At 51.0% G+C, this 71167-nt stretch overlaps 1 protein-coding gene across 1 annotated transcript; it reads right to left on the reverse strand.

Moving 5' to 3' along the window:
- Positions 1 to 23993: 23993 nt before the first annotated feature.
- LOC135976162 (myelin-oligodendrocyte glycoprotein-like) lies at positions 23994 to 53925 on the reverse strand. Its single transcript, XM_065570780.1, has 4 exons — positions 53823 to 53925; positions 53206 to 53316; positions 47237 to 47584; positions 23994 to 24081 (listed from the first exon to the last, which is right to left on the reverse strand). The coding sequence occupies exons 2-4, from the start codon at positions 53309 to 53311 to the stop codon at positions 24065 to 24067; spliced, it is 471 nt and encodes a 156-aa protein (XP_065426852.1). The 5' UTR covers positions 53312 to 53316; positions 53823 to 53925; the 3' UTR covers positions 23994 to 24064.
- Between the last annotated feature and the right edge of the window lie 17242 nt (positions 53926 to 71167).

The following is a 71167-nucleotide window of genomic DNA, read 5'->3' on the forward strand; positions in this document are numbered from 1 at the left end:
AAGTTGGCAACTCTACTTAAGGACCTTTGAAAAGCAGCCTCCTTAGCACCGCTCCTGATACCAGGGGCCAAGGCGCCCCCGGACATGAGAACCACAATAGGCCAGAGCAAAACGCTGCATTAGAAATCGGAGCTCAGGCTGCCAAGCGAACGATAGCTGACAGACAGGAGATGCGGGAATTAAGGTTGTGCCTTCAGCCAGCAACTGGTGTTCATCCGTTTGCACCACACACACACCTGTAGGCAGGGCCACTATTTCCTTCCCTGCCTGTTTAGCGTCTCTCGGTCCTTACTGTGCCCATCACCGTGGTGTCTGAGTGGAAAACCAAGGGTTTGACGTGTGCATATGAAACTGCCTGACTGGAAGGACGTGGTTTGGTGTGGATCAGTGACTGCTGGGGCGATTGGTGGCAGAAGGCTCTGAGGGCCTGGCTCATTCCGACCTGGCTCATTCCAATGGCTTCTACAGCTGAGAGCAGCCCAGTCTCCTGCCTGGGTCCGACGCAAACCAGGAAGTACAGGACCACGGTTAATAAGAACAGCTAAAAAGATCATTTTCTCTGAGCCCAGCCCTGCACAGATTTCCAGCTTAGGTTTGCATTTTCAGCAAAAGTTCTTCTTGATTATTTTCTCCCAACCCCTTTGTGCCTCCATAATAGCCAGCCACCCCGTCAGTCGCATCCTGGGGCACTCCAGGGACAGCGTGTGTGCGTGTATGTGTACGTCTGTACATACGTGTATGTGTACATGTGTGTATGTATGTGTACGTGTATGTGCACATGAGTGTGTGCACATGTGAGTGTGCATGTGTATGTGTGTACATGTACCCCAGTCAGATGTATACATCTGGATTTCCTTTGAAAGAATTTTCAAATTGAGCTGATCAAGTGCAATGGCAAAGCACCCAATTCCTCTGCCCCCCAACTGCCTTCGCTCCTTTAACATTCAACCTGCTCTGCTGACACCTCTGACTCCTGAAAGCCCTAACGCTCCAGGGGAGCAGGCCGTGCCCTGCCCTGCCCTGGCTGCCCCAGGTGTTACCTCGGAGGGAATCGTTCCAGATTCCAATGAGTGGCAGGTCCAGGGAAGAGCCTTATCTGGGGGGAGGCTGTACCAGACCCGCCCGACCCAGGCAGGTTCCCAGGTACTCTCTGCTCGGGGCTGATAAGGCTCCTTAGCAGTTTCTCTCCAAACAAATTCCAGTTCAAGACACCTGAGAGCTCCACAGCAGGGCAGCATCCCCAGAGCGCAGCAGGGCGGGGGTTAGGGGGAGCAGTCGGTAGCAGCACCTGCCCCTCGTACGGCAGGAGCGAGAAGTGCCAGCCTCTCTGCACAGAGCAGCAGCATTCAGCCTGGTCCAGACGTGCTGCGGTGATGGGTAAGAGCGGGCTCGGAGAGCCAGAGGGTCTGTGGGGGCAGCGCTGGGCCCTTCTGCTCCGCACTAGGGCCGGGTGGGCGTGTTCAGCTGGGATTGGAACCCACCAGCACTTGTGGGTGCGAATGTGGGGCTGGAACGCAACGAGGGGCGCTCCCACCTCGCCCGGGGGTGACTGGGGGGAAGGGCAGAGAGACACCTGGGCTGAGACCCCAGCTCCAGGGAGACAGTCACCCCGGCCCAGCTGGGTTAAATTGCCCAGCTGTGTGACAGCCCCCCCATCCCCGAGGGGTCCCCCCCCCGGTATGTCACAGCAGGGTAATGTGCGTATTGAACGGCAGGGGTTGCCAGAGACTGGCTGGGAGAGGCCTTTGGGGATGGGGGAAGCAGCACTAAGGTACATGCCAACCTCCCTACAGAGGAGGGGCCGTGCCCCGCAGGTGTGGGGCAGGGAGCTGGGACACTGCGCGGTGGGTCATTGTCTGGCCCAGGCCCTTCCTAGCCGGAGGCCGAGGCCGAGGCATTTCCTTCAGATCACCTTCTGCTGCAGCTTGGCCATGGGCCCCTGTCATAACTATAAAGGGAAGGGTGTAACAGCTGTCCTGTGTACAGTACTATAAAACCCGTCCTGGCCAGAGACTCCAAAATCCTTTTCCCTGTAAAGGGTTAAGAAGCTCAGGTAACCTGGCTGGCATCTGACCTAAAGGACCAATGAGGGGACAAGATACTTTCAAATCTTGGGGGGGGGAAGGGCTTTTGTTTGTGTTCTTTGTTTGTGTGTGTGTTCGCTCTCAGGACTGAGAGGGACCAGACATCAATCCAGGTTCTCCACATCTTTCTAAACAAGTCTCTCCTATTTCAAACTTGTAAGTAAATAGCCAGGCAAGGCGTGTTAGTTTTCCTTTGTTTTTCTCAACTTGTAAATGTACCTTTTACTAGAGTGTTTATCTTTGTTTGCTGTACTTTGAACCTGAGACTAGAGGGGAGTCCTCTGAGCTCTTTAAGTTTGATTACCCTGTAAGGTTAATTTCCATACTGATTTTACAGAGATGATTTTTACCTTTTTCTTTAATTAAAAACCTTCTTTTTAAGAACCTGATTGATTTTTCCTTGTTTTAAGATCCAAGGGTTTTGGATCTTGATTTACCAGGAGTTGGTGGGAGGAAGGAGGGGGGATGGTTAATTTCTCCCTGTTGTAGATCCCAGGGGGGTTGGAACTGATTCACCAGGAGTTGGTGGGAGGAAGGAGGGAATGGTTAATTTCCCCTTGTTTTAAGATCCAAGGGGTTTGGATTTGTTTTCACCAGGGATTTGGTGAAGGTTTTTCAAGGCTTCCCAGGGAGGGAATCTATTGAAATGGTGGCAGCCGAACCAGAGCTAAGCTGGTAGTTAAGCTTAGAAGTTTTTCATGCAGGCCCCTACATTTGTACCCTAAAGTTCAAAGTGGCGATCCAGCCTTGACAGCCCCCATAGCCACTAGCCCAGCCAGGGATCCCAAGTGGGGATTGTCACGGCTGGCTCCTCCCTGCCGCCAGCAGCTCTTCACTGCCAGGAAATTCCTGAAATCCTGTGCGCCCCTCCCCCACCCACCTCCTGGGGCTCTGAGTGCCCCCCCCCCGGACAGCCCCTCCCCCGAGCTCTGAGTGCCCCTGGCCAGTCCCTCCCCTCAGCCCCCCCCAACTTCCTGGGGCTCTGAGTGCCCTCAGCCAGTCCCCCTCGCACACCCCAGGGCTGAGTGACCTTGGCCAACCCCCGTCCCTTCAGGAGGAACTCCCAGTACCCACCCAGCCGCCACACCTCAGGGTTCCCCTCCCTGCGGCTCTGTGGCCATACCCCCACCACGGCCGGCTTTAGGCCAATTCAACCAATTCCCCTGAATCGGGCCCCGTGCCCAAGCCCCGGTACGGTGTACCGGCAAGAGCCGGTGCGCAGTACCAGGGTGGCCCGGCTTCCCCAGGGGGCAATTTAAAGGACCTAGGGCTCCCAGCAGGGGCTGGAGCCCCAGGCCCTTTAAATTGCTACCAGACCCCCACTGCTGGAGCCCTGGGGTAGGGCTGCGGGGCTCTGGGGGCTATTTAAAAAGTCCGGGGCTCCCGCTGCCTCTACCGTCCCGGCCCTTTAAATAGCCACTGGAGCTCCGCTGCTTCCCCAGGGCTCCCGCGGCTATTTAAAGGGCCGGGACGGTAGAAGCAGGGCAGCCCTGGGCCCTTTAAATAGCCCCCAGAGCCCTGGGATAGCGGGGGACTCGGGGGCTATTTAAAGCTGCCTCTGCTGCACCCCGTCCCCGCACCAGCCCCGCACCCCCTGCCCTGCCCGCAGCCATCCCCGTCTCCAGCCAGCCCTGCACCCCCTGTCCGCAGCCAGCCCCTGCTGCACCCCTGCCCTACCTCCAGCCCCGCCGCCCCTGTTCTGCTCACACCAGCCCTGCCCCCTGCCCTGCCTGCAGCCAGCCCTGCACCCCCTGCCCACAGCCAGCCTCTGCCGCACCCCCTGCCCTGTCTCCAGGCAACCCCTGCCGCACCCCCCTGCGGCCCTGCCCAAAGCCAGCCAGCCCCACACACCCCTGTCTCCAGCCAGCCCCGCACCCCTTGAACTGCCTGCAGCCAGCCCCATGTCCACTGGTGCCCTGCAGTTCCCAGGGCAGTAACCCTGCACACCTGCTTCAATGAAGGGGGCAGGGAGCAGCTGGGACCCACACATGTGCACACCACTAGGGTGACCAGACAGCAAGTGTGAAAAATCGGGACAGGGGGTGGGGGATAATAGGATCCTATAAGAAAAAGACCCAAAAATCGGGACTGTCCCTATAAAATCAGGACATCTGGTCACCCTAGCACACCCCCAGGGAGTGGCGGGGACCCACACACGTGAAACGGAGCTCATTAATAACCGATCAACAGCATATATGATGCAATGTACATAATATATAATTTTATTATTTATATAGTTATGGAAAGTAAATAATACATGGAAGAAATGAAAGGCTTTTTTTTACATTTTTTTTTGTTAGTCATCCCTGCCGGGGCCCTGCCAAAAATGTTCGAATTGGGCCCCGCCCTTCCTAAAGCCGGCCCTGCTGGAGAGAACAGGAGGATTCAGTCAGCAGGGGCTGCCGATCCGTCCCATTCACCAGGGCTACCATCCTGCGGCTTCAGCATTAGTGGCTGGGGTGACTTGGGGAAAGGTCTCAACCTCCTCACATCCCACTTCACTGCTGCCAGAATCCCTCCTGCCCCCCCGCTACAGTCCCCTCCCTACCCAACCTGGGTGGGGCTGGAGGAGAGGGGTCTGAGAACTTGAGCTGTGGATTGGAGGTGGAACAGCTGTCAGGGGCACTGAGGGGGAAGTGGCAGGAGCTCCCCGTACAAGGAGGGGGGTTGCCACTGGAGGTCACTAGGAAGGACAACAAGACTCCATCCTGAGGGTCAGGAGGGGGAATCCATCCCTCAGAGGTGGGCAGGGGCTGGGTGGAAATGCTGCTGGTTCCAGGGGCCGTTAATCCCCCCTGATTCCTCGGAGGCGTCTGAGTCTCAGACAGGTTCTTGTTCCCTTGCAGCAGGAGGACGTCACGGCCAATGTGATGCGCCAGCTCCGTATCATGCGGCACTTGCGCCAGGTGCCCGAGGCGCTGCAGGGCCTGTGCCTCTGAGGCCACCAGCAACTCCCGCTCCCTGCTGCAGGTACTGCTCTGGCTCTCTGTAAATGGGGAGCTAGTGGAAGGGGAAATGGAGCCCCCTGGCACTCACAGAAAAGCTGATTACAGAATGAGCCCGAAATGAGAGGCACCATATCCGCCCCCCTAAAGAGATAGACTTCAATGGTGATACACCCCAGCTGGGGTAGCAACAGGATTGAGAACGAGGTTTAAACTAAATGGAAAGGTAAACAAAAATAGATCTGTGACTAGGGTTTTTTTTTTCAAAAGGGCTAACTTTAAAAAATTAAGGAAATTAGTTAGGGAAGTGGATTGGACTGAAGAACTTGTGGAACAGATGGATCAGACTGAACAGGTTCCAAACCTCTCGGAGGCTCTTACCTTTTAAACAGGGATGTCTGTTTTCTAGTAAAATCAGGAAAAAGAAAGGAGAAAACGAGGTTCCTCCTGGCGCTCACGTACGTGACCCCTAATACTCTCTCAGTCCTCAAAGAGAGACCTCGAGAAGGAGACTTGCTGAAGGAAAGCTACAGGGGACTCAGAGGTTTCCCTGGCCCTGGGCCCCTGTCCTGCCTGGCTGATGTCAGCATCTCTCTGTGAGGTCACCACCTCCCAAGCACCTTTGACCAATAGGCTGAGGTCCTGCAAAAGGCCTTTGTGATGTCACTGTCACACCCACCCCTCCCCTGCAGTGCTAATGTTCTGCCGCAGGCCAGACCCTTTGGAGGTTTGAGCTACTCTCTGTGGATCACCCCGCTCAATGAGTGTTCATTCTAGGAAGCAAGCCGGCTAGACAGTAAAACAGCAGAGGCTGCTCCCAATGCTACACTCGGTTTCTCAGAAATGAGTAGACTTTATGGGCAGAAGAGACAGTTAGAGCATCTAATCTGACCCCCTGCATATCACAGGCCTTTCTGCACCATATGGGGCAGGCAGAGCTCTGCCTGGGCGCAGGGGGAATGGGATGGGGATAGATCAAGGAAAGGGGGGAGGGGAATGGGTGAGAGGGAAAGAGCTCCTGTCCCAGATGAAGGAATTTGGGGGCAGAGGAAAGGACCCTGCTCCACAGAGAGGGGAGAGGGTTTCTGTGAGTGCCAGGGGGCTCCATTTCCCCTTCCACTAGCTCCCCATTTACAGAGAGCCAGAGCAGTACTTGCAGCAGAGAGCGGGAGTTGCTGGTGGACTCAGAGGCACAGGCCCTGCAGCGCCTCGGGCACCTGGCGCAAGTGCCGCATGATACGGAGCTGGCGCATCACATTGGCCGTGACGTCCTCCTGCTGCAAGGGAACAAGAACCTGTCTGAGACTCAGACGCCTCCGAGGAATCAGGGGGGATTAACGGCCCCTGGAACCAGCAGCATTTCCACCCAGCCCCTGCCCACCTCTGAGGGATGGATTCCCCCTCCTGACCCTCAGGATGGAGTCTTGTTGTCCTTCCTAGTGACCTCCAGTGGCAACCCCCCTCCTTGTACGGGGAGCTCCTGCCACTTCCCCCTTAGTGCCCCTGACAGCTGTTCCACCTCCAATCCACAGCTCAAGTTCTCAGACCCCTCTCCTCCAGCCCCACCCAGGTTGGGTAGGGAGGGGACTGTAGCGGGGGGGCAGGAGGGATTCTGGCAGCAGTGACGTGGGATGTGGGGAGGTTGAGACCTTTCCCCAAGTCACCCCAGCCACTAATGCTGAAGCCGCAGGATGGCAGCCCCAGGTGAATGGGATGGATCGGCAGCCCCTGCTGACTAGGGTTACCATACGTCCGGTTTTTCCCGGACATGTCCTGCTTTTCGGCAGTCAAACCCCCGTCCAGGGGGAATTGCCGAAAAGCCAAACGTGTCCGGGAAAATGCCGGCCGGGCACTTCCCCTCCTGTGGCTGCTCTGCTCCGCTCCTCCCCTCTCAGACTTTAAGAGCCGAGCTGCCCGAGCCAGCACTACTGGCTTCGGGCAGCCCCCCCTGCCTCCGGACCCCCAACCGCCGGCCAGGCACTTCCCTTCTCGGGCTCCAGCTGAGCTGCTTCGCTCCTCCCCTTTCAGACTTTAAGAGCCGAGCTGCCCGAGCCAGCGCTACCGGCTTCGGGCAGCCCCGCCATGCCTACGGACCCCGAGCCACGGGCCAGGCACTTCCCTTCCCGGGCTCCAGCTGCTCTGGGGAAGCGCCGGCCGGGGGCGCAAGGTCTGGGGGCTGCCCGGCAAACCGTGAAGCCGGAAGCGCTGGGGCAGCCCTTTCCCCATGGCTGGGAGTGGGAGGGAGGAGGGGGCTGAGTTAGGGTGGGGAAGGGGCGGAGTTGGGGTGGGGCTAGGGGTGGGGAAATGGGCGGGACCAGGGCCCGTGGAGGGTCCTCTTTTTTTATTTATTAGTCATGGTAACCCTACTGCTGACTGAATCCTCCTGTTCTCTCCAGAATGGGTCCAGCCTTGCCAGCAGCAGGACAAGCGTACCCCTGCCCATGTGCCTCAGCCCTGCCTGGTCAGACGCCATCACCCATCAGTCCTTGGCCTCCCAGGCTGCCAGTGATGGGAGCAACTCTGGGTGGTGGCTCGGGTGACACAGACACCAGACCACTAGGAATTGGGTGAGGCCCTGTGGGACAGGAGAGTCTCGCAGAGGGCACTTGGGGGACTCTCCTGCCCTTCCCAAGAGCGATAGCACCCTGTCCTAAGAACATAAGTCTGGGATGAGGCAAAGCTTGTCATTAATTAGCCTGGCTAAAGAGCTGGGTGGAGCTGCTCCGGGGACAAGCTGGCTCGCTCCTGCTCATGGAGGTGAATTCATCTCCCTTCCCAGGAGCACCTGCTCTCCCTTTCATTCCCCACCAGGCTCCTTGTGCCAGGCCAGCGAATGGCCACAGGATGGGAATGAGGCCTGGGCCCCGCCCCAATCTCCTGAGTCTAATGCAGCTGCTCTCCTTGTCCACCATCAGCTGCTGGGTTTCCCCCAGGAGGGAGTAGGTGACAGGGAGAGAGACACACACACGTTTGTCCTTCTGGTTGCAGGGCTTGTGTCCTTCCAATCCCATTGGTGGCTGCAGAGTGGGCAGAGTCCTCGCTGCGTGCCCGGCCCAACAGAATTGCAGGGCGTGGTGTGGAACACAGAAAGAGATAGAGAGACTCATCCTCCAGCCGGGGTCAGTCTGAGAGAAATTGGCTGGGGTCCCAGTCTCACTCTTCTAGCAGGTGCCATTTCCCAGCTGGGTTCCTTACCCCTCTGGTGCAGCAGCAGCTGGTAGAGCCGGTAAACCCCCTCCCTGGCCTGCCGGCTGATGTCCTTGGCTGGGTCACTGACGGACAGAGCTAGCTGTGCCATGTGGTGACTCATCCTGGGGAATTCCGCTGAGTTCTAATGGACGGGAGAGGGAGAGGGGACTCCATCAGCATTTTCCTGTCAGCTCCCAGTCCCCCCTGGGCCAGGACTCTCCTTCCCCTCAGCCCCTCTGCAGGAGATGCTAGAGCCAGACCCTTAATTTCCTCTGCCCCCAAGGAAGCCTGGAGCACAGGGCTGTGGGCAGGGCCCTCCATGAGGACTTGCTTCCCAAGCTGCTCCAGGATGACAGGGAGGCATGAACCTGGAGCACAGTCCCCTTAAAAGCCCAGAGTCACCACTTAACTAGGACAAGAAGAACTTGATTCAAGCCAGGCTCACTCTCTGCTCTGACTCTGCCTCCCCAAGAGGAACACTCCTAACCCACAGCCCCTGCAGCAGCAGATCCTACAGCCCGTTGGAGCCAGATCACCTACGCCTGGAGTCAGGAAGCTGGGGTCAGAGGTCACTTATGTCAAACTCAGGGAGGGTGATGGTGAATCTGAGCAGGGCCGTGCTGCTCTTAACGGCCCTGGCTCTCTCTCGCGGCACCCTGGACACGATCCAGTAGTTAATGTGCTGTGGGGAAAGGAGGCATTGCACTGACTGCCCTGACCAAGGATGCCCACTGGGGGCCCGGCTAGGAGGACGGACTGGAAAATGGATCTAAGAGTGAAGGTAAAATTGCCCCCACCCCTCTCATTGGGCTCAGCTCCAAGATGTACTGGAGCCTGTCGGTGTCTGGGGACTCTGCCAGCAGGTTCCCCAGCATGGCGTCCAGGAGGTCTGGCAAGACCCTGAAAGCAAGGGAGAGCCCTGGGTCAGAGTTAGGGAAACTGGGGCTACACCTGCCACAGGATGGGAAGACGGGTCTCTGGGAAGCACTGGTGAGACCCCAAACACATATCCTGGCCTCTCTCATTCACATCCCACTGCAGGCAATTAGCAAGGATTCATGGCAGGATGACAGCTGGCTCTTCTATCCATGACTTTAGCATGATCTACCTGCACTTGGGTGGTGTCCTTCTCCATGCCCAGGGTGAAGACGGCGTGCAGGGCAGCTCGGAGGAGGTGGGTCTCCAGCTCTGGCTCCAGGGCAGGCGTCATGGTGCTGGCAAGAGAGAGGAGCCAGCATTAGACTGTGCAGTGCGGGGATGGGACTGGCACCAACACGCAGGTGAAACTGCAGGGAAATGGGCACAGACTGGCAAGAATGGAAACTGAGGCACCGAGCCAGGGAATGATAAGGCCAAGGTTTCTCAGACAGACAGTGGCAGGGCAGGAATATCCCCTGTTCCCTGCACCCTGCTGCCCCTCCTGTATCTGATCCTGGGAGTGAGCCTCACCCTAAAGCCGTTGCAATGTTACTGGAGTGAAAAGAACAGCCCAGCCAGGAGAGAGTGAACCTTCCCCGCACCTCTGCCAGAGGAGCCACCCTTGGGCGGTGACCTGGGAGTGGGAGGGGCAGTGACTCCCAGCCCTGGGCCTGAGCAGCACTGGGGTTAGGGGAACCGGGCTGGAGGGTCTCGGTACCTGAGGTTGCCCACAGCAATCAGGGAGTTAGCGAGGATGGCGCCAGGTGGAGAGTTATCAGGCAGCTCCTCAATGAGCTCCTGTGAGACCCAAAGGAGACAAAGGAGCGTGTGAGATTTGGGCCACACTGACACTTCTCAGTGAGGAGATTACACAGCCAGGGCCCCACACAGCCAGCAGGATCCCCCACCTACCTCCCGCTCCTCCGATTCCTGCCCAATAGTGACCACTCTCCGAATTTCTCCCGTCTCTTCTCCCCAGTCTTCAGCCCCAGCAATCCCTGCCCTCTGCTGCCCCTCCAGCACCAACAATCCCCCATCCATTGGCCTGGGGAGACCCCTGCCCCTCCCATGTCTCTGTCTTTCCTCCAGCTGCTGGGCACCGTGTCTTGCTCACCACAATCCTCTCCGCCACAGCTGCCTTGCAGCAGTGCGGCTCCAATGTGTCCTGCCCTCTCTGCTGTGCAGCGAGACGTGGGGTGGATGGCGTGCAGGAACACGAGCTGCTGGGCCTCCTCCTGCACCCACCAGGAGTGGGGTTAGGGGAGAGAGAGCCAGTTAGCCAGGGACCTCCCTGCCCCCACACAGCAGCTGCAGGACTCAGGCCTGAATGGGGGATAGTGGGGACCCGCCCATTGTCCAAATCACCCACAACTCCACCACAAGCAGGGTCAGGAACTGGGACAGTGCCTGTGGGGGGAGGAGACCCGGCTGGTGTGTGACAGACACCCCCACCTCTGGGGTCCCAGATCATGGAGGAGAAAGGTCCCCATTAGGGCTGGTGGATCATCAGGGACAAGACCCTCTGCAGGGGGTCAGGTGCTGGGAAGGGGCAGGACAGTCTCGGTTCCAGCACAGCTGGGGTACGTTTTTACCTTTTCTCCGCCTTGGAGCTGCTCTCGGCTGTTATTGAGAGCAGCCTCCTCTGTGACCACGTCCACCCATTCCTCCTCCTCGTCCCCTGAGTCCCTGGCAGTCCCTGCACCAGGGAGAGAAGGGGACAGGGTGACGCCTGCTGCCACTCGGGGGAAGGACAGGGGCACGGTGGGGCAATGTGCCCCCTTCCCACCACCGGGACCCAGGGCAGATCGGGCCCCACACTCCCCCCTCTCAGTGATGCCTTCAGCCCCCAACTCCTTCAGGAGCCCATAGCAAAGAGACCCCCCCCCAGACTGTCCTGGACTCCCTGAGAGGTGCCTCCCCCCAACTGGAGCACCAAGGACCAAAGTGGCAGCATCTAGTGTCAGTGGGGTTCATGTGGCTCAGGCCAGACCCCTGGGCTGGGGACCCGCCCCCATAGCACTGATCGAGGGCCTGGGCCCAGGGAGTTCATGGCCCCGCCCTCACCTCTCCCTGAGCCCAGCCTGACTTCTCACCTGGAACAAAGCTGCGGTGCCCATCGGCCTCGCTGCTGCCCGAGTCCCAGGCACTGCTGCTGTCCCATGGGGAGCGGGCCGAGCTGCTGGTGGTGGGACAGGGATCCTCCACCTCCTGCCCTGGGGAGGCTGGAAGGTCCTCAGTGACCGGGCAGGGCGATGCCTCCTGCTGGGAATCAGGGCTGGGCTCCTGGGGCCGCTGCTGCCCACACAACATGCCCCAGAGTCACCCTGCCCGGCTCCCCTCCTGCGCTGGGTCCTGCCTGCCCAGCCGCAGCCTGGCCCAGCTCCATTTCGACCTGGCCTCTCCCACCTCGGCGCCTGCGCTGGGAGCGGGTTTTCTCCGCCAGAAGGCTGGGCACTTCCACCTCCTGGCCTGGCCGGGAGCTCCTTCCCCGCCAGTGGGAACGGAGGAGCCGCTCTGCTCCTGGGGAAGATGGCAGCTGCTTCCCTCAGGCTCTGGGGCCACCTGCAGAGCCTTCTTCCTGAACATGCTCAGGAGCCTGGCCATCCTGGAACCGAACGGGGAGCGGGCGTGAGTCTGGGGTCAAGGCAGCCTCTCACTAACCAGCCTGTTTAGTCCCTCCCCATCCCTGCCCCAGCCAGAGCAGCTCCTCCTCCCACCACAGGGGTGCATGTAATGCAATCTACACGCACTGGCAGGAGTTCATTGCATGATCTGCTCCCAGCGTTCCCCCTCGTCACCCCTGGGGCTGCAATGCCCGGGGAGTCTGCTCCTTTTCCATCACTGGGTTCAGTCACTTTGGACAAGCAGCTCCCTCCTGCCGTCCCAGGCCACACTCCCCCCCAGGCTAGAGAAGGAACAGAACCCAGGAGTCCGGACTTCTCCTGGGAAACCATTCCCCACGTCAAAGTCCTGAGGCAGAGCAAGGCCAGGGCCCCCGCCTTTCCCATTGATTTCCATGCTCAGCAGCTCACAGGGTCTGGCCCAGCTCAAAGATGCTCAGCCTGGGGAACGGTCTCCCACAAGGGAAGGGTTGGGAGCCCCATTGCTGGGACCTTTCCAAACACACTGGAGACGGCTCTGGAGAAGTCCCTCCCCAGTCTGAGAGCGAGGGGCTCCTGGGGGCGGTTTGCAAATCCAATCTCCTTTGGGAGAGATTCTTTCCCCCTCTTTCTGCCTCTCCCCAGACAGACAGGGGACGCCAATGGGGAACCCTAATGCCACTCACTTGCTCTGCTGACGGAGCGATGGATGGAGGATGTTCAGTGTCATTCCTCGCCCTTCTCCTCACTCCCCAAAGCCAAGGCAGGCTGGAGAGGGTGGTGGTGACCTGAGGAGTTATCCTGCCCAGCCAGCAGGCAATGTGATAGCACTGGGCGATCGACTGGCTGTGAAAACAAGAGTCTGTCTTATTGCCAAGGGACAGAGAAACTCGGCCAGCAGCAGGGGGTGCAGAACACTGGCCTAGTGCGGGGGTGACAGCGCCTCCGGGATACTGACATCCCGGCACTTTACACACCTTCCTGGAGCCTCCCAACCCCCCTGGGCTGTAGGGGCTGCAACCCCAACCCCACTGATGAGAACCAGGCCTGGGGCGGGGAAGCTACTGCCTCAGGGTCACACCAAGTGTCAGAGCCAGGGATGGGACCGAGCAGTCCTTATTTCCAGGCCCCCTCACTAACCACTGCTGCACACTCCCTCCCACAGCTGGCAATTACAACCAGGCCTTCATGTCCGGTCCCCCTGCTTGAGAGGGAGTGTGCTCCGCTGGAGTGATTGGAGCAGGGAACTGGGAGTCAGGACTCCTGGGTTCCATTGCTGGTTTCCTATTGACCTGTGGGACTTGGGGTAAGTTGCTGCCCCCTCTAGGCTCTGTTCCCAGCAGTCAAATGGGGATTTCATACTTTCCCACTATTGGAAAGTGCTGGGAGAATCCCCCAGCAAAAGCTGCTCTGACAGTGCTAAGCAGCATCTGACCATTAGAGGTCGGAGCGCACTGCCCAGGAGGAGGAGTGTTTGGTTCTGGGCTGTTGGAGTACGGGCTTGCAACCATCTGTGCACACATATTATACTAATTGCATCTAGACCACATCTCCCTAGTTTGTTTGTGAGAATGTCCTTATTAACACCAAGATGGATCACATCTACTGTTTACCCACCTCCACTAGGCCCGTAACCCTGCCAAAGAAGGAGCTAGGATTGGTTTGGAATGATTTGTTCTTGACAAGTCCATGCTCACTAGTCCTAAGAACCAAATTGTCCTGTAGGTGCTGACAAACTGATTGTTTAATAAGGAGTTCCAGTATCTTTCCAGGTATGTTAATGGATGGGAAGACGTTCTTTTTCAGGGATCTCTGACGAGAACTGGAGCACAGCACTTAGTTTGTTGAAGCCATAAAATGGAGACAGGCACCTCTTCTCTTCTCCCAGCACCCCAGATACCTAAAAGGGTGGGACTCACATCCCTCAATGGGCTTTAAAAGAGACAATGGTTACAATGTGGCCCCGACCATTTCTGGTTTCTGCAGACTAGATGTTTTAGCAAAGTTTAGAATTCCTTGGTGCTCAACACCGTGAAACTCCCCTTTCTCCTTCACAAAGGGCTTTAACGCCCCTTATCTCACCCAGGCTCTCGACTGCCCAAAGTTGGAGAATTGTCCCTGTTCCCATTGCAGAGCACCCCCCACGACACACACACAGAGTCCTCCTGGTGGTGGGAGGGGAACAGAGGAAAGGACAGAAGACGTAAGAGATGAAGAGAAAGGAGAGAGGGATGGAGGAAAAGGTAAAACAAAAAGGACAAACCCTAATGTCCCCAGTGATTCTAAGGGACAAAATCCCAGGTGGGGAATAAAATTCGACCACCTTAAGCTAGTGTTTTACATGCCTAGAATTCAGCTGGTGCCAGATGCATCAGACTGAACAGGTTCCAAACCTCTCGGAGGCTCTTACCTTCTAAACAGGGACGTCTGTTTTCTAGTAAAATCAGGAAAAAGAAAAGAGAAAACTCAAAAGAGGTTCCTCCTGGCGCTCATGTACGTGAACCTAAATACTCTCTCAGTCCTCAAAGAGAGACCTCGAGAAGGAGACTTGCTGAAGCAAAGCTACAGGGGACTCTGAGGTTTCCCTGGCCCTGCGCCCCTGTCCTGCCTGGCTGATGTCAGCATCTCTCTGTGAGGTCACCACCTCCCCAGCACCTTTGACCAATAGGCTGAGGTCCTGCAAAAGGTCTTTGTGATGTCACTGCCACACCCACTCCTCCCCTGCAGTGTTAATGTCCTGCCAATGGCCAGACCCTTTGGAGGTTTGAGCTACTCTCTGTGGATCAACCCGCTCAATGAGTGTTCATTCTAGGAAGCAAGCCGGCTAGACAGTAAAACATCAGATGCTGCTCCCAATACTACACTCGGTTTCTCAGAAATGAGTAGACTTTATGGGCAGAAGAGACAGTTAGAGCATCTAATCTGACCCCCTGCATATCACAGGCCTCCTGTCTACCACAATAGCTAGTGTTGGGGCAAACACATTCCGGAAAGGCATCTAGTCTTTATTAAATGACATCAAGAGACGGAGAATCCACCACTTTCCTTGGTAGCTTCTTCCTGTGGTCAATCATCCTCGCTGTTGAATATTTGTGCCTTATTTGTCATAGGAATTTGTCTCTTTTCACCTTCCAGCCATTCCCAAACCTCAGCCAGCATTTGTAGGTGACAAATCTCACGAATTGTCACAGATTGCGGTGTTACTAGAGGAGGTTTTGGAATTAACTGATAAGTCACTGGGACCAGATGGCATTCATCCAAGAGTTCTGAAAGAACTCAGATGTGAAATTGTGGAACTACTAATTATGGTTTGTAACCTGTCCTTTAAATCAGCTTCTGTATCCATGACTGGAAGATAGCTAATGTAACGCCAATATTTAAAAAGGGCACTATTGGTGATCCCGGCAATTACAGACCAGTAAGTCTAATGTCAGTACCGGGCAAATTAGTTGAAACAATTGTAAAGAATAAAATTGTCAGACGCATAGAAGAACATAAATTGTTGGGCAAAAGTCAACATAGTTTAGGTAAAGGGAAATCATGTCTTCCTAATCTATTAGAGTTCTTTGAAGGGGTCAACAAACATGTGGACAAGGGGGATCCAGTGGACATAGTGTACTTAGATTTCCAGAAAGCCTTTGACAAGGTCCCTCACCAAAGGGTCTTATGTAAATTAAGTTGTCATGGGATAAGAGGGAAGATCCTTTCATGGATTGAGAACTGGTTAAAAGACAGGGAACAAAGGGTAGGAATAAATGGTAAATTTTCAGAATGGAGAGGGGTAACTAGTGGTGTTCTCCAAGGGTCAGTCCTAGGACCAATGCTATTCAACTTATTCATAAATGATCTGGAGAAAGGGGTAAAAAGTGAGGTGGCAAAGTTTGCAGATGATACTAAAGTGCTCAAGATAGTTAAGACCAAAGCAGACTGTGAAGAACTTCAAAAAGATCTCACAAAACTAAGTGATTGGGCAACAAAATGGCAAATGAAATTTAATGTGGACAACGTAAAGTAATGTACATTGGGAAAAATAACCCCAACTATACATACAATATGATGGGGGCTAATTTAGCTACAACGAATCAGGAAAAAGATCTTGGAGTCATCGTGGATAGTTCTCTAAAGACTTCCACGCAGTGTGCAGCGGCAGTCAAAAAAGCAAACAGGATGTTAGGAATCATTAAAAAGGGGATAGAGAATAAGATGGAGAATATCTTATTGCCCTTATATAAATCCATGGTACACCCACATCTTGAATACTGTGTACAGATGTGGTCTCCTCATCTCAAAAAAGATATACTGGCATTAGAAAAGGTTCAGAGAAGGGCAATTAAAATGATTAGAGGTTTGGAAGGGGTCCCATATGAGGAGAGATTTAAGAGGCTAGGACTTTTCAGCTTGGAAAAGAGGAGACTATGGGGGGATATGATAGAGGTATATGAAATCATGAGTGATGTGAAGAAAGTGAATAAGGAAAAGTTATTTACTTGTTCCCATAATATAAGAACTCCATTAGTAACCTCCCTCCAGCCTGACAGTTCACCTTTCAGTACGACCCGTTGTAGTCTCCCCTTTAACCAGTTCCTTATCCACCTTTCAATTTTCATATTGATCCTCATCTTTTCCAATTTAGCTAATAATTCCCCATGTGGAACCGTATCAAATGCCTTACTGAAATCGAGGTAAATTAGATCCACTGCTTTTCCTTTGTCTAAAAAATCTGTGACCTTCTCAAAGAAGGAGATCAGGTTGGTTTGGCACGATCTACATTTTGTAAAGCCATGTTGTATTTTGTCCCAATTACCACTGACCTCAATGTCCTTAACTACTTTCTCCTTCAAAACATTTTCTGAGACCTTGCATACTACAGATGTCAAACTAACAGGCCTGTAGTTACCTGGATCACTTTTTCCCCCTTTCTTAAAGCTAGGAACTATGTTAGCAATTCTCCAGTCATATGGCACAACCCCTGAGTTTACTGATTCATTAACATTTTTTGCTAATGGGTTTGCAATTTCATGTGCCAGTTCCTTTAATATTCTTGGATGAAGATTATCTGGGCCCCCCAATTTAGTCCCATTAAACTGTTCGAGTTTGGCTTCTAACTCGGATGTGGTAATATCTACCTCCATATCCTCATTCCCATTTGTCATCCTACCATTATCTCTAAGCTCCTCATTAGCCTCTTAAAGACTGAGGCAAAGTATTTGTTTAGACATTGGGCCATGCCTAGATTATCCTTAACCTCCACTCCATCCTCAGTGTTTAGTAGTCCCACTTCTTTCTTTATTTTCTTCTGATTTATATGGCTATAAAACCTTTTACTATTGGTTTGAATTCCCTTTGCAAGGTCCAACTCTACATGGCTTTCGGCTTTTCTCACTTTGTCCCTACATGTTCTGACCTCAGTAAGGTAGCTTTCCTTGCTGATCACTCCCATCTTCCACACCTTGTAGGCTTTCTGCTTTTTCTTAATCATCTCTCTGAGATGCTTGCTCATCCAACTTGGTCTACAACTCCTGCCTATGAATTTTTCCCCCTTTCTTGGGATGCAGGCTTCTGATAGTTTCTGCAACTTTGACTTGAAGTAATTCCAGGCCTTCTCCGCCTTTAGATCCACAAGTTCTTCAGTCCAATCCACTTCCCTATCTAATTTCCTTAATTTTTTAAAGTTAGCCCTTTTGAAATAAAAAACCCTAGTCACAGATCTATTTTTGTTTACCCTTCCATTTAGTTTAAACTGAATTAGCTCATGATCGCTCAAACCAAGGCTGTCCCCTACAACCATTTCTTCTAAGAGATCCTCACTACCCACACCAAATCTAAAATGGCATCCCCTCTTGTTGGTTCTTCAACTACTTGGTGAAGGAATCCATCAGCTATCACATCTAGGAAAATCTGAGCCCTATTATATTACTAGCACTTGTCCTCCAGTCTATATCTGGGAAGTTAAAGTCTCCCATGATCACACAATTCCCATTAGTATTTACTTCATTAAAAACATTGAAGAGGTCTCTATCCCTATCCAAATCAGACTCCTGTTCTAACAGACAGCAAACCCCCCAAAGACAGGGATAGAGCCCAGGAATCAAGATGGTGGGGAAATTTCATTGAAACCGTTTCTGTCCAAAAATCCCATTCAAACTAAACCAGTTTGTTTCTTGAAATCATATCAAGTGGCATGAAAATTCTTTGCAAAAATATTTTGTTGCAAAACAAAAGCATCTTCTGTCTCACAGTGTGTTAAATTGTCTCGTCGCACACAAAGAGGAGACACTTAGATCTCAAAAATTAGATAAGATGTTTCAGTCTGAGCTAAGTAGTTGCTGCTCTTAAAAATTGCAACATAATAAAATACAAATAAAATAGACTATTTCAGCCATTCTATTATGTCATAATCTGATCTGAGTAAACATGATAGGACACCTCATCTTATGCACTGCTCCTAGTGACACTCTCCAATAGATCCCCATCCTCCACCCGCCGGGAGGTAGGTAGGGGCGGATTGTTATCCCTACTTGAAAGAGGGAGAAGCTAAGGCTGAGAAAGGAGAATTGACTTGTCTTAGGTCACACAGCCAGTCCGTGGCAGAGTTGGGAATAGGACCCAAGAGCCCTGATTTTCAAACTAACCATCGGATCTTGAATTTCAGACATTGAATGACCTGAATAAAGTGCTCTCAAGTGAGTTCCAGACAAGCAAGAGTTCATAGTAATTATTCAGCAAGTATTTTAGGAGAACTGGAATGGTAGAGAAAATAATGAACTGCAGAGAAGCAGCAAAATTTGTCGAACATATGACTGGTTATGACTATTTACTTGGTCTTAAAAGAAAACAACAGGGACCTGAGTCTCCTCCTTGTCAATAACCCCCTGCTCAGCCAATCAGGGTAGAGACCGAGGGGCGGGAGGATGAGGGTTCTCACCAGAAAGCCCAAAGGATGGCCCAGGTCACCGCTCGGGATCACTGTCTGAGCACTATTTCAACCCCACATTTTTTGGTGGACCTCCCACAATGGGAGTTGTAGAGCACCCCCCACGACACACACACACCCCTCCTGGTGGTGGGAGGGGAACAGGGGAAAGGACAAAAGAAGTAAGAGATGAAGAGAAAGGAGGGAGGGATGGAGGAAAAGGTAAAAGAAAAAGGACAAACCTTAATGTCCCCAGAGATTCTAAGGGACAAAATCCCAGGTGGGGAATAAAATTTGGCCACCTTAAGCTAGTGTTTTCCATGCCAAAAATTCAGCTGGCACCAGATGCATCAGACTGAACAGGTTCCAAACCTCTCGGAGGCTCTTACCTTCTAAACAGGGACGTCAGTTTTCTAGTGAAATCAGGAAAAAGAAAGGAGAAAACTCAAAAGAGGTTCCTCCTGGTGCTCACATACATGAACCCAAATACTCTCTCAGACCTCAAAGAGAGATCTCGAGAAGGAGACTTGCTGAAGCAAAGCCACAGGGGTCTCTGAGGTTTCCCTGGCCCTGCGCCCCTGTCCTGCCTGGCTGATGTCAGCATCCCTCTGTGAGGTCACCACCTCCCCTGCACCTTTGGCCAATAGGCTGAGGTCCTGCATAAGGCCTTTGTGATATCACTGCCACACCCAACCAAACCCTAAAGTGCTAATGTCCTGCTGCTGGCCTGACACTTTGAAGGTTTGAGCTACTCTATGTGGATTACCCCACTCAATGCGTCTTCATTCTAGGAAGCAAGCCGGATAGACAGTAAAATATCAGAGGCTGCTCCCAATACTACACCCAGTGTTTCCAAAATTAGGAGACTTTATGGCCAGAAGAGACCTTTAGAGCATCTCATCTAACCCGCTGCATATCATAGGCTTCCTGTATAGTACAATAGTTACTTTTTGGGCACACACATTCCAGAAAGGCATCTAGTCTTCATTCAATGACATCAAGAGATGGAGAATCCACCACTTTCCCTTTTAGTGAGTGCCAGGGGGCTGCATTTCCCCTTCCACTAGCTCCCCATTTACAGTGAGCCAGAGCAGTACCTGCAGCAGGGAGCGGGAGTTGCTGAAGGCCTCAGAGGCACAGCCCCTGCAGTGTCTCAGGTACATGGCGCAAGTGCGGGATGATGAGGAGCTGGTGCATCACTTTGGCCGTGACGTCCTCCTGCTGCAAGGGAACGAGAACCTGTCAGAGACTCAAATGCCCCGAGGAATCAGGGGGAATTAAGGCCACCTGGAACCAGCAGTATTTCCACCCAGCACCTGCCCACCACTGAGGGATGAATTCACCTCCTGAACCCCAGAATGGAGTCTTCTTGTCCTTTCTAGTAACCTCCAGTGCCAACCCCGCTCCTTGTAGGGTGAGCTCCTGCTACCTCCCCGTCAGTGCCCTTGACAGCTGTTCCACCTCCAAACCACAGCCCAAGTTATCAGAACCCTCTTCTCCACCCCCACTCAGGTTGGGCAAGGAGGCGGCTATAGCAGGGGGGGCAGGAGGGATTCTGGCAGCAGTGAAGTGGGTTGCGGGGAGGTTGAGATCTTGCCCCAAGTCATCCCAGACACTAATGCTAAGCCACAGGATGGCAGCATCTAGTGTCAGTGGAGTCCAAGCGCTATTTCAGCCCACAGTTTTGGATGAATTTCCCACAAGGGGAGGTGAAGAGCACCCCCAGCAACACACACACACCACTCCTGGTGGTGGGAGGGGAACAGGAGAAAGGACAAAAGAAGTAAGAGATGAAGAGAAAGGAAGGAGGGATGGAGGAAAAGGTAAAATGAAAAGGACAAACCCTAATGTCCCCAGTGATTCCACGGGACAAAATCCCAGGTGGACTATAAAATTCTGCCACCTTGAACTAGTGTTTTCCATGCCTAAAATTCAGCTGGCACCAGGTGGATCAGACTGAACAGGTTACAAATATCTCCGAGGCTCTGACCTTCTTAACAGGGACGTCTGTTTTCTAGTAAAATCAGTAAAAGGAAAGGGGAAAACTCGAAAGAGGTTCCTCCTCGCACTCACCTACGTGAACCCTAATACTCTCTCAAAGAGAGACCTCAAGAAGGAGACTTGCTGAAGGTAAGCCACAGGGGTCTACGAGGTTTTCCTGGCTCTGTGCCCGTATCCTGCCTGGCTGATGTCAGCATCTCTCTGTGAGGTCACCACCTCCCTAACACCTTTGACCAATAGGCTGACGTCTTGCAAAAGGCCTTTGTTATATCACTGCCACACCCAACCAAACCCTGAAGTGCTAATGTCCTGCTGCTGGCCTGACACTTTGAAGGTTTGAGCTACTCTCTGTGGATCACCCCACTCAATGCGTCTTCATTCTAGGAAGCAAGCCGGATAGACAGTAAAACATCAGAGGCTGCTCCCAACGCTACACTCACTTTTAACAAAATTAGTAGACTTTATGGCCAGAAGAGACCTTTAGAGCATCTCATCTAACCCCCTGCATATCATGGGCTTCCTGTATAGCACAACAGTTATTTTTTTGGAAAACACATTCCAGAAAGGCATCTAGTCTTCATTCAGTGACATCAAGAGATGGAGAATGCACCACTTTCCCTTTTAGTGAGTGCCAGGGGGCTCCATTTCCCCTTCCACTAGCTCCCCATTTACAGTGAGCCAGAGCAGTACCTGCAGCAGGGAGCGGGAGTTGCTGATGGCCTCAGAGGCACAGCCCCTGCAGTGTCTCAGGCACCTGGCGTAAGTGCCGGATGGTGCGGAGCTGGTGCATCACTTTGGCCGTGACGTCCTCCTGCTGCAAGGGAATGAGAACCTGTCAGAGACTCAAACGCCCCGAGGAATCAGGGGGAATTAAGGGCACCTGGAACGGCAGTATTTCCACCCAGCACCTGCCCACCACTGAGGGATGAATTCACCTCCTGAACCCCAGAATGAAGTCTTATTGTCCTTTCTAATAACCTCTAGTGCCAACTCCCTGATACCAGACACCTCTGTGTTCTTGGGGAACCAGGGTGCAGTCTCCAGCCTGACTCATGAAAAGCACCCCCCCCCCACCTCTGCTTAAACTAAAACCCATCAGAGGAAAAAACTTGCAGAGAGCAGTGAAGGGCATTGGGTGACACACCTAGATCCCTCCTGACAAGGGTGACAAGATAAAGACATCTCCATTAGCATACAGAATGGAGAGCAGAGACAACTCCCCTAGCCTCATCTGCATGAAAGATGAGACAGGAAGACATCTCAATTTACATACAGAATGGAGAACAGAGAACCACAGTGAACTCTGGGACCAGAAAAAGCAGAGAAGCACAGCATTATGGGAATCTCTGCTCCAGATGCTAATGAACCTATGGCTGCACACACCCGGCTCAGCAATTATCAGACCAATTCTATTAATGAATCCTTAATTGATATCCAAATACTGAAGTAGCCTAGTTGCATTGTGAGCTCCCTGGAAGAAAACACCACCCATAGCCAAGAGTGATCAGTTCCTATTGTCTAGTCTAAAGAAACCCCTTGAGTCATCAGTTTACCTATAAACAAATCTAGTGTTCTCCCTTGAACAATTGCAATTTCTCTACAAAAAACCCTACTCACTCTGTAGTCAGGGTTCTGATGCTTAGATCCAAACTATGCATCAGTTCCACTGGAACTCCATCTTCTCCTGGCTGATCGTGCTGGCAGCTCTGCCTGTCTCCTACATTCAGGACCCTCTGCAACCACCATCACCTGGGAACTGCGACCAGTTCAAGCCTCATGGAGTGGGTGAGATCCCCCCTCTTCCTCTCTCTGTGTTTTCCTTTCTACCTTAGGTATTAACCTTTAATAATGTATGTTATGTTGGTTTAGCTCTCCTTGTGTAGTTATCACTATTATTCAATAAATAACTTTTATGGTTAACTTGGTTGCTTCTCTCTCTGTTGCTGAACTTTACTCGTTTGTGTTTTTAGCTTCCCCCATTCACTCTACAGCAACGCTTCTTTTACCTAAACTAAAGATCCCTGCAGCGCCCAAAATACTGTGGGGTTTGCTCATCAAGTAGGTTACTGCCAGTACAATTGTGTTGGGGGAGTGGGGATAGGGACGTGCTGAATCTGGGACGCATAAGGGTAACAGCTTGAAAGTACTGCTTGACCCAGTCCATGGAGCCCAGGGGCATATAAGGAGAGGTAGCTTGAAAGTGCTGCTTCATCCAGCCCAGTGAGTCCAGAGACATATAAGGGGTCAGCTTGACAGTGCTGATTGACCCGGTCTGCTCACACTTGCTCTGTTAATGTATGTGTGGGTGTGTGGGTGTTCATCCGGTTCTGGGGCTGGAGTAACCCAGCCCTAGGGAGCCTAGGTCCTGCAGGATAGCTCCACTGGGAGGGGACTTGCAGAAGGGAGAAGTAGAGCTCCATATGAAAAGACAAGTGACACAAGCAGTACATTGATAGAATTACAGAACCCCCTTCCCCAGAAGAGTAACCCGAATAAATGAGCACACCCCAAAGTAATGGGCACATCTGGTAACACCCCCTCCTTCTAGGGTGAGCTCCTGCCACCTCCCCCTCAGTGCCCTTGACAGCTGATCCACCTCCAAACCACAGCTCAAGTTCTCAGAACCCTCTTCTCCACCCCCACCCAGGTTGGGCAGGGAGGGGGCTCTTGCAGGGGGGGCAGGAGGGATTCTGGCAGCAGTGAAGTGGGTTGTGGGGAGATTGAGATCTTGCCCCAAGTCATCCCAGACACTAATGCTAAGCCACAGGATCGCAGCATCTATTGTCAGTGGGGCTCACGTGGCTCAGACCAGACACCTGGGCTGGGAACCCGCCCCCATAGTACTGGTCGAGTGCGTGGCCCAGGGTGTTCACAGCCCCCACCTCACCCCTCCCTGAGCCCAGCCTGGTGCCTCACCTGGAACAAAGCAGCAGCGCCCATCAGACTCATTGCTGCCTGAGTCCCAGTGCTGCTGCTGTCCCCTGGGGAGTGTGCCGAGCTGCTGCGACAGGGATCCTCCATCCACCTCCTGCCCTGGGGAGGCTGGAAGGTCCTCAGGGACTAGGCAGGGCGATGCCTCCTGCTGAGAATCAGGGCTGGGCTCTTGGGGCCGGTGCTTCCCACACAACAAGCCCCAGAGCCACCCTGCCCAGCTCCCCTTCTGGGCTGGGTCCTGCCTGCCCAGCCGCATCCTGGGCCAGCTCCATTTTGGCCTGGCCGGTGGCTCTCTCACCTCAGCGCCTGCGCCAGGAGTGGCTTTCCTCTGCCAGAAGGCTGGGCACTTGCACCTCCTCGCTCGGCCGGGAGCTCCTTCCCCGCCAGCAGGGACGGAGAAGCCGCTTTGCTCCTGGGGAAGATGGCAGCTGCTTCCCTCAGGCTCTGGGGCCACCTGCAGAGCCTTCTTCCTGAACTTCCTCAGGAGCCTGGACAGCCTGGAACCGAGCGGGGAGCAGGCGTGAGTCGGGGTCAAGGCAGCCTCTCATTAACCAGCCTTTTTGGTCCCTCCCCATCCCTGCCAAAGCCAGAGCCTGAATAAAGTGCTCTCAAATGAGCTCCAGACCAACAACAGTTCATGAACTGCGCAGAGACAATTAATGTAGAGAAGCAGCAAAATTCGTCAAACAGATGACTGGTTATGATTTATTTACTTGTTCTTAAAAGAGAACAACAAGGACCTGAGTCTCCTCCCTGTCAATAACCCCCTGCTCAACCAATCAGCGTAGAGACTGAGGGGCGGGAGGCTGAGAGTTCTCACCAGAGAGCCCAAAGGAAGGCCCAGGTCACTGGTAGGGATCACTGTCTGAAGACTATTTCAACCCCACTTTCTTGGGTGGACCTCCCACAATGGGAGATGCAGAGCACCCCCCGCAACACGCAACACACACACACACACTCACCACTCCTGGTGGTGGGAGGGGAACAGGAGAAAGGACAAAAGAAGTAAGAGATGAAGCGAAAGGAAGGAGGGATGGAGGAAAGGTAAAACGAAAAGGACAAACCCTAATGTCCCCAGTGATTCCACGGGACAAAATCCCAGGTGGGCTATAAAATTCTGCCACCTTGAACTAGTGTTTTCCATGCCTGGAACTCAGCTGGCACCAGGTGGATCAGACTGAACAGGTTACAAACCTCTCCAAGGCTCTTACCTTCTCAACAGGTATGTCTATTTTCTAGTAAAATCAGTAAAAGGAAAGGAGAAAACTCGAAAAAGGCTCCTCCTCGCACTCACGTACGTGAACCCTAATACTCTCTCAGTCCTGAATGAGAGACCTCGAGAAGGAGACTTGCTGAAGCAAAGCCACAGGGGTCCCTGAGGTTTCCCTGGCCCTGTGCTCCGTCCTGCCTTGCTGATGTCAGCATCTCTCTGTGAGGTCACCACCTCCCTACCACCTTTGACCAATAGGCTCAGGTCCTGCAAAAGGCCTTTGTGATGTCACTACCACACCCACCCATCCCCTGAAGTGCTAATGTCCTGCTGCTGGCCTAACACTTTGAAGGTTTGAGCTGCTCTCTGTGGATCACTCCACTCAATGCGTGTTCATTCTAGGAAGCAAGCCGGATAGACAGTAAAACATCAGAGGCTGCTCCCAATGCTACACTCAGTGTTTCCAAAATTAGGAGACTTTATGGCCAGAAGAGACCTTTAGAGCATCTCATCTAACCCCCTGCATATCATGGGCTTCCTTTATAGCACAACAGTTACTTTTTTGGAAAACACATTCCAGACATCCAGGATAAAATGATAAGGTGTATCATTGAACAGAGCGAGCAGCCCAACTAAACTGGCTGTGAGCTCCAGGAAATAACAATTATAGTGGCAGGAAGTTGAAGCCAGACAAAATATGGTGCAAATTTTTCAACATGTGTGTACTTAAATCACTGGAACAAGGGACATGGTGGAGTCTTCATCTCCTGTAGTCCTTCAATCAGAATTGTAAGTCTCTTCCTTAAAAATAAATACATTAATAAATAATTGCTCTAGCTCACCCATAAGTTACTGGGCTGGATGTAGGAATCACTGGGAGAAATTCTCTGGCCTGTGTCATACAGAGGGTCAGATTAAATGATCATAAAAGTGCCTTCTGGCCTTAACATCTATGACTCTATGGAATGTATGAGGGGCTGAGGATTAGAAACCTTAAGTGCCAAGTTGCAGTAGCAGGTGAGCAGTTACTCCACAGCCTTAGTAAGGAAGGGGAGGACATGCGGCCTATTGCCTCCCCGCCCCCCCCCCCCCCCCCCCCGCGCTCTCTCTCTCACACACACATTTGCGACCAGGATTCGTATGACAATTGTCTACAGAGATGACATACATTAATAAAAATAAAATAAATTAATGGAGATATCCTATCTCCTAGAACTGGAAGGGACCTTAAAAGGTCATGGAGTCCAGCCCCCTGCCTTCACTAGCAGGACCAAGTACTTAGGGTTACCATTCGTCCGGATTTACCCGGACATGTCCTCCTTTTCGTGCTAAAAATAGCGTCCGGGGGGAATTTGTAAAGCACTCAAAATGTCCGGGATTTCCCCCTCCCCCGGCAGAGCAGAGCTGGGAGGGCTGCAGGAAAGTCCCGGGCTGGACTCCGGAGCAGCTTCCTCCTCCCTGCATTCTGAGCCGGCAGCTCCTCCTCCTGCAGCCCGGTCCGGCAGCATTGTGCAGGGCCAGGGACCAGGTTTTGTTGTGCTGGGGAGCTCAGCCATGTGTCCGGCTGGCACAGAGCCCAACACCCTGTTCTGAGCAGCAGGGTAAGGGGGCCAGGTAGGTTCTGGAGGGGGCAGTCAAGAAACGGGGGGGGCTTTTTGGGGGGAGTGGAAAAAGTTTTGGGCAGTCAGGGTACAGGTAGGGGGTAGGGTCCTGGGGGGCAGTTGGGGGGAGTCTTAGGAGGGGGCAGTTAGGGGACAAGGAACAGGGAGTCTTAGGTAGGGGGTGGGGTTCTGGGGGGCAGTTAGGAGCAGGGGTCCCAGGAGGGGGCAGTCAGGGGACAAGGAGCGGGGGGGTAGGGGGCTGGGAGTTCTGGGGGGGAGCTGTCAGGGGGTAGAAGTGGGGAGAGGGATCGCAGCAGTCAGGGGACAGGGAGCAGAGGGGTTTAGATGGGTTGGGAGTTCTGTGGGGGGGGGGCTGTCAGGGGGTGGGGAGTGGTTGGATGGGGCGTGGGAGTCCCAGGGGTCTGTCTGGGGGTGGGGGTGTGGATAAGGGTTGGGGCAGTCAGGGGACAAGAGGCAAGGAGGCTTAGATAGGGAGTGGAGTCCTGGGGGGCAGTTAGGGGCAGGGGTCCCAGGAGGGGGCAGTCAGGGGACAAGGAACGGGGGGAGGGTTGGGGGTTCTGGGGGGGCGGGAAGTGGGAGGGGCAGGGGCGGGGCTAGGGCGGGGCTCCTCCCGTCCTCTTTTTTGCTTGTTGAAATATGGTAACCCTACAAGTACTGATTTTGCCCCAGATCCCTAAGTGGCCCCCTCAAGGATTGAACTCATAACCCTGGGTTTGCAGGCCAATGCTCAAACCACTGAGCTATCCCTCCCCACATAGGGATGACAGATTGCGCCAGTGGTAAAAATAAGTGCCAGCAGCTTAAGCGTTAACAGTCTCAGACCCATACAGATGAAGATTTAACAGCACTCAGTGCTGTAATTCTCTACTCATGCCTCTGGCCTGTTTGTTTGAGAAGTTCAGTTATTTATTGGGACAAGTTTAAAGAATGAAGCAAGGGTGATGCAGAAGTATATTGTATTTATAGTCTCTTTAAAATTAGTTGTTTAATCACCAGAAGGCCTCCCATTATCAGGGGTCTCTCACATGAAGTAGATACACGCAGAGGCTGTATGCTGAAAGTTTGTAGGAGCCATCTTGTCATGTTATAACGAGAGTTCTGGTTTAAACTTTATATCCCTGGTCCTGCTCTGTTTCCTGAATTCTGTAGCACACTCATAAGGAAGATACTCTCAGTTGCCTGGGAATGCTAGAAAGCAAGATACCCCTAGTGTAAATACGGTTATACTGGCAAAGCTGTGACCATTCCCCGTAAAACTTGATTTGCTCAGGGTGGGTGAAATAAGGTGGTACAAAGTCACTTTGCCGGTATAAACCATCAGGACCGTTTTGCTGGTATAGTTTATGTAGTAGGAAGAGGGCCTGAAACATAAGCCCTTGTATCAGAGGCCTGGTGTGAGGCCTGAGGCCTGAATTAGGGTGACCAGATGTCCCGATTTTATAGGGACAGTCCCGATTTTTGGGTCTTTTTCTTATATAGGCTCCTATTACACCCCACCCCCGTCCCGATTTTTCACTGTCTGGTCACCCTAACCTGAACTAAAGTAGTTTTGTTGATATAAAGCAAAGAAGCAAAGTCGGGTTTTGCCTGCTTGCAAGCAGACAGAATCTGGCAAGAATAGGGCTGATATTGCAGAAACACACATTCCTAAGTAGTGTTAGGCACACATATATGCAAACACATTCCAGAAAGGTGGCACCAGAACATCTGGATAGCAAACACGTTCCCCAAAGAGAACAGGAACACGCTGACCCATCTTAAGGAAAAAGTCAAGATGACAGCATGATGGATAGAGATTTTTTGATCGAACCAACATGTACAAGGTAATGGGTGGCTCCTGGATACATCAATGGGTGGCACCCTAATACGTCAGAGGGTGGCACCCTGGTACATCAGGAGTAATGAGTAACTTGTTTGTATCTGTGTATAAAGATGTATCTCAGAGAGGGTGTCTTTGTCTGGCCGAGGGGAAAATGGAAAGTCGGGGCCATTCACTGAGCTGGTCCATTGCCACAGGCATACATGTGTTAGTGTACCTGTAACCATTGAGCCAGGGCATTAGTACCATGCCTCGTCAGCAATAAACCTGACCAAGTACCTTTGCTGAAAACTGAGTCTGTGAATTTATTGGGTGGTTCAATCACAGCCTGCTGTCTCTGCTATCTGCGCAGAGCTGGAAAGCACGCTGAAAGAACACACACACAGCCAAATATCTATCAACATCTGAAGACAGTGTACTCTGGCATAGCTACTAGGAACAAACTCCTAGGGTAGACCATGGGTTGCTGCAGGTTTTCGTGACTACGTTGCTAAACAAAGACCTTGTGAAGCTGCAGTGATTTAACACAAGGTGTAAGTTGAAAACCATCTAGTTAAACTGGTGCAAAAAGCCACATGAAACTGATTGTTGTGTAAGAGAGGCCTTTTGTTTTATTGTTTATTTTAACTCAGTTTGGAACAGGTTTAACTAAACCAGTGATAGCTGCCTTTAAACCAGGGGTCTCAAGGTCCCGGCCTGCGGGCCATCTGTGGCCCAAGAACCTCCCCACTGCGGCCTGCGGAGGAGAAACGCATGCAGACACGCTGCCAGCAATGTTTGCTGCAGGCGCGGCCCCTGCAGCTTCCATTGGCTGGGGGAGAGGGACAGAGATACCATCACTAATGGCTGGGCAGAGTCAGCCATGGAGGCAGCATCATTAGTTGCCGGGCAGAATCAGCCATGGAGGAAGCATCATTAGTTGCCGGGCAGAGTCAGCCATCGAGGCAGCATCACGTTTTTCCACAATGAATATAAACAAGTCAAAATACCAAACACAACTATCTGATGCACACCTTGCTGCAATCCTGAAGGTTTCAACTGCACAGTCACTGAGGCCAAACATCAACAAACTGACACAACTGAAGCATTGCCAGGTGTCTGGCAAACACTAAAAACTCTCTGGCAGGCGAAGAATTGTATAAAGTTGCATAACAGTTTTATTATTTCTAAGAAACTCAAAATAAAAAAATACAATATAAACGTTTTCTTTTCTGAGCACCATCTTCAGTGACACTAGTGGCCCACTGGGAGGATTTGAGGACTGGCAGTGGCCCTAAGGTAAATTGAGTTTGAGACCCCAGCTTTAAACGGATGTAGGAGCGTCCACATAGGAGTTCGCACTCATCTAAATAAACTGGATTAAAAACCAATTTAATTTAAACTGATACAACTTTCCCATGCAGAGAAGGCCAGAGGCTCTAAGGCCTGGTCTACACTTAAAATGTAGATTGACACAGCTATGTCACTCAGGGGTGTGAAGAATTACAATAGAGTGCTTCTATTGAGCTAGCTCCTGTTGCTTGGGAAGGTGGATTACCTACAGCAATGGGAAAACCCTGCCATCGCTTTAGTCTGCATCTGCACTATGGGGTTGCAGCGGCATAGCTAGAGTGCCACTGTAGCCCCCCCTAGTGTAGGAAAGCCCTAAGTCACATTCTGGCAGCCTCATTGTGAAAAGACACCAGGAGCTGCTTGGCAGCTCTGCCTGGGGAGATCATGGTGTATTTATTACCTAACTGAATATTATCTCATTCTTTGCTGAGCAGTGGAAGCTGAGACCAAAAGGGTGAAATCCAACAAGGTTTATTATGACAACAATGAAGCAACACCCATATTTACACTTCCTGTTTCCTGTTGGCTTCTAAACAAAGACTACAGCTCTCAGCAATCAATGCTGGATCTAACAACACCACATTTCCCTCGTCTTAGAACAAACTCAATCTTACGGCAGTAATACTAATCCAATAACCTGCTACTATAATAAACATAAATAATGTAATTAGCAAATAAACAATAACTAAGAAGTAGTTATGTAACTGTAATTAGAATTCTAGTTATAATAGAAGACTGTTCCTTTAATAATTACAGAACACAGTCTCTAGCCAATACAGTTGGCTGTCAGACTCTGACAGCATATTTGTCAGGCCCAATATCCTGTCAGTTATCTTGTATTGTCAGCAGCAAAGGGCTAGTTAGATAGTCCGAAACATTGCACTATGTCTTAGTAAGCAGGGGCAAGATGAATAGTGCTCCAGACTGACCATCTGACAGCTTGTAAGCGTGAGGTCCTTGTGACGGAGTCCCTGGGGTGCAACATAGACTGTGGGACCACTGAGCCCTCTGTCCCTCCAACATGGGGTGCCCCTCACACTGTGATGCTGTGTCAAGCCACATACCCCTGGCAGGCACTACCCTTACACAGCCATCCATAGACAGCAACACACCCAACTGAGTTACATGAATGCTTCTCCCAGTCATTCATGAACCAACAATAGGGAGGCTCCAGCCAATTCCCCCCCCAGCTCCCCAGCCAATTCCCCCCAGCTCCCCAGCCTTGCACCGCAGAGCTGTACCATCTTGCCCCTGGTCAGAAGCCTAACCAGAATAAGTTCATTACCCAGACTGGCCCTGCTTCGATGTAAACTGAGCTGAGATTTCCCAAGCACTTCAACCAAACCACACTGTTTTAGGTAAAATATAAACTACAGAAAGATAGATTTTAAGTGATTATAGGTAGCGAATGTAGAGATCAAAGTTGGTTACCTAAGAAATAAAAGTAAATTCACAATCTGAGTTCTATAAACTAAACAGGATAGTATAGTTCCTCAATACACAGGCTGGGACTCTTTTCCAGCCTGAAACCACCCTCCCACATACAAAGTCTTTGTCCTCCAAACATGTTTCCAGGTGTTGAGTTGTGGGGGGGAGTGAGGCCAAGTGATGATGTCACTTCCCCTCTTTTATAGTTTCTTCCAGCTTGTTGGAAAAATCCTTTGCTGTGGTGTGGGGATCAGGTAGTCTCCATTGGTCAAGCAGTCTCCATTGTCTACGTGTTCTCTCTGAGAAGTTTCCATTGTATACAGTTTCTGAGATCCTTTCCTTGATGGGTGTTGATGAGCCATTAACCCCTGTCTGCCTCCTCCATTGTTGCACCTGAAAGGTTGGTTGTGGGTGTTCCCAACCTCACAACATATTTCAGTAACACATACATAGCAAAACTTCATAACTTCCTATACCATGATAGCACATACAATCCAACAGGATATTAATGTTCAACAGATCAAGACTTTTAACATGATACCTCTCAAGGCAAACTTCGTACAAAACATATCATAATTCTATGACAGTGATGAATATGGGAGTTCCAGAGTGCTACTCTGAGGTACGGAGTGTCATAGTCCTTTTTAGAAACAATTTTCAGTGGGGAAGTGAACCTGGGTTCTCCTTTTCCTAACATTCCAGGTTTTCATACTTCTATAAACAAGCCACATTTGAATTTCAGTTCCCTGACCCCACAGCATTTATCTGCATCTTATATTTTTGTGGTTTTCATTGAACTGTTTGTCTGATATCCGGCAGCAATGATATATCAGATATAGGCCCATGTAATCCAGCAATGTTTAATTTAGCATGCATCTCTCTACCGTGCAATAATTCAGCAGGTGACTTTTGTGTTGTGGCATGGCGTGTAGCCCTGTAGATTTAAAAGTAATCGTAGTGAAGGTTGTCCACACTTTTCTTTCCAGCATAGCTGTCTCCAGACTGTCTTTCAAACTTCTATGGAATTGTTCAATTTCTCAATCAATTTGATTGTAATACATGATTATTTTCTACATGTAATGTTAAAGTGTCATAGAATCGTAGAAGATTAGAGTTGGAAGAGTCTTCAGAAGGTCAGCTAGTCCAACCCCCTGCTCAAAGCAGGACCAATCCCCAATTAAATCATCCCAGCCAGGGCTTTGTCAAGCTGGGCCTTACAAACCTCTATGGATGGAGATTCTACCACCTCCCTAGGTAACGCATTCCAGTGCTTCACCACCCTCCTAGTGAAATAGTTTTTCCTAATATCCAACCTAGATCTCCCCACTGCAACATGAGATGATTGCTCCTTGTTCTGTCACATGCCACCACTGAGAACAGCCGAGCTCCATCCTCTTTGGAACCCCCCTTCAGGTAGTTGAAGGCTGCTATCAAATCCCCCCTCAGTCTTCTCTTCTGGAGACTAAACAATCCCAGTTCCCTCAGCCTCTCCTCATAAGTCATGTGCTCCAGACCCCTAATCATTTTTGTTGCCCTCCGTTGGACTCTTTCCAATTTTTCCACATCCTTCTTGTAGTGTGGAGCCCAAAACTAGACACAGTATTCCAGATGAGGCCTCACCAATGTCGAATAAAGGGGAACGGTCACGTTCCTCGATCTGCTGGCAATGCCCCTACTTATACAGCCCAAAATGCCGTTAGCCTTCTTGGCAACAAGAGCACACTGTTGACTCATATCCAGCTTCTCGTCCACTGTGACCCCTAGGTCCTTGCTAAAAGAACAGGAGTACTTGTGGCACCTTAGAGACTAACAAATTTATTAGAGCATAAGCTTTCGTGGACTACAGCCCACTTCTTCGGATGCATATAGAATGGAACATATATTGAGGAGATATATATACACACATACAGAGAGCATGAACAGGTGGGAGTTGTCTTACCAACTCTGAGAGGCCAATTAATTAAGAGAAAAAAAACTTTTGAAGTGATAATCAAGCTAGCCCAGTACAGACAGGTTGAAAGAAGTGTGAGAATACTTACATGGGGAGATAGATTCAATGTTTGTAATGGCTCAGCCATTCCCAGTCCTTATTCAATCCTTTGTTGATTGTGTCTAGTTTGCATATCAATTCCAGCTCAGCAGTCTCTCGTTGGAGTCTGTTTTTGAAGTTTTTCTGTTGTAATATAGCCACCCGCAGGTCTGTCACTGAATGACCAGACAGATTAAAGTGTTCTCCCACTGGTTTTTGAGTATTATGATTCCTGATGTCAGATTTGTGTCCATTAATTCTTTTGCGTAGAGACTGTCCGGTTTGGCCAATGTACATGGTAGAGGGGCATTGCTGGCACATGATGGCATATATCACATTGGTAGATGTGCAGGTGAACGAGCCCCTGATGGTATGGCTGATGTGATTAGGTCCTATGATGATGTCACTTGAATAGATATGTGGACAGAGTTGGCATCGGGGTTTGTTACAAGGATAGGTTCCTGGGTTAGTGGTTTTGTTCAGTGATGTGTGGTTGCTGGTGAGTATTTGCTTTAGGTTGGGGGGTTGTCTGTAAGCGAGGACAGGTCTGTCTCCCAAGATCTGTGAGAGTAAAGGATCATCTTTCAGGATAGGTTGTAGATCTCTGATGATGCGCTGGAGAGGTTTTAGTTGGGGGCTGAAGGTGACAGCCTCCTGTTCTTTTTGCGGATACAGACTAACACGGCTGCTACTCTGAAAGTAGTCTTGCTGACCATCTAGCAATCTGGCCTCCCACTCATCCAAGTCCTTTAGAAGTTAACAGTGTCGTCAAAGAGCTATGATCTGTATGCGACTTGAAAGTCTGGCCCCAGAGCTAAGTTCTCCATTTTTCCATAGTCCATAGCAAGCAAGTGCTTTCTTTTCAACAGATGAATACTTCCTCTCAGCTTCTGTAAGTGTTCTTCAAGCAAATGCAACAGTGTCCTCCATGTTGTCATCCTGGATTTGAGTAAGTGTTGCTCCCAGTCTGTAGTCTGAGGCAGGGTCAAACAATGCAAGTGCTGGACTATTTTCAATCAAATCTTTCACTGTTTCAAAACAACTTGTGCAACAGTCATCCAGGCCAAGCTCGAGATTCCCTGGAGTATGTTTGTAACGGTGACTGAAGTGTTGTTCAGAATAAACTTGGCATACCATGACATAAAAACTAAGAAAGCATGTAAGGTTTGTGTGTCTCTTGGAGGTGGTGGTTTTTAACCACCATGATGTGGTCCAGGTCAGGTTTCAATCCAGTCTCCATAATTATGTGCCCCAGAAATAACAACTCTGTTTGTCAGAATTGGCATTTGGCGAAATTCAGTTTCAGCCCTGCAGTTTTGATGTGGTTTAGTACTAGGGTGACCAGATGTCCCGATTTTATAGGGACCGTCCCGATTTTTGGGTCTTTTTCTTATGTAAGCAGAGTCAGGATGAGCTCTACCCTGACATCTGGTGGTGAATTATGGCGAGTGTGGAAAAGAACTCCAGGGGCTGATCTTGTTTGCATAGGCACACCCACTCGCCTGGCAGGAAACAACAGCAACTCAAAGTGGTTACTTTGGCTGGTGTGGGATCCCCAGTTTCTCTGTTATTGGGGCAGGAAGAATAAAGTTTTGTTACCCTGATTCTGTGAATCAAGGCCAGTGGAACTGGTGTATGACAGAAGGACTGAGTGAGTCATTCACCATTACCTAAGTAGCATTTGCTTGTCAAGGGGCATGGGTTACAAAACCCAGTGAATTGAGAGAGGATGGGGACAGGTATTTGTACCTGATGGTGTGGCCCCCTCCCCAAGGGGGTTGAAACACCAATTGCACTACCTCCTCTCTCCACTGTTGAATGTCAGAGCTAACTTTGATTCCCTTAGGAGTCTAGTTACAGACTGCTGAGCTGAGTTCGCTTTGGGCCAATAGTGCACCAGCACTGGGGCTCCCCTACTACTAGCTGAAATCACTAAGAGCTGAAATCACAAAAGAGCTAACGCTATTTAAGAGCTGAGATCACTGAGGCTGTGTTAACTAGTGGGGGAGCCTGAAGCTATAGCTAAGCTAACCTAGCTTAGCGGGGAGTGAGCGGAGCGGAGCGGCTGGAGGAGCAGCTAGCAGAGCAGAGCCTTGTGGGAGCGGCCCATGGGACGGCTGGAGCAGAGCGGAGCGGCTCACAGGTCGGTGAGCGGAGCGGTGCAGCTCACAGGTCGGTGAGCGGAGCGGAGCGGAGCGGCTCACAGGTCGGTGAGCGGAGCGGAGCGGAGCAGCGCGGCTCACAGGTCGGTGAGCGGAGCAGCTGCCAGAGCAGTTCGTGGGACTGTGGGTGGAGTGGAGCAGTTCGTGGTGAAGGCTGCAGTGGAACCCCACGGAGAAGCAGCCGGTTGGCCTCGGATCACGTAAGGTGCCCTTAACACCCTGCTCACCCCCCCCCCCCTTGAACTCTGGGGCTGCACTGATCATGGACAGAGACTTTGGGGGGTTGTCGGACTTTTGGGACTTTTGTGATTCTTGGGTTGCTGGACCCAAGAGACTTTGGGATTGGTGGACTTTTGGGACTTTGGTGATTCTTGGGTCGCTGGTTTCAAGAACCAACGGGAGAGGACACGGCCCAATTTGCTGGGGTGGGTCTTTGCTCATGGTTTGGTCTAAAACTCTAGTTGTGGTGTTTTTCCATTTAATGCTGATGTTGTTTACCTCATGTTATTAAACATTTTCTGTTACACTCAGACTCCGTGCTTGCGAGAGGGGAAGTATTGCCTCTTAGAGGTGCCCAGGGGGTGGTATGTAATTGTCCCAGGTCACTGGGTGGGGGCTCGAGCCGGTTTTGCATTGCGTTATTGAAACGAAACCCCTAGATACAGAACCCGGCCCTTGTTGCTGCCAACTTAGATGGGCAGAAGGGTTACATTTTTGGGGGCTCGTCCGGGATCCCCTGGGTCAGTACCCCTCGCAAGCACCTGTTGAGTGTTCCCCTGCATTGGGAAACAATTGTGGTTATATTTTGAGGAAATTACTGTTTGTATAATGGCTAATATGTCGGGTTTGTTGGGCCCCGGCCCTGCAGCCTCTAGCTCAGGGGCCACAGCCTCAGCCAATGATTGGACAAAAGCACTGGGGCAAATATTGGAAAAGGTTGTGTTGTCCCATGCTAGGTCAAACTCTTGTCGTGAGTTAAGGTTATTTGCTGGGGCAGAGGAGTTCGAACCCTGGTTGGAGCATACCACTGAAATGCTGCAGGAGTGGGCCGTACCTGATGCAGAAAAGCGAAGATGTCTGATAGAGAGCCTTAGTGGCCCAGCATTAGATGTGATTCGCACCCTGAAGCTCATTGACCCTGGGGTCAGTGTGAAGGACTGCCTAGAGGCCCTTGATCATACCTTTGGGAGTGTAGAGGGCCCTGAAGACAGTTACTGTAAGTTCCTTAATTCCCGACAGCAAATTGGCGAGAAGATTTCAGCCTATATACAGAGGCTGGAAAGACTGCTTCAGAGAGCTGTCATGAGGGGTGCAGTGACTGCTGAACAGATGGATCGGACCAGACTGGCTCAAATTGTAAGAGGAGCTCAATATCAGAACTCGATTCTACTCCATCTCCGGCTAAGAGAACGACGGGAACATCCCCCAAGTTATTCCCAGCTGATAAAGGAGGTCAGAGAAGAGGAAGAAAGGCAGGCTGCCAGCGAGTTTTGGGAAGCCCAAACATTGGAGCCAGCCGGCACAACACCACTGCAAATGGCCAGTGTACTGATGGTGAGCACCACAGAGGAACTTGCCCAACAAGTGCAGGTCCTGACAGAACGGATAGCTGAACTGCAAAGCACCATTGACCAAGCTAAGACTTCCGGGAATAAGGAGCCTCTGACCGTGGCGATGGAGAAGTCAGCATTTAGAGCCACCATCCCATCTGGGCGAAGAGGGAAAGGACAATTCTTCTGCTACCGATGTGGTCAGGATGGACACAGTGCTGCCAAGTGCCATAATGAAGAAAACCCCTCCTTAGTGTATGGAAAGCTGAGGATCAGTTGGGAGAGATCTGGTAGCTGTCAGAGAGTCCGGGGACGGGGACCACCCAGGCCTGCAGGATTTGAAGATTCCCCCAGAAAAGACTGTCCAGCTGGGATCCCCGCAGGACTGATAGGGCCTCGAGCAGAGGTCATGGTGAAGATTGAAGGGGTGGAGTGTAAAGCTGTGCTTGACACTGGATCTCAAGTGACTATTATATTTCAGTCATTCTACCAACAAATGCTTAGGCACCTGCCTATACAGCCACTGACTGGCGTTGGTCTGTGTGGCCTCAGCATGGATGAATACCCCTACCAAGGGTATGTCATAGTGCACCTGGAATTCCCAGAGGAGGTTGCTGGGGTAAGAGAAGAGGTGGACACAGCTGCATTAATATGCCCTGACCCTAAAGGGACCTCTGATGTGTCTGTGCTGATAGGGACCAACTCCAGTCTCTTCAAGGTGCTCGCGGATTACTGCAGACGACGGGCTGGGGACCAGTACCTGAATACCCTGATGATCCATACGCTTTGTGCTGAAGCCTATAGGAAGATTGAGGGTGCTAAAAAGGAGACATCTGAGCTACCGATTGGGGCGCTGAAGTACATGGGCACAACCCCGTTAGTAGTGCCTGCAAGGACGGAGCAAGAAGTGCTTGTCATGAGTACTCGGCTGAAAGGCAGTAAAGGGGCATTAGCAATGGTAGAGCAGCCGGTTGAAGGAGAGCTCCCGGAAGGAGTGCTGGTCCCCAGTGGAGTCATAACCCTACCTGCTGAAGCCCAGGAAAAGGTGACTATACTGATTGCTAATGAAACAAGTCGAGATGTTGTTGTGAAGCAAGGACAAAAGATAGCGGATCTCTTTGAGCCTGAATCAATTGTAAAACCCCAGTGTGAGACTCAAGTTCCGCCAATAGACCCTGCAAAGTTTGACTTTGGAGATTCACCGTTGTCCGAGGAGTGGAAAGATCGCCTGAGGAGGAAACTTTGTGAAAGATCCAAGGTGTTCTCATTGCATGAGTGGGATGTGGGATGTGCAAAAGGAGTAGAGCACAACATCAGACTACATGACTCTCGACCTTTCAGGGAGAGATCTAGGAGGATTGCCCTCTCCGAGATGGAAGATGTGCGACAACATCTTCAGGAGCTGGCTGCGAATGGCATCATTACAGAGTCCCGCAGCCCATATGCCTCACCCATTGTGGTGGTCCGTAAAAAGAATGGGAAAATCCGGATGTGTATTGACTACCGCACCCTAAACCGCCGTACTGTGGTTGACCAGTACACAATGCCTCGAGTCCAAGATGCCTTAGACTGTTTGCTGGGAAGCCAGTGGTTCTCTGTGTTGGATCTTCGGAGTGGATACTACCAGATCCCTCTGGGTGAAGCAGATAAGGAGAAGACAGCCTTCATCTGCCCATTAGGGTTTTATCAGTTTGAACGCATGCCCCAAGGGATCTCTGGAGCACCTGCCACATTTCAACGTCTTATGGAGAAAGTTGTGGGAGACATGAATTTACTGCAAGTGTTAGTTTATTTGGATGACCTGATAGTGTTTGGAAGAACCTTGGAGGAGCATGAAGAAAGACTTCTTAAAGTGCTTGATAGGTTAGAGGATTATGGTTTGAAGCTTTCAATTGACAAATGCCAGTTCTGCAGGACCTCAGTGAAGTATGTGGGTCACATCGTGTCCCAAGAGGGTGTGAGTACTGATCCCGATAAAATAGAAGCCCTCACTACATGGCCATGTCCAAGTAACTACAGAGAACTCAAGACCTTTCTTGGGTTTAGTGGCTACTATCGCAGATTTGTGAAAAACTATGCTACGATTGTAAAACCTCTGAATGATCTTACCAGGGGATACCAGTCCAGCAGGAACAAATCTAAGACCAAGAATAAGGGAAGGTCCCCAAAGCCTCCTGTGCAGAGACACTATGGCCCCTTCGAACCATTTGGGCCACGGTGGGATGAGAGATGTGAAAGGGCTTTTTGAGAAATCATTACTTGCCTAACTCATGCTCCAGTCCTAGTCTTTGCTGACCCAAGCAAGCCATTTATCCTGCATACTGATGCCAGTTTGGAGGGTCTGGGAGCAGTACTGTACCAGGAAGTGGAAGGAAGACGTAAACCTGTAGCCTTTGCCAGCCGAGGACTGTCTGATAGTGAAACTCGCTATCCCACCCACAAGCTGGAGTTCTTGGCCTTGAAATGGGCCATCACTGAGAAATTTCGAGACTACTTATATGGTGCTCAGTTCCAGGTGTGGACAGACAACAACCCACTGACCTATGTGTTAACAAGTGCTAAGCTGGATGCTACAGGGCAAAGATGGGTGGCCGCTTTGGCTAGCTATGACTTCAGCATTCAATACCGATCAGGGAGAAGCAATGTAGATGCAGATGCATTGTCCAGGCGTCCACAGGCACCAGGAGTCGCTGTGATACCCACAGATGGAGTGAGGGCTATTTGCAGTGTGAGTCGCCGGGAGCCAGAGTCCCATGAGAGTCTTCATGGATGTGCTGCAGAAGCTTTGGGCCTGCCCCCTGAATGCGTGCCTTCTGCTTCAGTGAACTATATTGCGTTGGACCAATCTCCTTTGCCCATGCTCAATGCGGCTGACTGGCAGGAAGCCCAGCTGCAAGATATTGGCATTCGTGATACACTACTTGCCAAAAGGGAGGGGCGAAGCCCAGCTGTGGTTGTCCCACCTAACCCGGAGGGTAAACTACTATTGAGAGAATGGACCAAACTAAAACTGATTCAGGGAGTGCTACATCGAGTGACCACAGACCCTTTACAAAAGCAACGAGCACAGCTAGTGCTGCCAAAAGAGTACAGAGCCCTGGCCATGAGGGCCCTGCATGATGACTTTGGACATTTAGGGATGGAGAGGACCCTGGAACTTCTTCGTAGTAGATTCTATTGGCCTCGGATGGCTGAAGATGTTCGCAGGAAATGTGAGACCTGCGCTCGATGTGTTCAAAGGAAAACTCTGCCCACGAGGGCTGCATATCTCAAGAACATCACCAGCACCAAACCTTTGGAACTGGTATGCATTGATTTCTTGTCTTTAGAAGTAGACAAGAGGAATATTGGGAACATTCTAGTAGTGACTGACCATTATACACGATATGCGCAGGCATATCCCACGCGTGATCAGAGGGCCACCACGGTTGCTCGAGTACTGTGGGAGAAATATTTCTCAGTTTATGGATTTCCAGCCCGGATACACTCGGATCAGGGGCGGGACTTTGAGAGTCATCTTCTGAAGGAGGTGCTGAGGATAGCGGGAATTAAGAAGTCTAGAACAACGCCTTATCACCCGCAAGGTGATCCTCAGCCAGAGAGGTTCAACCGAACCCTATTAGATATGTTGGGGACTTTGCGACCAGAGCAGAAAGCAACCTGGAGCCAACATGTTGCATATCTGGTGCACGCCTACAATGCCACAAAGAATGATGCTACAGGAGTCACCCCATATCTCTTAATGTTTGGACGAGAACCAAGATTACCCATAGACCTGTGCTTTGGTGTATCAGAGGATGGAGATAGCTATGAAACTCATCAGCAATATGTATCCCGACTGAGAGAAAAGCTGCGGGATGCTTATCACTTAGCTACATCTGCGGCTCGGAAGAACGCCGACCGCAACAAACATCGATATGATGCTAGGGTACGTCTGCAAGAACTCCAGCCGGGGGACAGAGTTCTGCTGCGAAATTTGGGTATTGCTGGCAAACACAAGATAGCCGACAGATGGAAGGCAATACCTTACTTGGTGATGGAAAAGCTAGGAGATCTGCCGGTCTACAAGATCAAACCTGAAGAGGGTCCAGGGCAGACAAAGACAGTGCATAGAAACCTTTTGCTCCCTGTGGGGGAATTGGTAGGCACCCCGTATGAGTGGGGCCACAACAGGGCAACTGGGCAGAACGAAGGTGCTGGACCAAAGCCGCCCTCCAACGTGGACAGCCAGCCCCCTGCAGCTAACCTACCCCCAGGCAGCACATCCGAGAGTGAGTCTGAGGAGGAAGACACAACCATGGTGTATCCTGGGATGGAGACAAGATTTCAGTCTCGATCGGCTGAATCAAAAGAGAGCTCTTCTTCTCCCGCCCTAAACCCCATGGCAGAAGTATTTAGGCCCATTCCTGACACCCCTGAGCGACTGGTGGGACCCCCATGTGATGACACACCCAGGTTATTGGACAGTGGAGACTTACAGGTGGAGGATGTCCTGGGCACCTTGGACCCTCCACTGTTAGAACTAGAAATGCAGGGGCCTATGCCAGTAGCCGAGGGACCCTCAAAGGAAACCTCTCCATCCATCGTTCAAGAGGCTGTCCCGCGCACCACGGCAACAGAGATTCTCAATAGACGAGACAGGGTAATAAGACCAGTAAAACGGTTGACTTATGATGCACCTGGGGTAACTAGTGAGGAACCAATATGTTTAGCACACAGGCTTGTGGAAGCTAAAGTGGGTTATCTGAGGCCCTTTGGAGGGAACCAGTGAGTTGTTATAACAGGGAGAGTGATTTGTCGGGACGACAAATTTTCGGCTGGGGGGAGGATGTAAGCAGAGTCAGGATGAGCTCTACCCTGACATCTGGTGGTGAATTATGGCGAGTGTGGAAAAGAACTCCAGGGGCTGATCTTGTTTGCATAGGCACACCCACTCGCCTGGCAGGAAACAACAGCAACTCAAAGTGGTTACTTTGGCTGGTGTGGGATCCCCAGTTTCTCTGTTATTGGGGCAGGAAGAATAAAGTTTTGTTACCCTGATTCTGTGAATCAAGGCCAGTGGAACTGGTGTATGACAGAAGGACTGAGTGAGTCATTCACCATTACCTAAGTAGCATTTGCTTGTCAAGGGGCATGGGTTACAAAACCCAGTGAATTGAGAGAGGATGGGGACAGGTATTTGTACCTGATGGTGTGGCCCCCTCCCCAAGGGGGTTGAAACACCAATTGCACTACCTCCTCTCTCCACTGTTGAATGTCAGAGCTAACTTTGATTCCCTTAGGAGTCTAGTTACAGACTGCTGAGCTGAGTTCGCTTTGGGCCAATAGTGCACCAGCACTGGGGCTCCCCTACTACTAGCTGAAATCACTAAGAGCTGAAATCACAAAAGAGCTAACGCTATTTAAGAGCTGAGATCACTGAGGCTGTGTTAACTAGTGGGGGAGCCTGAAGCTATAGCTAAGCTAACCTAGCTTAGCGGGGAGTGAGCGGAGCGGAGCGGAGCGGCTGGAGGAGCAGCTAGCAGAGCAGAGCCTTGTGGGAGCGGCCCATGGGACGGCTGGAGCAGAGCGGAGCGGCTCACAGGTCGGTGAGCGGAGCGGTGCAGCTCACAGGTCGGTGAGCGGAGCGGAGCGGAGCGGCTCACAGGTCGGTGAGCGGAGCGGAGCGGAGCAGCGCGGCTCACAGGTCGGTGAGCGGAGCAGCTGCCAGAGCAGTTCGTGGGACTGTGGGTGGAGTGGAGCAGTTCGTGGTGAAGGCTGCAGTGGAACCCCACGGAGAAGCAGCCGGTTGGCCTCGGATCACGTAAGGTGCCCTTAACACCCTGCTCACCCCCCACCCCCCCTTGAACTCTGGGGCTGCACTGATCATGGACAGAGACTTTGGGGGGTTGTCGGACTTTTGGGACTTTTGTGATTCTTGGGTTGCTGGACCCAAGAGACTTTGGGATTGGTGGACTTTTGGGACTTTGGTGATTCTTGGGTCGCTGGTTTCAAGAACCAACGGGAGAGGACACGGCCCAATTTGCTGGGGTGGGTCTTTGCTCATGGTTTGGTCTAAAACTCTAGTTGTGGTGTTTTTCCATTTAATGCTGATGTTGTTTACCTCATGTTATTAAACATTTTCTGTTACACTCAGACTCCGTGCTTGCGAGAGGGGAAGTATTGCCTCTTAGAGGTGCCCAGGGGGTGGTATGTAATTGTCCCAGGTCACTGGGTGGGGGCTCGAGCCGGTTTTGCATTGCGTTATTGAAACGAAACCCCTAGATACAGAACCCGGCCCTTGTTGCTGCCAACTTAGATGGGCAGAAGGGTTACACTTATATAGGCTCCTATTAACCCCCACCCTCTGTCCCGACTTTTCACACTTGCTGTCTGGTCACCCTATTTAGTACTGCATGGAAATGTTTTTCATGTTCCTCACAAGTCTTCCCAAACACAATAATTTCATCCAAATAATACTGGACTCCAGGCTGATTCTTCAGAATCACTGACATTATTCTTTGGAAAATGCTGGGTGCCAATACAAGTCCGTATGGTGCATGTTTCAAGTGGAATAGATCCTCAAGTGTAATAATGCTGTGAGATCTCTCTGTCCTCCTGTAGTATAACTTGGTGATATGCATTCTGTAGATCGAGAGTAGAAAATGTCTTTGTGTCACAAAGATCCACCAATGCTTCTTCTATGTGTGAGTGGATAGCTGTCAATCACAATGGCTTTATTAGGCTCCCTTAAATCTATGCTAAGACAAACACCTCCAGTCTTTCTCTTTATCACTAGTATTGGTGAGACTCATTCAGATGATGCAATCTCTTCAATAACACCATTTTGTACTAATTTTTTAACCTCTTGTGCTACAGAATCCCTGACGGAGAATGGTAGAGAGGGAAATTCTGTCACACAGCTGTCACTTGAGGTCAAAATTTAATTTCGTGAGCAAATCCAAATGCACAGCCACTGGGGCTCCTCTGTACCATCCTCGTTAAGAGCAGAGACCAGAGTTTGTGCTGTAGTGGTGCCAGGTGGGGTAAAAGCAATGTGCCCATTGCCTGCCTACATGTTTAGTGAGGGAAACAAATCGCTGTTTAGGATAGCAGTACCCCTAGGCATAGGACAGAATTCTGACGGTACACATTATGTATCAAATGTCAGGGTTGCAGGTAGTCAACCAAGCACAGGGATGTGGTTCATCAAGTAGCACACTAGGTGTAAGCTCAGTTCAGTAACTGATACATGTCCAAAGTATTGCAAGCAAATCAATTCAGGTAGTATAGAAACTGCTGAGCCAGTGTTCAACATTCATTCCACCACCTGGGGCTTCACTCCTGCTGCAACAGAGACATGAACAGCACACGTTATTTTATCCAGTGTCTGTGGAGCTGCTTCCATCCACACCCAATGCAGTAAGTTACCTCTGGCATGGTAACCGCACGTACTTGTTGATTAGGATGGGTTGCGTTAGCATACCTTAGGGAAATGTCCGCTCTTTTTGTAGGCCACTGAGCTCCCTCTGCAAGCTTTCCAGTATAGTCCAGGGATCGGCAACCTTTGGCACACAGCCTGCCAGGGTAAGCCCCTGGCGGGCCTGGCTGGGCTGGTTTGTTTACCTGCTGCGTCCACAGGTTCGGCTGATTGAGGCTCCCACTGGCTGCGGTTCACTGTCCCAGGCCAATGGGGGCTGCAGGAAGCGGCGCAGCCCGAGGGATATGCTGGCCACCCTTCCCGCAGCCCCCATTGGCCTTGGATGGTGAACCGCGGCCAGCGGGAGCTGCGATCGGCCAAAGCAGCGGATGCGGCAGGTAAACAAACTGGCACAGCCTGCTAGGGGCTTTCCCTGGCAGGCCACGTGCCAAAAGTTGCCGATCCCTGTGTAGTCTGTAGTGGGGTGTTACATTCACCGTGGTGACATTCTTTTCCTTGTGTGTTTTGAAATCACTGGGCATGTTACTTCTCATTTACATTGCCCTTGTAATTTTTCAGTTGCCTTGTTGTATTCCAGATGTAGTGGTTGCACGGCTTGCATCGCACCTGCTGTTCCCTGAGCTCATTATATTCACCTCCACCATTGCTGACTCGATGTGATTAGCAATGGTTACAGGTTTCTGCCATTTCAATTCTGGTTCAAGCAGTAGATGTTCTCTAATACGAGGCACAGCTGTTTTCTCCATGAGCCGATCTCAAATAATTTCATCTGCCATGTTGCCAAAAATCACATGTGACAATCAGTTCCCTTAAAGCAGCAATATACTGATCTGTCAATTCCCCTGGTTTCCACGCTGGTGGAATTTATAGCATGCAGCTACCACATTCACTTTAGACACACACAAAAATTAATGCAGAGAGTGCTGTATCATATTTATTCTTCAGAAGGGAAGAGTGTAACATATAGCTGCCCTTCTGCTCCAAGGCACTTAAATAAGCAAAGCACATTTTCTTACTTCAGAGAGTTCTCTGTCATTAGCTGCAAGGACATCGTACTCAGATACTCTTATCCAAGCATTAAAAGCAATTGGAAGCTCTCCTAGGCTTTGAAGAAAGGGTGCAGGTGGATTCAGGGGTAGGAGAGCCATCCTAGTCACCACTTTGTTGAGCAGTGGAGGCCGAGACCAAAAAAGTGAAATCCAACATCAAACAGCTCCAGAAGCAGCTGCTGCAGCAGCCCCTGGCCTCAGCACATACAGATGCGCTTACCCTTCCTGCTAGTTCTCTAACCTCAAAGACTACAGCTCCCAGAAATCAATACTGTATCTAGCAATATCACACGGGGCTCTGCTAGGCCTTGTTTGCACACTGGGGGGAGTTGGGTTGGGGACTCTCAAGTATTCATAGAATGTCCCCACAAAGCATGGCAGGGAGGCAACTGACAATTCATTCTCTAATCAAAGAATCTGCATTGCCTTTGTTGTAATAACCTGGAGCTACCCCCTCTCTGAGCCCTGAGTATTTTTCCAGGGGAAACCCCTCACGTCACACGAGTCCCAAAGTGGATTTGGATCTCAGTCAGCGTAGGTCAAAGACAAAGAAACATAATCAAAAGAAGAAATAAAAGATCTGGTCCTGCTGATGTAGATGCTGCTCTCTCTGTAGTTTCCAGCCCTTTCTAGGATGGACACTTCAAGTCATCAGAAAAGGATGTTTCTCTTTCTCCTGCACACAACCTTAGAAGTTGTGTGGCAAGAAACAAGAGCTGATTTTCAAGCATTTTTCTTCACCTTTTTATCTCCTCTTCTGTTTTCTCCAAAATTAAAGGTCTAATAGTCTTTAAAAGTCTTTCATAGGTTCATTCACAGATTCATAGATTCCAAGGCCAGAAGGGACCATTATGATTCTGACAGCAGATCTTTTAGAAAAACAGCCAATCTTGATTTTAAAATTGCCAGTGAAGGAGACACCACCACAACCCTTGGTAAGTTGTTCCAATAGTTCAGTGATTCTCAAACTTTTTTGTTTGGGGACCACTTGAAAATTGCTGAGGGTGTCAGCGGACCACTTAACGATCTTTCCAAAAGTTGTTGTACCATTAACTAGCTATTGTAAAGCGCGTTGGATAAAAAAACACCTTAATAATAATTAACATTTTTTTTGTTCTACAAATAAAAGCACACAACTCATATTTTAATATCAGTATTCTTACCTTTCTAATGCGATGGATGTGCCTCTCTCCCCCACCACAGCCGACACAGAGCTGAGGCTGGGAAGGAGTGAGGTCTCTCCCTCACCACAGCAGCCACAGAGCTGGGACTGGGAAGGAGGGGGGTCTCTCCCCAGCCCCAGCAGCCAGAGAGCTGAGGCTGGGAAGGAGGGCCTTCCCTCCCCAGCAGCCGCAGCCCTGGAGCTGGGGAAAGTCGCCTTTCTTTGGCTGCTGCAGCCCTGTACATCCCAAATTCCCCCCACCTCCTCTTCTCACCCCACTGTCCCCTCCCACTTACCCCCTATACCCCCCAAGGCGACAACCTCACCTTACATGTGTGTCTTCTCCAGGGTCCAGGCACCTAATTAGTGGAGCCACGCCTGGGTGGGTGGCCCTTCATTCTCTCATGTGCGGCCTTAGAGGGAACTATCTGCGGACCACCTGAATGGAGCTCGCGGACCACAATTTGAGAACCACTGCAATAGTTAATTACTCTCACTATTAAAAAATTATGCCTTATTTCCAGTCTGAATTTCTCTAGCTTCGACTTCCTGCCATTAGCTTGTGTTACACCTTTCTCTGCTAGACTGAAGAGCCATTATCAAATATTTGTTCCCATGTAGGTACTTATAGATTTTCTCACAGTTCTTGCACAACAAAGATGTGAAAAGAACACCCAGAATGTGGAGAGACACACATTGAAATCTGTTAGCTTATGCCCAGGGCATAGGCTCCTGAACAACTGATGGGAAATAATTGGCAGATAGAAGGGAATCCTGGATACTCACATGAAAATGAGACACATCAAGTTCCACATCAAAATAAATTATTATTCTGCTGGGAATTCAAATTAGCAGCCCAAGTTACTGACCTGTCACCTTCAGTTCCAGAGTGGCTTCCGCATAAAATCTGCTTGATCGGAAGAAACAGATAAACTGCCCATGGTCAGAGGGGGTGATGTTGCGTATACGCAGGACAACGCTTCCATCCACAATACCATCCTTCAGCAGCTCTGTTCTGCCCTGATAATTTGGTATTTGCTGCTCAGCCTGATCTTTTTCATTCTGATACAGATGGACAGGTTCAGAGAACTTGGATCGGTACCAGCGCACCTCCATCTTCTGAGCACTTGTGTTACGGAAGAGGTGACAGGGTAACAGGGCATCTTCACCTGCAGAGGCCATGATGGGATGATCAGGTCCAATCACCTTGAAATTCACTGTTAAAGGAACCAAGACACACAGAAAATTAGACCAGAGGGGAGCTGGATTGCTTTCATAGGTAATGAATGGTGATCTCTCACAACTGCCTAGGCTGCAACTTGACCAGCTAAAACTGAGCTAATGGTGTCTCACTGTATCTGCACTGGAAAACAGGTCAAGTTAGGACAGGCTTAGCTAGCACATGTTAGCTAAGCCTTGAGCTAAACTCAGCCGCTTTTCCTAGTCAATACCAATCCAGAGAGAATTAAAAAATGGGTGATCTCTGTTTCTAAATGTTGTGAGCTGGTTAATGGCTGAAACCAGAACAATTAACCTGTGGAAGACTGTTTGCTAGACTGGAACCGAGGCAGGTGGCCTCTAGAGAGAAGGATGATACAGAACACCTGAAAGGAGAGGCTGTGTCTGTGACATGCTGTGGAGCTTAAGGCCTGGTCTACATGGGAAAGTTTTACTGGTTATCCAGGTGTAATTATACTGGTATAACTCCTATGTGGACCCCCTTATTCTGGTATAATAGTGACCTTTTTCAGTTTGCCTTAAACCCCTTCCCCAGTGACATAAGCTAAACTGAAAAAAAAGTACTTTGTTTTATATTTGTAACTTGCTATGTATCCTTTCAAATATAGATATTTGAAAAACAATCAAATATAGTACAAAATCCTTCTTTCCCCCTTCCACTTATGACATTCTCTGCTTGGTAGCACATCACACAAAATGAATTTACAGCATGTGTCAGTCACATTCAGTTCAAATCACTCTGTTTCATATATTTGACTTATTTGTGTAATGTGCAATTCAAACTTTTGCATCATAGATTCCAAGGCCAGAAGTGATCATCTAGTCTGATCTCCTGTGTAACACAGGTCACAGAACTTCCTTGTATTTCACACTGGTGACACCCCTGCTGGAATTCTATGTCCAGTCCTGGTTCTCACAATTCAAGAAGGATGTTGATAAATTGGAGCGAGTTCAGAGAAGAGCTATGAGAAGATTAAGGAATGACTTGATAATGAGCTCAATTTAGCAGAGAAAGCTATAACACAATCCAATGGCTGGTACAGAAGCCAGCAAAAATAAGTAAATAAATAAATAAGAGGTGAAAACAGGGGAGTTTGAGTGGGAGTTCAGTGGGAGGAGAAGGAAGGAGGCAAGCACCTATTCCATAGGGGACAGTGAGTGAGTTTTTGTAGTTTTGTGTGGATTTTTTTCTTTTTTTTTTTCTCCTTTTTTCTTCAGTTTGCAGAGGCTGGTAGGGCATAGTTTTTTGTGAGAGAAGCAGAGTTCAGATTAGGGGGCAGGGCTTCCCTGATTAGGCAGTGGGGCTTCTCTGATTGGGGGTCTATAAAGGCAGCCAAGCAGCCATCCAGTGGCACAGGAACCAGCAAACAGAGCTGAAAACAGGGGCGTTTGAGTGGGAGGTTGGGGAAGGGAGTGTGTAGTGGTCTGTTTCTGCTTTGGTGTTCGGGGAGGGGGAGATTTTGTTTGGAGATTTGTTATTTTCTCCATGACAGGAGCTTAGGCGGGAAGGCTGTGACAGATACAGAGGCAGCAGTGGTAGTGAGACAAGGAATGGGTGAGACAATGAAGACAATCAGATGTGGAAGCTGCAGGATGTAAATTATCCAGAAGCGGGTACACAAAAAGAGCTTGGTTTGTATGAAGTGCCGCCTGTTAGACTAGATGGAAGAGAAGATCAGAGACTTGGAGATGCAAGTTGGTTGTTTAGTTTTGATGGGGATTCAAGCAGATGATGGAGGGAAGACAAGAGAAGGCTGAAGGGAAAAGTCAAGACTGGCAGATGCAAGCTGCACTGATGAACTCTGAGGGGAGACTGCTGGATGAGGAATGCGGCCACTGGAAGCATGTGACTATGAGAACCAGGCAGAGGGAAAGACTGGCTAATGAAGGAGAAATAGAGCTCAGGAATAGGTTTGCTGAGTTGGAAAATGAAGAAGGGGCACAGCAGGCAGTCACAGAAGGTGGGAGGTCAAGGAAGAAGAGAAGAACAGCTAGTCCTATAAGAAGAGGGGAAGGATACAGGATGACTCACAAAAGATTGCAAGTGTGAACAAAAGACAAGAGGACTTGCAATCAGAAGGAACAGGAGGAAGCAGGGCCAGCTCCAGGCACCAGCACAGCAAGCTGGTGCTTGGGGCGGCTCATGGAAGGGGGTGGCACATCCAGCTCTTCAGCGGCAATTCGGCGGCAGGTCCCTCAGTCCCTCTCGGAGGAAAGGACCTGCTGCCAAATTGCTGCAGAAGAATGAAGCGGCGCGGTGGGGCTGCCGCCGAAGTGCCACCGATCGCGGCTTTTTTTTTTTTTCCGCCGCTTGGGGTGGCAAAAACCCTGGAGCTGGCCCTGGGAGGAAGGCCAGAAAATCACAACAAAACCAAGAAAAGGAAGGTCTACATGATTGGGGACTCCCTACTAAGAAGAACAGACAGGCCTGTCACCAGAGCTGATCCTGAGAACAGATGAATGTGCTGTCTGCCAGGAGTTAAGATACAGAATGTGGACCGGAGGCTGAAAAGAATTCTAATGGAAGCAGTAAAGAATTAACTGATTGTCCTTCACATGGGGAACAAATGATACTGCTAGATTCTCACTGAAATACACCAAAGGAGACTATGCCAAGCTGGGGAAGACACTTAAAGAAATGGAGGCTCAGGTGATCTTCAGTGGGATTCTGCCTGGCCCTAGAGGAGGAGAGTGAAGGCAAGACAAGATTATGATGATCAACAGATGGCTCAGGCAGTGGTGCTACAAGGAGGGTTTTGGGATATTTCATGACTGGGATGCATTCACGGACAGAGGACTGTTCTCATGGGATGGACTCCACCTGAATAGGGAGGGAAATAGACTGCTGGGGTGGAGGACGGCACCACTGATTAAAAGAGCTTTAAACTAGGAACTAGGGGGGAGACTGCTGGGAGATGCTCATGTAATCCTCATGCCTTATTCTAATATTGACCGGCAGGAAAGTCAAGAGAGAATACTCCAATGGGGAAAGGAAGAGCAGTATGTAGGAGAATGGACAGTAAGAGGAAAGATAGTGCCCATACCAATGAAGCTAAAGTCAAGTAGGCAATACTGTAAGTAGAATAACTGTACTCAGTCGGGTGAGGAATCTGAGTGAAGCCAAGCAGCAACAGTTAAGATGTTTGTACACCAATGCAAGGAGCCTGGGTAACAAAATAGAGGAACTAGAACTACCAGTGCAGGAAGTGAAACCAGATATTATAGGGTTAATAGAAACATGATGGAATAGTAGTCATGAGTGGAGTACAGGAACTGAAGGGTACGTGCCATTCAGGAAAGACAGAAATAAAGGCAAAGGTGGTGGAGTAGAATCGTATATTAATAAGGAGTTAAACTGTAAAGAAATCAGAAGTGATGGAATGGATAAAACAGAGTCTGTTTGGGTCAAAATCACTTTGGAGAAGAAAGCTACCAGAGGCTCCCCTGGATAGTGCTTGGGGTATGCTAGAGACCCCCTCCCCCCACACATCTGATTTGGATATGGATAGAGACCTTTTTATGATTATGGGAGACTTTAACTTCCCAGATATAGATTGGAGGACAAGTGCTACTAATAATAGTAGGGCCCAGATTTTCCTGGATGTGATAGCTGACCAAATATTTCTTCACCAAATAGCCACCAAACCAAAAGAGCTGATGCTATTTTAGATTTGGCATTCATGAGTAGTGAGGACCTCTTAGAACAGCTAGTTGTAGGAGACAACCTTGGTTCAAGTGATCATGAGCTAATTCAGTTTAAACTAAATGGAAAGATAAAAAATAGATCTGCAATTAGGGTTCTTAATTTCAAAAGAGCAAATTAAAAAAAGTAAGGGAATTAGAGAACTGGACTAGACTGAGGAACTCAAGGATCTGACTGTGGAGGAGGCTTGGAATTACTTTAAGTCAAAGTTGCAGAAACTATCTGAAGCCTGAATCTCAAGCAAGGGGAAACATTTGTAGGGAAGGGTTACAGACCAAGTTGGATGAGCAAGCATCTCAAACTATTAAGAGAAAGCAAAAAACCAACAAGGAATGGAAGATGGGATGGATCAGTGTGACACTCTTTACCTCAAATTAGCACCCTGGACCCCTCATATTCACTATTATCATGTGATTATGGTTTGTTTTGTAAAAAGTATGCCTTGTGAAGTATCATTTTAAAAGTGTGGATCTGTTGGACCTTAATATGCTGTGGATTTTATGTACTATCATTGTATGTGAAGTTATGAAGTATTGCTATACATGTTACTGAAATATGTTATGAGGTTGAGAGATGCCCACAGCTGGACTTTCAGTAGGGACAAAGAAGCCGCCATCGCTGGCCAGACAGATGTTAATGGCTCATCAACACCCAGCCTTCTATCTCAGAGACTTCTTGTAGAAGGCACATATGCAATGGGGCAACCTAACTCACGTTACAGCAAAGATCTTTCTAGCATCCTGAAGAAAGCATAAAAGAGAGACAGTGACATCATCTCTTGGCCTCTCTCCCCGCAACCTCCATCTCAACACCTGGAAGATCGTCTGGAAGAGAATGGTCCCAGGCTGGAAGGGTGTCCAGTCCGTGTATTAAGGAACTGTAAGCTACCTGTAGGATCTGTTAGGGTGAGAGACAACTTGATTCAAATCTTACTTAGTCTGTTAAAGTTAAAATTTAGACTGCATTTCTATATTTATTACTTAGGTAACCAACTTTGATTTCTATGCCTGCTACTTATAATCACTTAAAATCTTAGTTAGCCTTTTTTGCATCTCCATCACATTGTTGACTCATATTTAAGGCTAAGATTTTGGTATGGGTATTTTTAATAAAAGTCATGGGCAGGATGTGGGCAATAAGCAATAAATCATGGACGCCCAAGCTCCGCTATATGGGGCTGGAGCCTGAGCTCCACCTCCCAGGGCTGAAGCCTTAGCTCTGCCGCCCGGAGCTGAATCATAATTTTCAGGAAATCATGGAGGTCCCATAAAATCATGGAATCCATGACCTCCATGACTGACTCATAGCCTTATTCATATGCAATCGGTGATCCACTGTAAGCCCCGGATCCTTTTCAGCAGTGTTACCATCTAGTCATTTATTCGCCATTTTGTAGCTGTGCGTTTGATTTTTCCTTCCTTAGTGAAGTGCTTTGATCTTGTCTTTATTGAAATCCATCCTGTTGATTTCGGACCAATTCTCCAATTTGTCCAGGTCATTTGGAATTCTTATCCTGTCTTCCAGAGTTGTAGCAACCTCTCCCAGCTTGGTGTCATCTGCAGATTTTATCAGCATACTCTCCAGTTCATTATCCAAGTCATTAATGAAAATATTCAATAGTGATAGGTAGAGTCGCAAAAGTTTAAGATGAGACAGGAGGAAAGTTTAAGGTGAAATATGATGTAAAAGTCCACTGAGTACAGGTTACATTGAGACCAAGGGGAGTAAAAAGGGAGAAAAATCAATATCTTCCCCTGCCCCCCCCAAAAAAAGATTTTCTTTCTCAAATTTATATAAAATGCTCTTATTATGAATTGTTTCAAAATAACAAAAGATCAATGGTATTCAAACTGTTGAGAGAAAGTAGAAGACACTTTGTGACAAGAGGCTTCCTACCTGATTCCAATGTAGAAACATGGACCGTAAAAAAGAAAAGGAAGTAACTGGACAGAGAGGGGTTGCCCATGGCACAATGCGAGTGGAAGGAAATCCTCATCTTCATTGTAACTTGATTCACACACCAGAAAGGAAAAGAAAAAACAAATTCCAAGTGAGCAATGTGCTGTAATTTGGGATACAAATTCATTGAGCACAATATGAACCCTAGGACATGTGTTAATTAATAATTGCATCAAAATGTGCATGTTTGCTACTGTTTTTGTCAAAAGACATGTTACAAGACATAGCAAAACTCTGCTTCACTGTTCACCATCTCAAATTACAGTCCAATATTCTGGACAAAGGCCTTAATACTAGCATTTGCAAAATTCATTGAAAAATATCACAAAAATCACTAACTTTTTGGTTGTAAAATTACAAAGAGAAAGTAGCCAAGAAGAACAAATATATTTTGTATCTGTTTTTATAATGCAGTGTGAGAAAAGGCATTGCAATTTCTGGGTCTGGGTCACATGGATAAATACAGAGCATCTAAAGTCATTAGTGAAGCTTTTCAAGTGGAAAAAGGAGCATTTTAAAAACAAATTAAAGGATGAGAACTTCCTGCCATGTACCTCATGAGCCCAGGAGAAACTTCCCAGCAGTTACAGGATCACTGGGACATTTCCAGCTTCTCACAGTCAGTGAAATGGACCCTTAGTCCGGGAGGTGCCTGACAATGAAAAAATTAAAGTTATAGTATAAAGCAAAAATAATTTAGGAAAAGAGAATCAGTTCAGTATCATCTGTCCTTGTGCACTTTTATGGTGATGTTTTTTAAACACCAGCAGAATTTACTCTTTTCTCCTGCATGTAGCAAGGCTGAAGATGCAAGTGAAATTGTAAAGCAGAAAGCCACCATTATCGTTTAGATGGTGCTATGAAATTAAAGAGTCCTTATGGAAATCTGCATACAGCAATGTGCTTATCCTCTCAGACCCAGATGGCTTAGCCTCACACACATCCCGGTTGGAGCAGAGTCATTCCCACTGTGGAAGAGGCTGCTTCATCCTAGTATGATGGAGTGATGATAGTCACCCCATAGTTTAAGACTCTAATAGTTTCCTTTATAACCCTGATTTTTGACCCTACATCTATAAACTACAGGAAGATCCTATCAGTCTCAAAATTGGAACCTTAAATCTGGGACTGAAGTAAACTATTTCTACCAAATTTGATGTGAATTGGACAAGTGGTTGCTGAATTATAACACCCTGGAAAGGAGGGTTCACCAAAGTTAAAAATCTTTTTTGCTGCTTTAAAGCATAAAGAACTGAATTAATGGAGATATCCCATCTCCTAGAACTGGAAGGGACCTTGAAAGGTCAGTGAGTCCAGCCCCCTGCCTTCACTAGCAGGACCAAGTACTGATTTTTGCCCCAGATCCCTAAGTGGCCCCCCTCAAGGATTGAACTCACAACCCTGGGTTTAGCAGGCCAATGCTCAAACCACTGAGCTATCCCTCCCCCCAAACCACCCATTTTTTTATGGCTCCCTGGCCCCTCTGCTCCCTGGACCCTCTACAGCAGAGGTTCAGGGGCTGCCCCACATATGCGATCCCTGGCACAGCGCCCTAACCCTCTGAACATTCTGCTTTCACAAGACTTGCCCAATGCTCAGCTCTTCCTGCAGCCTCTTGCCTCGTTCACGTGGCTGGGCAGGGGTAGCTCCATTGCACAGACAGCATAGCTAAGCTAGGGTTACCATATTTCAGCAAGCAAAAAAGAGGACGGGAGGAGCCCCGCCCCCGTCCTGCCCTGGCCCCGCCCCTGCCCCTCCCACTTCCCGCCCCCCTCAGAACCCCCAACCCTCCCCCGTTCCTTGTCCCCTGACTGCCCCCTCCTGGGACCCCTGCCCCTAACTGCCCCCCGGGACTCCACCCCCTACCTAAGCCTCCCTGCCTCTTGTCCCCTGACTGCCCCCTCCTGAGACCCTCCCCCCATCCTAACTGGCCCCCTAGGAGCCTACCCCTACCTGTACCCTGATTGCTCCAACCCTTATCCACACCCCCACCTCCAGCTTCTCGTCCACTGTGACCCCTAGGTCCTTTTCTGCAGAACTGCTACCTAGCCATTCGGTCCCTAGTCTGTAGCAGTGCATGGGATTCTTCCGTCCTAAGTGCAGGACTCTGCACTTGTCCTTGTTGAACCTCATCAGGTTTTTTTCGGCCCAATCCTCTAATTTGTCTAGGTCCCTCTGTATCCGATCCCTACCCTCTAGTGTATCTACCACGCCTCCTAGTTTAGTGTCATCTGCAAACTTGCTGAGAGTGCAGTCCACACCATCCTCCAGATCATTAATAAAGATATTAAACAAAACTGGCCCCAGAACTGGGGCCGGCTTTAGGAAGTGCGGGGCCCGATTCGAACAGTTTCGACAGGGCCCCGGCAGGGATGACTAAAAAAAAAACCACATAAAAAAACTCGTGGGGCTTGTACTCACCGGGCGGTGCTCCTAGTCTTCAGCGGTGGGTCCTTCACTCACTCCAGGTCTTTGGCGGCACTGAAGGACCTGCTGCCGAAGTGCCGCCGAAGACCCGGAGCGCCACCGGGTGAGTAAAAATTAAAAAGGAGCCTCTAGCCAGGGAAGGGATTCTCGGCCACTTCTTTCTACCCTCCCCCCCTCACCCCCCGGCGGCCCTGCCACTGGGCACGGGGCCCTCTTAGGCGCAGGGCCCGATTCGGGGGAATTGGTGGAATTGGCCTAAAGCCGGCCCTGCACCAGAGAGAGAGTGGACCCCCGAGAAGGGCTGTCACACTGAAGGGGGTCCCTCCAGGGACCGTACAGAGCCAAGAGAGAGCACGAGTCCTGTGAGTCCATGACAGGAGCCCATTAGCATAGCCAGTTCTGACTCCCCCCCAGCCTCTTCCCTCAGATCTCTGCACCGTGGGGTTATTGCACCAAGCAAAGCGAAGGGCCAGGGCTGGTTTCAGTGGAAGAGAAGAGGTGCCAAAGGGGACTTGTCACCCCCAGGTCTGCAGGGCGCTCTCTGGCAAGGCCCCCTTGTAGTGCTATTGGGCCTCCACCTTTTCCAAGAGGAGCCCCATAGCCCTGCTCCTGAGATGGGGTCACAGGCTTGGCACCCCTGCTTCTCCCACTGGCCCCTCCATTGAGTCCCAGAGAACTTTTACCCTTGCTGGAGACATTCCTGCTGTGGGAGCAGGCAGCCAGCAGGTGTTCGCAGTGACACAGGGCGGCCTTTCCACAAACCGGCAATCGGGGTTTTCAGGACCCTCAGATTAGGACTGGAAGCAAAGCTTGTCTGTCCGTCCGTGCTGGGGCATCACTTGCCCCTCTGCGCCAAACCTCGACAAGTCCAGCTCTCACCGTGCACAGGTCTTATCCCCACGTGCTCACACCCTGGGTGTTAATGCCTGCGACTTCATTGTATGTCCCACCTACCGCCATTCCTCTGGGGACAGTTCATTCACACCAACCCAGGCCTGCATCCTGCCCGTCTGCCTCCTCTGTCCCAGGACAGAATTTCACTCCTTCACTCCCAATACGTATTGAGTGGGGGAAACTGAGTCACGCATATTTTTTTCATAGAAACATTACAGAAATTCCTCACATTCTCCACAAGGGAGTCTTTGTGGCTGCAAGCATCGGAACTTGCTATTTCCAGTTTGCTTTTCAAAGAAAGGCAGCTGAGAGCCCAGGGTCAGTCCGTTCTATTGGTCAAAGACAAGATAGCACAACACAAAAAGGAGTTAGAGCAGGGGTAGGCAACCTATGGCGCACGTGCTGAAGGCGCACGTGAGCTGATTTTCAGTGGCACTCACACTGCCCAGGTCCTGGCCACCCGTCCGGGGGGCTCTGCATTTTAATTTAATTTTAAATGAAGCTTCTTAAACATTTAAAAAACCTTATTTACTTTACGTACAACAATAGTTTAGTTCTGTAAGCAGTCAAGATGAGCTCTACCCTGACATCTGGTGGTGAATTATGGCGAGTGTGGAAAAGAACTCCAGGGGCTGATCTTGTTTGCATAGGCACATCCACTCGCCTGGCATGAAACAACAGCAACTCAAAGTGGTTACTTTGGCTGGTGTGGGATCCCCAGTTTCTCTGTTATTGGGGCAGGAAGAATAAAGTTTTGTTACCCTGATTCTGTGAATCAAGGCCAGTGAAACTGTTGTATGACAGAAGGACTGAGTGAGTCCTTCACCATTACCTAAGTAGCACTTGCTTGACAAGGGGCATGGGTTACAAAACCCAGTGAATGGAGAGAGGATGGGGTTAGATGTTTGTACTGGATGACATGCCTGCCTTGGGTTTGAAACACCAGTTGTACTATCTTCTCTCTTGACTGTTGAGTGTCAGAGCTAACTTTGATTCCTTTAGTTTAGTTACAGACTGCTGAGCTGAATTCATTTTGAGCGAATTGTCTACTAGCACTGGGGCTTCCCTGCTGTGAGCTGAAATTGCTATGAGCTGAAATCACAAAAGAGCTAAAGTTATTAAGAGCTGAAATCATTGAGTGCTGTGTTAACTAGTGGGGGAGCCTGAAGCTATACTGCTAAGCAGCTGGTGTAGGGTTACCATATTTCAGCGAGCAAAAAAGAGGATGGGAGGAGCCCCGCCCTAGCCCCGCCCCTGCCCCTCCCACTTCCCGCCCCCCCCTGACCTCCCAACCCTCCCCCCGTTCCTTGTCCCCTGACTACCCCCTCCTGGGACCCCTGCCCCTAACTGCCCCCCAGGACTATCTAAGCCTCCCTGCCTCTTGTCCCCTGACTGCCCCAACCTTTATCCACACCCCCACCCCCAGACAGACCCCTGGGACTCCCACGCCCCATCCAACCACTCCCCACCCACTGACAGCCCCCCCCCAGAACTCCCAACCCATCTAAACCCCTCTGCTCCCTGTCCCCTGACTGCTCCGATCCATCTCCCCACCCCTGCCACCTGACAGCCCCCCCAGAACTCCCAACCCATCTAAACCCCTCTGCTCCCTGTCCCCTGACTGCTCCGATCCCTCTCCGCACTCCTGCCCCCTGACAGCCCCCCCCAGAACTCCCAACCCATCTAAACCCCTCTGCTCCCTGTCCCCTGACTGCTCCGATCCCTCTCCGCACTCCTGCCCCCTGACAGCCCCCCCCAGAACTCCCAACCCATCTAAACCCCTCTGCTCCCTGTCCCCTGACTGCTCCGATCCCTCTCTCCACTCCTGCCCCCTGACAGCTCCCCCCCAGAACTCCCAGCCCCCTACCCCCCCCCGCTCCTTGTCCCCTAACTGCCCCCTCCTAAGACCCCCCCCAACTGCCCCCCAGGACCCTACCCCCTACCTGTACCCTGACTGCCCAAAACTTTCTCCACTGCCCCCAAAAAGCCCCCCCTGTTTCTTGACCTCCACCTCCAGAACCTTCCTGCCCCCTGACCTCCTTACCCTGCTGCTCAGAACAGAGTGTTGGGCTCTGTGCAGCCGAGCCGGACACGTGGCTGAGCTCCCCTGCACAACAAAACCCGGTCTGGCCCTGCACAACAAAACCCGGTCTGGCCCTGCAGAGTGTTGCCGGACTGGGCTGCAAGGCAGCTGCTGGCTCAGAATGCAGGGCGGATCCGGCTCCTCTACAGCTGCTCCCGAGTCCAGCCCGGGACTTCCCTGCAGCCCTCCCAGCCACTCTCTGCTAATCCCGGACATTGTGAGAGCTTTGCAAATTCCCCCCCGGACGCTATTTTTAGCACACAAAAGGAGGACATGTCCGGGGAAATCCGGACGTATGGTAACCCTAAGCTGGTGGAGCAATTTGTGGGGACAACTGGAGGAGCAGCAGCAAGTGGTACGGAGCCTTGTGGGGCTGGTTGGAGCGGCCCAAGGAACGGTGAGTGGAGCGTTTGTGGGGATGGCTGGAACGGCTCATAGGTCGGTGAGCGGAGTGGAGCAGCTCATAGAGCGGAGCAATTCGTGGGACGGCAGGAAGTGGACTGGCTTGTGGTGAAGGCTGTGGCGGAACCCCACGGAGAGATGGCCGGCCGGCCTTGGATCACGTAAGGTACCCCCTTAACTCCCTTTGTGCCCCCTCCTGTTTACTCTGGGGCTGCACTGACCAGGGACAGAGACTTTGAGGTTTGTTGGACTTTTGGGACTTTGGGTGGTTGCTGGACCCAAGAGACTTTGGGGGTGTTGGACTTTGGGGACTCTGGGTGATTTTTGGGTTGCTGGATTCAAGAACCAAAGGGAAAGGGGACAGCCCAATTTGCTGGGGTGGGTTTTTTTGCTCATGGTTTGTGTTATGAATCCTGTTTGTGGTGTTTTTCCAATTTAATGCTGATGTCGTTTACCTCATGTTATTAAACATTTTCTGCAACACTCAGACTCCGTGCTTGCGAGAGGGGAAATATTGCCTCTTAGAGGCAGCCAGGGGGTGGTATGTAATTGTCCCAGGTCACTGGGTGGGGGCTCGAGCCGGTTTTGCATTGAGTTATTGAAACGGAACCCCTAGATACAGAACCCGGCCCTTGTTGCTGCCAACTTAGATGGGCAGAAGGGTTACAGTTCTATATTATAGACTTATAGTAAGAGACTTTCTAAAAACGTTAAAATGTATGACCGGCACGCGAAACCTTAAATTAGAGTGAATAAATGAAGACTCGGCACCCCACTTCCAGAAGTCAGCAAAGCTTAGAGACATCTGCTGTAGCCGTACTGTGGTTCACAGTGTGTGTCAGTGAAGCATCAACACGATCATTTATCTTGGCTGGTCTGTCTGGCATGTTTCTGCACCTACCACTAAAGTGACAACACTTTACATTTCCCTCACTTAACCAACTTAGCTGAAACGACAAGCATGCTGGGGAAAGCTTAATACAGCTACACGTCATGGTTACCCCAAAGCAGAGGTGATGTTATACGTAACGCCAGCAGAGCCCAGTCTATTAGCTAAGGCTGTAGCCAACTCATCAATCTCTAGATCAGCAGTCCCTGCACTTTTGAGAGTTGTGTTCCTGCTTACCCCTGTCTGCACGGAGGGAGGGAGGGTGGGTGGGTGTGGTACAATCCCTCTTGGTAGCTGTTCTCTGCTTGCTTTACCTGTAAGCGGTTAACAAAGTTCCCCGGGGTAAAGGAAAAGGAGTGGGCACCTGACTAAAAGAGCCAATGGGAGGCTAGAACTTTTTAAAATGGGAAAAGAACTTCCCCTTTGTCTGTTGTTCTCCTGAGAAGGAGACACGGGAGCCCCAATGCTATAAACAGGAATGCTGTGTAAGGCTCAAACCAGGTATGAAATTTCATCTTCCATACCTAGAAGAAATTATTGGATTGGAAATGTTTGAATAGACGTGATCAGGTTTATTTCTTTATTTTGGCTTGTGGATCTTCTCTTTGCTAACCCCAGATGCTTTTGTTTTGCTTGTAACCTTTAAGCTGAACCTCAAGAGAGCTATCTTGCTACTTAGTTTTTGTAATTGTTTCTTTTAAGATCTAGCAAAACGCCTAAGTTCCAAATGTATTTCCTTTCTTTTTGTTTAAATAAATTTTACCTTTTTTAAGAACAAGATTGGATTTTTGGTGTGCTAAGGGGTTTGTACATGTTGTTTGATTAGCTGGTGGCAATAGCTAATTTCCTTTGTTTTCTTTCTCAGCTCTTCCCCGGGGGGCATGTGTGTGTGTGAAAGGGCTTGAGGGCACCCCACAGGGAGGAATTCCCAAGTGCGTCTTCCTAGGTTCAAAGGGGGTTTTGTTGCATTTGGGTGGTGGCAGCGTTTACCAAGCCAAGGTCAGAGAGAAGCTGTAAGCTTGGAAGTGTAATACAAGCCTGGAGAGGCCAATATTAATTTTAAAATCCTTGTGAGCCTCCACCTTCTGCACTCGCAGTGCCAGAGTGGGGAATCAGCCTTGACATGGTGGCAGAGCAGTGGGATCATTTTGAACCAGAAGCACCTCAGGATTTTAAAAGGACACGTGTTTCCTTTTGGCTGCTTGAAAGCCAGGGAGTTTTTTTTCTCTTTCTTTTCTGTTCTTTGCTGCCTGAGGGGGGAACAGGGATGCCAAAGGATTAGCCTGCAAAGCCCGGGAGTCCAACAAGCAGTTATTTTTTTTCTTTTCTAGCTTCATGGCAACGAAGTAGTTATGTACAGGCTGCCCTACTCTAGCCTGAGGGTGAGGTCAGGCACCGAAACCCTAGAGAAACCAGTCTTCCCAAAGCAGCACGCCACGGAGAAGACAGGCCCAGATCAAGCCCAGACATCCAGCTCCATGACAGAAATGCAGAGAGGGGATGGGGGACCAGGAGGGTGGGGTCAGGGTCAGCCCTCCCCAAACCGAGATCCCGGTGCCAGGATGGAGGGATGCCATTAACCCAGGCCGAGTTCTAACTGAGGCAGAAAGGAATTTCTTCCTAGAGGCAACGCGCTTGGAGGAGAGAGGAGAAGCGCTGCTTTAGGTAGAAGCGGAGGAGAGGAGAGAGGCAAAGTTCTTTGAAATGGAGCTGAAGCGCTTAGAGCTGGAAAAGGCTAAGCTGGATGAACCAGGTAACCCTAACAGTCCTTCTCCAGGTACCGCTCCCCATTCCAAGAAATTCTCCGCATTCAAGGTAGGTGATGATACAAAGGCCTTCTTAGAAAATTTCGAAAGGGCCTGCCTTGGGTACAACACCACTACAGACCAGTATATGGTGGAGCTGAGTCCGCAACTCAGTGGACTCTTAGCAGAGGTGGCCGCTGAAATGTCTAAAGAACACATGAGCGAGTACAAACTTTTTAAACAAAAGGCCAGAATTAGAAAGGGAGTGAACCCCCACTTCATTTATCACAGGGGGCATGGACAGGGGTAAGGCGGCTGAGGCTGGGACCGCAGCTGAGGGTGGATGTGAGGTCAGGCGCGGGGTTGGGGTCAGGAGTGGAGCCATAGCTGGTCTGCAGTGTGGACTGGTAGCCGGGCCGTGGCCAGGTGAGGCTTCGCTACCAGCCTTGCCCCCAGCGTCGCCCACAGGCCGGGAATGGAGCAGCCAAGGCTGGAGGCTAGTGCAGGGCCGGGAGCGGAACTGCACCAAGACTGTGGATGGGACAAGAGCAGAGCTGGAGGTGGGGAGGAGCTGTCTGGCACTCCCTCCCCCATGGGGGCTGTCCCGGGCCCTGCCACCCCCCCCCCCGATGGTCCTCCATGCCCCCCTAGGGGGGCATGCCCCCGACTTTGAGAACCTCTGCTCTTGATGGTCTAGGTGCCACTAGAGGGGGACAGAGCACCACACCAAGCAGGCCTGGGTTACATGCTCCTCCCAGCTGAGGAAGCATGTCCCAAACTTCAGAGACTTCCCAGCTGACATCCTGGATGAGCCCCCACTTGTAACAGGGTGGGTGGGGCGGGATCGAACCTAGGACCTCCGGAGCTCTTTGTTCGTACAATAGAGGTTCATGCAGAACTCATATATAGAGGTGACAGCAATTTCTCTGCAGTAAAACTTACCCATACACTAAAACTTGGTCAAGCTCTAGAGCATTATGGCATAGAATCATAGAATATCAGGGTTGGAAGGGACTTCAGGAGGTCATCTAGTCCAACCCCCTGCTCAGGATAGGTGGTGCATGACTCGCGTTTGGGGAGGCTGGGTGTGAGTGTCGGAAGCTCCCTAGAAATGGGGGCCCATGCTCCACCCACTCCGCCCCAAGACCCTGCCCCCACTCTGCCTCTTCCCGCCCCTGCTCTGCCTCTTCCCCTGAGGGCCCCCCTGCTAGGGTTACCATATTTAAACATTAAAAAAAGAGGACACTCCACGGGGCCCTGGCCCCACCCCTTCCCGCCCCAACTCCGCCCCTTCCCCAAAGTCCCCGCCCCAACTCCGCCCCCTCCGCTGAGCGCCCCACATTCCCCCTCCTCCCTCCCAGCCACGCGAAACAGCTGCCCGAGCGCTACCGGCTTCACAGTTTGCCGGGCAGCCCCCAGACCTCCAGACCCTGCGCCCCCAGCCGGGCGCTTCCCCAGCGCAGCCAGAGCCCGGGAGGGGAAGCGCCCGGCTGGGGGCGCAGGGTCTGGAGGTCTGGCGGCTGCCCGGCAAACCGTGAAGCCGGTAGCGCTCGGGCAGCTTGGCTCTTCAGCTACACAAAGCTGAGGTGTCTGGGGGGAGCAGCAGCAGCCGCAGGGGGAATCTGCCTGCAGCTCGCAGCCTGCCGGAGCTGCTCTAAGGTAAGCAGGGGACTGGGGCAGGGATGCTGGCAAAACAAAGCTGGGAGTATTTTCCCGGACATGTCCGGCTTTTTGGCAATTCCTCCCGGATGGGGATTTGAGGACCAAAAAGCCGGACATGTCTGGGAAAATCCGGACACATGGTAACCCTACCCCCTGCCCACTCTGCTCCAGCCCAAGACCAGTCCGTCTGCCACTCGTGCCTCTTCGCCCCCTCCCACAAGGCCCCCCGGCCAGCTGCTCGCTCCTCTATGCTCCCTCCCCATAGGCATGTGTGTTCCGGGGGCATGGTCCCCCAGCATTCCTGTTCCCAGCTCCCCACCCAGAGCTTTCCCAGATGTTGGCTAACAAGGGAACTGGGAGAGGCCCCCCCCCGAGGGACATGCCCCCCCCCATTCCAGCTGCCATGAAGGGGGCAGGGAGAAAGGCTCAGAAACTCCTGAAGGACAAACCCCCCTCCCCAGCTCCTGGTGCACCAGCATGTGGGGCTGAGCGGTGCCTCCTGCCCCCCACCTCCATGTCATCCCACTCAGTGTCCCTCCTCTCCCACCCCCTTAATCCCCATCCTCTCCCCCTGCCCTGAGGCCTCCATCCCTATTTATCCCCACAATTCCACTCCCTTCTCTGCAGCCCAAACCGCTCTCCCTCCTCCCAGCATGCATTTAATTGTGTGATTTATTTTCTTTTCTCAAGTAGCTGGAGCACCTCACTCCTCTGCTGCACCTTTCTCCAGTGCCGCCTGGCAGAGGCAGATGCCTCCTTGTTGGATGGATTTAAGCTCCCACTGCTGGGGGTGGGAGCCGCAGGGGCCATGAAGCTAGTCAAGCCTCAGGGGCTTTCTCTCTGCACGTTCTCAGTGTCAGCAACTTAGGGTTTTTTTCCCAATTAACATTAGATTAACACTTAAAAAAAGATATTCACAGAAAACACCAACACCACCACGTGCACATCAGCTTCTCAGAATACAGTAACCCAGAGGTCCCCAGTCTGTGCGGCGCGGCCCCTAGAGAGACACGGAGGAACGTTTGGGGGGCACAGCTGGGGCCTGAGCCAGCCCCCAATAGGGGCAGGAAGGGAGCGCTGCTCAGCTCCTCTCCTGGCCCCAGTCACAGCCCTGCACCCGGGGATCACCTCCCACCCCCACACCTGGGGATCCACTCCCATCCGCCAGCCCCAGGGCTGGGCTTTGGTTTTCCCAGGTTAGTGGGTGGGGGCTCAAGCTGGTTCTGTGTTGTACTGTTAAGTGGGACCCCTGGATGTTGAGCCCGGCCCTTGTTGCTGCCGACTCCACCTGGAAGGAGGGTTACGCTGCCGAACCATAGCTATTGTTGAAACATTTCATTGTATAATATGAATGGTTAAAATATAAATCAATTATCTGTGTTACCCAATTTACAAACAAACACAAATAACAATCCAACTAGTTAAAGAAAAATGATTATATGATTAAATTAAGATAAGATAAAGACTAGATACAAACTTCTTTAGAAGAGGGATTTAGGCCATGTCTACACTAGGGACCTTACAGCGGCACAGCTGTACATATGTCTCCATTGCCTCCTGGTCCAAGAATGAAGATTGCTAAAAACACCTGAAGGGAAAGGCAGGGGCTGAGTCCAGGCTGAGACAGGGGTCCAAGCCTGTAAAGAGAAATAACTGGAACTCTAAGCTACAGAAATTCTGTAACCGGCCTGGAACAACATTTAGGGTGAGAAATTAAATTTTCTAACCTGTTTCTTGAGTGTATTAAGCTTAGATTGCGTGCTTTGTTTTATTTTCTCAGTAATCTGCTTTGCTCTGTTTGCTATCCCTTATAATCACTTAAAATTTACCTTTTGTAGTTAATAAACTTAGTTTTTTGTTTATTACAAATTCATAGCGGGGGGGCGGGGCAAAAAGCTGTACATCTCTCTCTCTCCACATTGAGGGCAAGGGTGAATTTTTATGAGCGTGTGCTGTGTAGATCTTTCTATCCAGCGCAAGACAATATTATTTTGGATTTGTACCCCAAAGGAGGTGTGCATGTGAGTGCTGGGCAATCCCCGAGCTGATTCGTCCCACACAGAGCTGGTCTCAGTGTCTCTGTGTCCATTTGCCGCCTGGGTGTCCCTACCTGTGTGTTTGCTGGAGAAGGCTTGAGGGCCTGGCACAGGGTGAGGAAACCCAGGCTGCTGGAACGGGTGAAACCAGTGGGACCCCAGCACATCAGGTGGGACCCCTGACGGGGAGTTCAACCTGTAACAGGGGGTATCACAGGGTCTGGTCATGCTCCATCCTGTCACCAGTCTCCTGGGACTAGGGTGACCAGATCACCCAAGTCAAATATTGGGACGCTGGGGGGAGGGGAGGGCGTGGCGGGAGGGCCAGGGCAAAAAAACACACACACACACACCTTCCTCCACAAGCGCTGGAGCCGGAGGGAGGCCCGGGAGACGCAGGGGAAGCGCGGGGCCGGGGTGAGTGAGTGTCCGGCCTGGCCCCGAGCGCAGGCAGGACTCAGTCGGGCGGTAGGGAGAGTAGGGGGGCGGCCCGTGGGGCCAGGCGGCGGCTGTTCTCCCCCCCTGGGCAGCGGGACTCGGGAGCAGCCGCTGCTGCAGCTCCCACTGCCGCGGGGGGAGGAAGTGGCCAATGGCCAAGCTCGGCGGCTGCGGCTCTGGCGCCTGGGCGGCTGCGGCTCTGGCGCCTGGGCCCGAACCCCCCGAGCCGGGGCCTGCTGCGGGGACCCAGCAGCGCGCACGCTGCGCACGCTGCGCCCAGCCCCTGGCCAGCCGCGTCTGGGCTGCTGCCCAGCTGGTGCTATCCCGCGGCGGCCCCGGGGCGGAGGCATCGGCAGCCCAGCCCCGTTCGTTCCCCTGCAGGACCCGAGCGGGACGGGGGGGCTGGGGCCTGCTGCCCCCACTCCGGGGCCGCCGCGGGATAGCAACAGCTGGGCAGTAGCCCAGACGCGGCTGGCCAGGGGCTGGGCATAGCGTGTGTGCTGCTGGGTCCCCGCAACAGGCCCGCAACAGGCCCGGGCACCAGAGCCGCAGCCGCTGAGCTTGGCCATCGGCCGCTTCCTCCCCCCGCAACAGTAGGAGCTGCAGCAGCGGCTGCTCCCGAGTCCCGCTGCCCGGGGGGGGGGGGGAGAACAGCCGCTGCCTGGCCCCGCGGGCTGCCCCCCTCCTCTCCCTACCACCCGACTGAGTCCTGCCTGCTCGGGACCAGGCCGGACTCTCGCTCCCCCTGGCCCCGCGCTTCCCCTGCGTCTCCCGGGCCTCCCTCCACAAGCGCTGGAGGGAGGAGGAATGGTGAGCCTGGGGAAGAGGCGGGGATTCGGGGAGGGAGCCAATGGGGGGAGGAGGGGGTGGAGTCACGCCGGCGGGGGCGCGAGCACTTCCAGGCTCCGGAGTATTTGCTTGTTTGTCCAGTGTCCCGACCTAACATTGGTTGGGACGCGGGACAAGCAAGGAAATCTCGGGACAGTCCCGATAAAATCGGGACGTCTGGTCACCCTACCTGGGACTGACCTTTTTAGTCTGCTGGGCCCCCAGGACCCTCCACAACTCCCAGTCTGGGCCTTCGGCACCAGCAACTCCTGTCTCTGTGGCTCCCTGCAGTGAGTCCAGCCCAGCCGGATAGCTGCGGGAGGCTTGCACTGAGTCCTCCAGGGCGTGATGCCCAGGGAACCATCCCAAGGGCACTGGCAGCCTTTGCAAAACAGGGGAACCAACAGAATCTGCAGATCCTTAGGTCAGCACCGAGAGGCAGAAGTTCAGCTGTAGACCACCCTGGCCAAGCCAGCGCCGTGATGAGCTAGAGAAGCTGGGACGGCCTCCATCCCTGACTCTCCAGAACTCTGCTTTGTCCTGCCAGGTGAGAGCGACTCAGTCCCCAGGGCCACCCAGCTCCTGGTCCCCGACACCTTTTCCCCTTTGTTCTCCAGCTCCTTTCCTACATCTGCCTGCAGGGTGTCCTGCTGTTAAGTGTTGAGTCCTTGGGGTGTCTCTTTGTCCTGCTGGACCCGCTGGGGATCTGGGTCAGGTTCAGCCAGCTCTTTAATGACTCTGTCCATTTCCCCCCCCCCCCCACACCTCCTGTCTCCTGTGCTGTTCCTGGAGCAGTGTTAACTCTTTGGCACCCACTGGGTAGCAGTGCAATGTACAGAGGGAAACTGAGGCACACCTAGGCTTCATGAAAATTCCCACTTTGTCACAGGGGGAAATTGAGGTGCCACACGGGGATCGAATATGGAGCCGACAGCAGAGTCTGGAATAGAACCCAGGAATCCTGCCTCCTCCCCCCACTCCCAGCTCTAACCATTAGCCCCTGGAAACAGAACCCAGGAGTCCTGATTCCCTGTTTTGCACAAGTCACATCTCTGCTCTGTACCTCAGTTTCCCCATATGAACAAATGGGATGACATTTACCTAGTTCTAGGGGCAGGACTGTGAAACAGGCTTTAAGGAGTTGGAGGCTATTTTATCCTCTGCCACAAGGAGGAGCCGGCTCTGGGGAGATCGGAATACCTTGCCAGCTTAGAGCAGCCCCCCGGCCACGGTGCAGCTTCAGGCCAGTCCCAAATAACCCCTCCCCTGTGTGAGCCTTGTTCTCTGCAGGGCCCAGCACCCTGCACAAACCGCAGGGCAGGCTGGGGAGTTGGCCAAAGGAGCTGCCTGTAAAACCAGGGTTTGCCTGCACAAGCGTGTGCACAGCTGCACGAGTGCACACAAATATGACATGTACACGCATGTGGGTGCATGCAGGTGCATGTGCTGCATATGCACAGGTGTATGAACATGCACACGCCTGTGCCTGACTGTATCTGCATTCGGGAGCCTGGAGCCACCAAGGTGAGACTCAGCGACTGGTAGCCCATTGTGCTGCAGCCAGACACCAGCTGCCTTCACTTGCTAACTTCCAACCTGGCACGTGTCCCCCACTCTGCCCTGCATGACTGCATGCCCCTGAAGCCAGGCAAGGCCCGGGGGAGAGTGGAGGGATGCTCCGCCCGGTGCTGCCAGGGGAAGGTGGGGTGTGAGGAATAGTGAATAAATCACCAATATATGGAGAGTTTCACACACTGCTGGGGGACTGCGCCAGCTTGGACAGCCAGGGAGATCCCAGGGGCTGGGGTATGGAAGCACAGAGTTTATATTATTAGTGGTTCTATTATACTAACCCCCCCAGCCCCAGAGGGCTAAGGGCCCTGTTGTGCCAGGCATGGCTGAGAGCTAACTAAGATGAGAGGCCCTAGCCAACAGGGCATCCTCCCTAGCTGCACCCCTCCCCATGCCCCACATACCGTACCCTTGGCTGCTCCCGGTCACCCAAGGTCCTCAAAACTTTGCACAGGTAGCATCACCTCCATTATAGAGACAGGGAAACTGAGTCACTGGGGCATACCTAGGTACAACAAGAGAGACAGGGATAGAACCCAGAAGTCCTGACTCCCAGTCCCCTTCTCTAAACACTTGACCCTCCAGGAGAAAGGCTCCATGTCCTATTCCCAACCAGTCCAATGTATCCAGATCCTCCCGCCTTGAGTGGAAGTGACGACTGGGCAACTGCTCCAGGGGCTGCACTCCACTGCAGAGCTCACAGTGCAGCTCCTTGCAGCAGCTGTCAGCCGGAGCATTTGGGAACAACTCACTCTCAGCACTTGGGGTCGCAAAGTAATTCTCTTATTGTTGTTTGCACTGCACTAGTGCCTAGGAGCCCACTCATGGTCTGGGACCAGGGCTGGTGCAACCATTTAGGTGACCTAGGTGGTCGCCTAGGGCGCTAGGATTTGGGGGGAGCCATTTTCTTCGGCAGTGACTGCGGCGGCCGGATCGTGGGCCACCCCAGTCGCCGCCGGCATTTAGGCGGAGGGAGCTGGGGCAGTGGAGCGTGGGGAGGGCCGCCTGCAGCGGGGGTGGGGGGCCAGCATGCAGGGGAACTCCCCGCCCCAGCTCACCCCTGCCCCTCCTCCTCCCCGAGCATGAGTAGGACAATTGACTGTAGATGGCTCTGTTTACCTGTAAGCCTCCACTGCATACATGCGGGCCAGTCTTGAAAGAATGGAGGGGGGCTCACAGGACATGTGAACATGTCACATGATATTGGAATCCATCTTTAGCCTGGCGTTTTCCATTTAGAAGGAGGGGTGGGAACCCAGAGAGACAAAGGATTCCCACCTTGTGCTAAAGCTATAAAAAGGGGGTGGAATAGAACAAAGGGGGCTGCCACTCATGGGAAATCCCTTAGTTACCACCTGAGCTGGAACTAACAAGGATTGTACCAGGGGAAAGGATTGGGCCTAGACTAGGAAGGTGTGTAGTCTGTGAAAGAAGCTTATTGGAACATCTCTAAGAGCGAGATTTATCTGTATTCAGTTTCTTAATGTATTAGGCTTAGACTTGCATGTTTTGTTTTATTTTGCTTGGTAATTTACTTTCTGTCTGTTATTACTTGAAACCACTGAAATCCTACTTTTTATACTCAATAAAAGCACTTTTGTTTATTAATTAACCCAGAATAAGTGATAGCAAATGGGGCAGGCAACCAGCTTGGCTTAACAGTGAAATCTTTGGGGAGCTTAAACTCAAAAAGAAGCTTACAAGATGTGGAAATTTGGACAGATGACTAGGGAGAGGTATAAAAATATTGCTAGAGCATGCAGGGGTGTAATCAGGAAGGCCAAGGCACAATTGGAGTTGCAGTTAGCAAGGGAGGTAAAGGGTAACAAGAAGGGTTTCTACAGGTATGTTAGCAACAAGAAGGTGGTCAGGGAAAGTGTGGGACCCTTACTGAATGGGGGAAGCAACATAGGGACAGATGATGTGGAAAAAGCTGAAGTACTCCATGCTTTTTTTGCCTCAATCTTAACAGACAAGGTCAGCTCCCAGACTGCTGAACTGAGCAACACAGTATGGGGAGGAGGTGAGCAGCCCTCAGTGGTGAAAGAACAGGTTAAGGACTATTTAGAAAAACTAGATGTGCACAAGTCAATGGGTCCAGATCTAATGCATCCAAGGGTGCTGGGGGAGTTGGCTGATGTGATTGCAGAGCCATTGGCCATTATCTTTGAAAAATTGTGGATACTGGGGGAGGTCCCAGACGAGTGGAAAAAGGCAAATATAGTGCCCATCTTTAAAAATGGGAAGAAAGAGAACCCGGGGAACTACAGACCGGTCAGCTTCACTTAAATAAAATAAAATAAATTAATGGAAATACCCTATCTCCTAGAACTGGAAGGGACCTTGCAAGATCATCAAGTGCAGCCCCCTGCCTTCACTAGCAGGACCAAGTACTGATTTTGCCCCAGCTCCCTACATGGCCCCCAGAAGGATTGAACTCACAATCTTGGTTTTAGTAGGCCAATGCTCAAACCACTGATCTATCCCTCCCCAACCACGGAGCTATCCCAGCAAAATCATGGAACCCATTTTGAAGCACTTGGAGGAGAGGAAGGTGATCAGGAACAGTCAAAATGGATTCACCAAGGGCAAGTCATGCCTCACCAACCTGATTGCCTTCTATGATGAGATAAATGGCTCTGTGGATATGGGGAAAGCGGTGGATGTAGTATAGCTTGACTTTAGCAAAGCTTTTGATATGGTCTCCCACAGTATTCTTGTCAGCAACTTAAAGAAGTATGGGCTGGATGAATTGACTATAAAGTGGATAGAAAGCTGGCAAGATTGTCAGGCTCAACAGGTAGTGATCAACGGCTCGATGTCTAGTTGGCAGCCGGTATCAAGTGGAGTGCCCCAGGGGTCGGTCCTGGGGCCGATTTTGTTCACCATCTTCATTAATGATCTGGATGATGGGATGGATTGC

This window comes from Chrysemys picta, chromosome 17 (assembly GCF_011386835.1).
Source record: "Chrysemys picta bellii isolate R12L10 chromosome 17, ASM1138683v2, whole genome shotgun sequence".
Classification (NCBI taxonomy): domain Eukaryota; kingdom Metazoa; phylum Chordata; order Testudines; family Emydidae; genus Chrysemys; species Chrysemys picta.

Bases quoted from the DNA above. Each gene is read 5' to 3' on its own strand.
- LOC135976162 (XM_065570780.1), bottom strand. From the start codon at position 53,311: ATGAAGATGAGGATTTCCTTCCACTCGCATTGTGCCATGGGCAACCCC. The intron at 47,585-53,205 runs GTAGGAAGCCTC...TTCCTTTAACAG, and splicing joins TGTTTCTACATTGGAATCAG to TGAATTTCAAGGTGATTGGA.